Source organism: Chiloscyllium punctatum, chromosome 29, assembly GCF_047496795.1.
Source record: "Chiloscyllium punctatum isolate Juve2018m chromosome 29, sChiPun1.3, whole genome shotgun sequence".
In the NCBI taxonomy this organism is placed as follows: Eukaryota; Metazoa; Chordata; class Chondrichthyes; order Orectolobiformes; family Hemiscylliidae; genus Chiloscyllium; species Chiloscyllium punctatum.
Window position 1 is genome coordinate 30,775,980 of NC_092767.1, and position 72,089 is coordinate 30,848,068.

Here is a 72,089-nt window from a genome sequence, read left to right on the forward strand (position 1 = left end):
AATGTGAACCTTAGTAGCAAACTCTCTCTAAATGAATCATTTTCACTTTTAAAAGACAGAGGTAAGAACATGAGCGACAGTGTATTCGTAGCAACATGGTCACATATTCAATGTTTTGTTCGGGTTGGCAGTGGTTGATTTGAGCTGCTTTATAGGTTAGTCTGACTGGTTGGATTTTCCTATAGGACCGCAACATTTACACAAAGGCACACTGCATGAGTAAATCAACGATGTTGTATATTTAGCACAAACATTGATTGGAAAATTCTTGCAATCAGTTTTGGAGTTTCCACAGCTCAGATTGTGTCTAGAATTTTAGGTCCACACTATATGAACTATAATATGGGATATTAAATCACTTCACAGTGACCGGGAGTGGATGCACTCCACAATATGAAATTTTTAAAAATGATAAAATTTTGAGTCCATCCCACGTGTACAGGATTGAACATACCAAAAATTTTATCCATGGAAGTATTCAGCAGTGAATCCAAGCACCATACCCCAGGTTAGGTGCCTACCACAATCATAAGAATTTCAATATTTGGCACGGAGTCTCTGAACTGTCTGAGATTGTACTCCACTGCTCCCATCCAAATCCATGCAGCATTGGTTATTGCAACTTTCTAGTTTAGAATTCACACTTTTTATCTGCTCCTCTACTTGTGAACAGAGATCCTCCTCCCAGATTCAGAGCACATGCTGGGGCTAAGAATGTCCATAGGTTACCCAACACACGCCTTGGAAATCACTAGAATTGGACTAAAGCTTGTTATGGGAGACCCAAACATTGTTTCATTGCCTGGCTTCAGAGGCTCTATCTGAATTCAGGCCAATATTAAAGGTTAGGGGAGATGATGGGCTCATGATCAAATACTAGACTCACAACAATCTGGTGACTCTAAGATGATTGCTCCCTTTTTTAGACCACATCTTATGATAGGAAATCCTTATGGGATGTTCATTTTCACGAGCGTGCAACTCCCAAAATCGACCCAGTTTTGAAGATAAGAGATCCTTAATTTGATTCAGTGTAATTTTCTAAAGTAAGGAACACCAATGCATAAACCCATAGACCACAGGGAAAAGGATCTGTCTTCTGGCTTATAGACCAGTAGTAGTTGGACAAGACAAAATAAGCTTTGACATGGACCATCCACTGGAATAGCTGACATCCTGAATCCAGCAAGATATCAGCACCAAGCTTCCCTACTTTCCCCTTGGTTATTTCTCCTGCTGTCTCCCATGTAGGACATTCTTTTGGACAATAACCACAGCTCAGGTTTAGAGCAATCTTCTTACAGATGTGGAAATATTGGTTAATTTTAAATGTACTCTCAAAATGTGAGTTTTGGTGTCTGGACCAATAATTCTTGCCCAATTCTAATTGCCTTTGAGATAGTACTGGAGAGCAGCATTTTTGAACACCTGCATTATCTGGTGGATAGGAAAACCCTGTATATTTTGGAGCAGAGTTCCATAGTTTTTAGACAGTAATAGTAATGGAACAATGATGTATTTCCAAGTCAGAATGAAATCCATCCTGAAAGGGAAGTAGCATGTGATGGTGTTTCTATGCAACTCCTGCTCTTGTTCTTCTAGCTATTAGAGGTCATGGTTCTGTGAGATACTGTCAAAAAACACTTGGAGTGTAATGTTTTGCATCTGTGGGTGGTATTCATTGTGGGTCTTTCATGCCATTAGTGAAGAGAGTGAGTACGGAATGTGGTAATTGGCATGGTGATCAATCAGCTGTTTGTACTGCACAATGTGGTGCTTTGTAAATGTTGTTGGAGATGCTTTCAGAGAGACACATGGAAAGCAATCCATCCCACACAAGCTATACTTTCTGGATGGTAGACATGGATTGGAGAGACAGACAGGGAGCTTATTGCTGCAGTAATCAATATCTGACATACTCCTGTGTCCACAGCACTTGCATGGCTGGACCAGATCATTTTCTTGTCAATGGTTGGGCCAGGTTGTTGTTATCCATGCATTCAGTGAGAGTAATGTCACTGTAAGCCAATGGCATATTGGTAGATTCTCACTTCTTGGGGATGGCTATTCCCTTGTGCTTGTGGGATACGAATGTTACTTGTCAATTACCAGACCAAGCTAGATGTTATCTCACTGTATAATGACACAGATCTTTTCATTATCTAAGGAGATGTAAATGGTGCTGAATGTTGTGCAACCATGAACAAACCTCTCTACTTTGGAAATGGCAATGGAGGGAAAGGCATTGATGAGGCAGCTGCAGATTTTAAGGCCAAGGTACAAGTGTGAAGAACTCCTGCAGAGATGTGTGACGGCTGAGATGATTGACCGCCATCGACCGTAACTATCTTCATCTGTGGTCAGGATGAAACACAAGAGAGTTGTAATCTTGGTGAGTTCAGTTTTTCAAGGAGTCCTTATTGTGAATATGTGTTGACAATAAGAGCTGAACATTTGTTGTCAGTAATTAAAATTTAACTGTAAAAAGAGAAGCATCTGATTGAGATAAATACAATTAATACATCTGTAAATCCAAGTCAAACGATCCTGAGTTTGTCACACTAGAATATAGAAGGTCAAAGGCTGAGGGAAAAAACAGGTCAATGTTTGACACAGTTTGAATGCCCAGGAAAAGTCAGAATGTTTGTCATTATCACACTAAAGGGATTGAAATACTCCCAATTCTGGAAGTGGGAATTGTGAGCTGTCTTAATGACATGTATACCAAGGGCAGGCAGAAATAACTCGCTATGTTGAAGGGAAAATTAATCAGTCATACTTTTCAATATTTCATGTACAGGTTGGTCTGTTACAATGTGTTTCGTTAACACAAAATCGCTATAATGCAATTGACAAATTGAAGACACTGTTTCTAAAGTGCATAATGTTAAGGTGTGTCTTAGTTATAATACTATTCCAACCCCATTAGTTAAAATGGTGCTCTTATTACTCCATTTTCTTATAACACGGGATTGCACAAGAATGGAATTACCACATTATCGCGGAACTGACTGTAAGGGTCTCCTTCTTCTGCAACTATGTTCCCTCGTTCAAGACTCCTACAGAAGTGGAAACATCATCTCAACATCGACCCTGTCAAACCCCCTCAGAATTATGTATATTTCAATAAGATCAAAATGCTAATGTGTAAAGACCTAATCTGGTTATCATTTTTCCTAAGTCAACCCTTCACCCCAGGAATCAGTCCAGTGAATCTTTTGAACTGCCTCCAACACCAGCATCTCCTTTCATAAATATGGAAACCAGAATCATAAACAGTACTAAAGGTGCAGTCTCAACAATCTGTACAGTTGTAATAAGACTTCCCTATATTTACACTTCAAACCCATGGCAACAAAGCCCAAATTCCACTTGTATCCTGAATTACTTGATGAACATGCATGCTAACTTTTTTGTTTTGCACACAAATCTCACTTTGCTGACCTTTTTGAAATCTTCCTCCATTTATAATTGTTTGCTTTTTGATTCTTCCTAGCAAAGTGCTTGACCTTACACTTTCCAGCATTAAAGCTCCAGCTTCCAAGTTTTTGCCCATTCACTCCATGTATCTACATCCCCTTGCAGATTCCTTATGTTCTTACCAGAATGTACCCCCCCCCACCACAGCTATTTATATATCATCAGTAAATTTGAATACATTATACTCTATTTCCTTCTTCAAGTGATGAACGTAGATAGCAAGGAATTGAGATGCTGGGACAGGTTCTGATGGCACTTGACAAATTACATCTTTCCAACAAAATGTCTATTAATCTCAACTCTCCATCTTCTGTGCGTTAATCCAGTCTCAATCCATGCTGATACATTACACTCAACACTGTGAGCTCCTGTCTTGAGCATTAACCTTCCATGCAGCAGTTAAAAAAAACTTTGAAATCCAAATGCACTACATCTTCACTTTTGACTCCTCAAAGTCTGTCCACCAGCGAGAAGGCACAAGTCAGGAATGCGATGGAATACTCCCTACAGTACCACATCCAAAAAGAAGTATGCCTCTGTTTCTTGAAAGACGAGTACAGTTAAAGTTGGGGTACAAAACTTTAAAAAGATTTAGCGATGCAAGATATGGAGATGGGATTTCCATGAATAAGGGTGATGACAACTAGAGTTTGTTTTGTTAGAATATTCATTGAGCATTTGAACACTTCGTAATGGGAAAGGCATGTCAGAGATAGTCAGAGATATTCCTACTTATGCAAGGCCACTGGCTAAGTTGTTCCCCTCCAGTTAGTTACCCACACTCAGTATAATTTTGCTTTGAGAGATGCTCCCAGTGACACCTGAACACTGGGGTAAGTTGTTCCCCTTTAGCTAGGAACCCACACTCAGTGAAATTCTAATTGAAAGATGCTAACTGAATCACAATGTCACTGGAATTAGAAGTTCCCTTCAGGCCATTGACTCGCATGCAAAACAGTTCTATAATGAAAGATAAAAGTGATTGAGGGCATTTTCCTATTCATGGTCCACATTGACTACAATGCTGCTTTTACAGATACCCACAGGAAGCGCGAACACTGGGTCACAAATTCCTCATAACCAATTCTTTTTGTTTACGGACGCATAGAATCGTTGTCTGGCCAGCATTTATTAGTCAACCTCAGTTGCCCTTGAGAGGTGATGTGAGCTGCATCCTTGAACTGCTGCAGTCCATGTGCTGTAGGTTGCCCTACAATGCCATAAGGGAATGGATTCCAGGATTTCGACCCAGTTTGACATTGAAGACATGGTGATATATTTCCAAGTCAAGATGGAGAGTGGCTTGAAGAGAAACTTTCAGGTGGTGGTGTTCCCAAGTATCCACTGTCCTTGTTCTTCTCGATGGTACTAATCATAGTTTTGGACAGTGCTGTTTAAGGACCTTTAGTGAATTTCTGCACGTATCCTGTAGACTGAACACACTGCTGTCAGTGGTGAAGATAGTGGCTGTTTGTGGATGTAGTGCTAATCAAATGCACTGCTTTGTTTAGGATGGTGTCAAGGTCCATCAGTTTTGTTGAAGTTTCACTCATCCAAGCAATTGGGGAGTATTCCGTCACACCCCTAACTTGTGCCTTGCAGGTGGTGGACAGGTTTTGGGGAGTCAGGAGGTGATTTGTTTGCTACAGTATTGAGCCTCTGACCTGCTGTCCCAGCCACTGTATTGATGGGGTGAGGCCAGTTGAATTTCTGGCCAATATTGATAATGGGAGATTCACTGATGTTAACACCATTGAATGTCAAGGTGTGGAGGGAAGGTCATCTCTTATCACAGATAGTCATTGCTTGCATTTGTATGGTGTGAATCTTATCTGCCATTTTTCAGCCCAAGCCCAGATACCCAGCATATCTGGCAGCACAGTGGTAATCAGTGCTGCCTCACGGCACCAGGCGCCCACGTTTAGGTTTTTAGATTAGATAGATTAGATTACTTACAGTGTGGAAACAGGCCCTTCGGCCCAACAAGTCCACACCGCCCCGCCGAAGCGCAACTCACCCATACCCCTACATCTACCCCTTACCTAACACTACGGGCAATTTAGCATGACCAATTCACCTGATCTGCACATCATTGGAGTGTGGGAGGAAACCGGAGCACCCGGAGGAAACCCACGCAGACACGGGGAGAATGTGCAAACTCCACACAGAGAATCGCCTGAGGCGGGAATTGAACCCGGGTCTCTGGCGCTGTGAGGCAGCAGTGCTAACCACTGTGCCACCGTGCCGCCCAAGCAATCAAGGTTCTAGCCTTGAAGGACCGTCTGCATGGAGTTTACCTGTATGTGTGGTTTTGGTTTCAATGGTTTCATCTCACAGTCCAAAGCTGTGCAGGCTTGGTAGGTAAATGCAGAATTACGCCAGAAGGGTGGTGGTGTGGGATGATCTTCGGAGGGTTGGTGCTGACCCAATGGGCTGAATGGCCTCTGTCTGCAGAGTAGGGATTCTACAATTCCATGATATTGTTGAGATCTTGCTCTCTTCAAACATTGATTTCTTCAGTATCAGATGAGTTGAGAATGGTGCTGAACATTGTACAATTATCGGCAATCATCCCCACTTTTGACTTTCTGACGGAGGGCACGTCATTGATGAAGCAGCCGAAGATGGTTGGGCCTAGAGCACTACTCTGAGGAACTGCTGCAGAAATGATCAGGAGATGAGAAGACTGACCTCTAAGAACTACTCTGTGCCAGTTTTGACTCCATCCATCAGAGTTTGCTTCCTGATACCCCATTCATTCCAGTTTTGCCTGGGCTCCTGATGCTGCACTTGAGTGGTCTTGATGTCAAAGGTAATCACTGTCACCACATTTCTGGAAATCAGCTCTGCAATTCAGCTCTACAGTGATGGATTCTCCCAACAACAAGACACCATTGCAATCAGAGGGTCCAGCCTGATGTTAGTGATCCCAATACAGTTCAGTTCCATGATCATTAATGCCTTCATTCAGTGTAATTTCTGGAGACTTGACTCAGTATCACACATCAATCCAGTAAATCAGTGGCAATGAAGAGCGCCTGTGGGCAATAAAACCTTTTTTTTGTTGTTCTCAGTTGACGAATTACACCACAGGGTTAGTTTGAAAATGTTAAATGTGTACATTGATATCATACCTTAGGAATTTGTTCTGCCCAGTTCAGTAGCCAGTAAGTCGAGGGTTAAATGTATTTGTCATGGATCAGCATTCAGAGAGTACCCCACATCTGAGAGGTGGCTCCTCTGGGGAGGTAAACACTGAACTTGAAGAGAAGAAATAAATACTTGAAGAGAGCCCATCACAGAATGCTTGTACCCCAGAACATTCAGTCTTCTGTATTGTACTAACCTCTGGCATTATGGCAGCAACACATGTTCTCTGAATCTGACATCGTTCCCTTGGCTGTCAAATGAAATTTGTTTAATATCTTGTCATCCAATATTCCATGGGAGTGGGTTGAGCTCAGTTGGATTGTTGGTTTGCAGAGCAGTATGATGCTAACAGCATCAGCTCAATTCTCATCACTGGCTTGAGGTTACCATGAAGGACTCTCCTTCTCAACCTCTTCCCTCATCTGAGGTCTGGTGGCCCTCAAGTTAAATCACCAGCAGCCTCTTCTCTCTAATGAGAGCCCTGTGGTCTGGTCTGACTCTGGTGACACAATATATCGAACACTCTATTTTCCTTCAAGTGAATCATTATGGAATTGAAGAACGGCGTCAGTATTGCATGAAAGAGTTTGACCCACTGTATTACTCCCCTGATGTAAAACACACTGTTCCAGACATGCCCCAGGCAGCAGTGTTGATGAAGCAGCCTTGACATTTACAATGTACTGTGGGAACATTCAGCTCGGTGTTACTGTTACTGCAAACAGTTATAAACTTCCAAGTGCTAGCTGGCATCAGCAAGACCCTTCTATACTATCTCTTATCCACTCCCAATTTAAATTCGATTCCTCGATAGCCACAGAACAGTCTGAGATTACTTAGCACCTACGTGTGATCTCCAATAAACCACCTCATATTGATATAGAGATTCAATCAACATGGAAACTCTTATCCAACCAGAAGGGTCTGAATGCACTGAACTGCCCTGTGTGGGGTCAGTTCCCTGAATGGCCAGGGTTAAGACATGAGTAACTTCCCACAAAGTGAATACAGGTGAGCAGTCATTCCCACTCACCTCAGCTTTCCAATCATTCAGAATGGGAGGAAAATATGACAACATTTCTAAGGGCAGATTGGCTCAAATTGATCAGCAAGATCTTGAATAGCATTGACGTAACATCTCACCTTATAACTGTAGGAACTGATATGTCTATGCAAATCTGTCTCGATGGTATAAACCACAATTACTGTTTGGACAGACATCCTATGTGACAATCGGTGCAATGATGTCCCACACCATGAGACAAAGAGCATCATGTAAATCAGGGTCGACAGATGATTCACATGTTCTGTGTTCACTGGTGCTGTGAGGCAGCAATGCTAACCACTGAGCCACCATGTCACAGGGAACCTCATCTAATCCAGCTGACTGGGAGCAGGCTTTAAGTGACCATGGAGAGAGAATGGTCTTGCTAAACCCTTTCTAGACAAGCTGGGGCCGGTGCTCAGCCAAACTTCATCATTGAAGCCTCAGTGTAAGCCCATTCTGCACAGTACAGAGAAACAGACACTGCTACACGTTACTGAGAAACTTCCGAATCGACAAACAATTCACTTTAAACTCTGTAAGTGAGAGCACTTTCATCTGGCATTGGGATTTGCCTTGCTAAATGGAAATTACATCATCAGTAAATGCAGATCGGAAATATAGACTTATGTAACTTAAGTTGTTCCAAGACTTACCGGGTACACCAACAATGACAAAGATGGTGTAGTATATTTTTGAGATCATTATGTTTGGAAAATACATTTTGTTGTTTGTGAAACAACCTCTCCCTTCCTGCTGCTGGCATCTGTCCGAATTGTCTCAAAATTAGAGATGAGACATATCCAGAGACATGGTTTTATATTTTGTGATTCATTTTATATTTTGTTGTGTCCCTCCTGGGAAAATATGATTACACAATCACCTTTTTAATATCATTTTGACCAAAGAGATTATGACAACAGGTTTATTTTGATGATGTAATGTCATTGAAATTTAAGTCTACATTTGAATACCCCAAAGACTGGATGAATCTAATCTTATTTGGTCACAACCGCTCCTTGCAACTTGTCATCAAACAAGAATGCTTGCAGTGTTTAACACACTAATAGTCCCATCAACATCTGAATATCTTTTGATATTCAGATGTTGATGAATTCTTTTCTGTGATGACTTTTATTTTACTGAGGATATTCAATCATTCAATATCTCATGTTGTACCTTGACAGCCGTTCTACTGCACACTGTTATACCACTATTTTCCTTGTTAATTCAGTTCCACAACTCGTTTGGGAAAGTCTGTCTGATTCAGCACTTGAATACCGAAGCTGAAACTAATACCGACCACAACAATAACTGGAACTTACACTTGGTAATAATTTCTCAAAACAAAGACAAAAATAAATCAGAAACTTAACTTCAAAATTATAGAATGATAGCACCATACAGGACAGAAGTGACCCAGCGATCCACAAAGATTGTCCCTCCAAAAATTACATGAAAAGCTGCACAAGTCCCACTCCCCAGCACTTAGTCCACAGTCTTGAATGTTATGACATTTCAAGTGCTCATTCAAGTACCTTTTAAAGGTTTTGAGGATTTCCTCCTCAGTTACCCTCCTGGGCAATGCACTGTAGGCCCCTGCCATACTCCGGATGTCATGTTCCCTCTAAACCTCCTGCCTTTCAGCTACACCCCAGTATTGGCCCTCCACTTACTAGGATGCTACCTGGACTGGAAATTTTGAGCTATAAGACGGGGTTGAATAGATTGGGACTTTTTTTCCCCGGTAACGTAGGAGACTGAGAGGCAACCTTATTGGGGTCTATTAAATCTTGTGAGATACATATAAGATAGATAGCTAACATATTTTCACCAGTATAGGAGAGTCAAAAATTAGAGGGCATAGGTTAAGGTGAGAGTGGAGAGATACAAAAGGATTCCGAGGGACACTTTGTTCAGACAGACGGTGGTGAGTGCTTGTAACAGGCTGTTAGAGGTATTGACAGACACAAGTACAATTTTGTGATTTGATTAGATGAGGTTCCCTACAGTGTGGAAACAGGCCCTTCAGCCCAACAAGTCCACACTTGTTGCCCACCCAGACCCATTCCCCTACACCCTATGGACAATTTAGCGTGGCCAATTCACCTAACCTGCGCACCTTTGGACTGTGGGAGGAAACCAGAGCACCCAGAGGAAACCCACACAGACACAGGGAGAATGTGCAAGCTCCACACAGACAGTTGCCCGAGACGGGAATTGAAACCGGGTCCCTGACGCTCTGAGGCAGCAGTGCTAACCACCGAGCCACTGTGCCGTCCGAAGAAACATTTAAATAGGTACATGGATGGGATAGGTATGGAGGGATATGGACCAAACCCAGGCAAATGGGACTAGTTTAATTGTGAAAACTGGGTGGCAGAGCAATTTGGGTCATGCTGAGAATCTCTATGACTTTATCTATGCCTGGACTGGTAAAGACACGTATCTTGTATGCCTTAACTATCCTATTACCCTGTGTTGTTGCCTTTGGGGATCTGTTAACAAGCACCTCAAGGTCCTTCTGTTTCTCTGAGCTTCCTGGTGTCCCACCACTCATTGCGTTATGTTGTGACTTCTACTAAAGTGCATCATCTCACATTTGTCAGAGTTAAATTGAATCTGCCAGTGATCTGCCCATCTGACTGGTCTATATTATTTATGAATATGACAAACAATAAGGGATTCAGCACTGATCTCTGTGATGCACACTGTACATAAGCCTCTAATTACACAAACAGCCTTCTGACAATATTCGCTGCCTCCTCTGACTGAGCCAATTTCCCAACCAACTTGCCAAGTTACTCCAGCTGCCATATGCTTTGACCTTCATTCTCAATCCCCCATGTTGGACCTTGTCAAAGACTTTGGTAAAACCCATGTAAACTACTTCAATTGTCCTAGCCACATCCACAGACATGGTCACCTCCTCAAAAACTCCACCAGATTTGTTAGGCATGACCTCCATCTGACAAAGCTGTGCTGACTGTCCATGATCAAACCTTGTTTCTTCAATTGGAGATTAATCCTTTCTTTTGGAGTTTTCTCCAATAATTTCTCTAACATTGATAGACACTCACTAGTCTGTTATTCCTGGTCTACCTCTACCACATTTCTCAAAAAGTGAAAACACATCAGCTGTCCTCCAGTTCTATGACACTTCCCCTGTGGCCGGAGAGGAATAAAACATTTGGGTCAGAGTCCCTGTAATTTCTTCCCTTGTCTCCTTGGTTACAATTCTTCCAGACCTCAGGATTTGTGTACTTTGAAGCTCCCCAGTCTTCAATAACTGTTCTCATCATATATAAATCTGCTGAAGAGAGACTGAGAGTGAGATTGTTGTTTTGCATTTTGCATGTTTCCTTCCCAATGCTGTTCCCATCCTTGCTGAGGTGGGGGCAACATGTGTTCTTAGGACCCTGGGTTTCAAATTCCAATTTATCAGATAAGCACATTCCAAAGTCCTTTAAGACTAAGGGGAAGAAAGAGTTCTTATTCATGCAGAAGAATTTCTTAGGTATTTCACACAGAGACACAGAAAGACACGTACACATGTGTGCACATGCGCGCACACACACACACACACACACACACACCACATTTACCTCACACACAGCTAAATTATTCTTTTACCTTTCTACTCAATACCTCCCTCTGTATGGTAAAATAATTCCCTCTAATCATCCATTGTTCCATTATAACTCCCACTGAGCAAATACACAAACCTATCTTGCCCTGATACAAACTGTATATTCTCACAATTGGTCATAGTCAAGACAAATTCATGTAGTTGACCACTATCAATTAGTCTGTCGTATTTCCACTTTTCGGGATCAAATAGAAACAAATTAACTCATCACTAAATGGTAAAAAAAATCTTAAAACTTTTATTGGGTAATTGGAACAGTGGTTAGCACTACTGCCTCACAGCGCCAGAGACTCGGGTTCAATTCCCACCTCAGGCGACTGTCTCTGTGGAGTTTGTACATTCTCCCTGTGTCTGCGTGGGTTTCCTCTGGGTGCTCCGGTTTCCTCCCACAGTCCAAAAATGTGCAGGTTAGGTGAATTGGCCATGCTAAATTGCCCATAGTGTTAGGTCAAGGGGTAAGTGTAGGGGAATGGGTCTGGGTGGGTTGCGATTCAGCAGGTCGGTGTGGACTTGTTGGGCCAAAGGGCCTGTTTCCACACTGTAAGTAATCCAATCTAAAAAAAAATCAAGTTGGGTTCCAACTCAGCCAGGAAGCCAGCCATTGAATTAGCTCATATTCAGATACTTCAGAGCTACGATCATGGAATTAGGTCAAATCCCAGCATGACAAAACTTCAATTTCATAAGTATGTGGATTATAACTCTAATGTCAACCATGAAACTAATGTCAGTTGTCAAAGAAAATGCACCTGGTTCATTAATATCCTTTAAGGAAAGATAACTACTGTCTTTACCTGGTCTGGACTATATGTGACTCCAGACCCACAGAAATTGGTGTGGTTTATGGAGGTCAGCCATCTAAGCTCCAAGACCTCACAGCAGGAGGTCCTCAAGATTGTGTCCTAGCCCTAACTATCTTTAGTGACTGTATAACTGACCTTCTCTCAATCAGAATGCCATAAATCAGAGGGTTCGCTGATACTTGCACAATGTTCAAATCATTCATACATCCTCAGATACTGAAGCACTCCATGTCACTCTATCACAAGACCCCTGAAAATTCCAGCCTGGGCTGACAATTGGCAATTAACATTCACGCGAGACAAATGGGAAGCAATTACCACCTTCAATAAGAGATCACCTAAATAATGCTTCTGGACACTTAAGTCTTTGCTGTTGCTGAATCCCCTACAATCAACAGTATCGGAGTTACCATTGAGCTGAAAATGAACTGGACTCATGAGATAAGTCCTGCTCACTGTGGATAGAAGGGCAGGTCAGAGATCAAAAATACTGCCGTGAGTGATGCATTTCATGACACCAAACGCCTCTCTGCTACCTACAAGGCACACATCAGGAATATGATGGAATACACCCCATTTGACTGGATGAAATGTATCTCCAACAACAGTCAAGAAATTGGACACCACCATGATAAACACACAATGCTGTAGACACTTGAAGCCTGAAATGAAACCGGAAAGTGCTGGAGAAAGTCAACAAGCCTGGCAGCATTGGTGGAGAGAAATACAGAATTAACCTTTTGATTCCAATATAACTCCTCTTCAGAACAGGACTGAGGAGGAGTCATGTAGGACTAGAAACATTAGTTCTCTTTCTCTCTTAACATATACTACCAGACCTGCTGAATTTCTCCAGCTCTTGCTTTTTTAGGACAAAGTAGCCAGTTTGATTGGCACCATATCTACGAACATGCAGTGAATCCAACACCAATCTTCTGTAGCAGCCTTATGTATCATCAGCCAGATGTGCTCCAGAAATTCACTAATGCTCCTTAGACAGCATCTTCCAAATGTACGACCATACCTTCCTAAAGACAAAGGCGGTAGATGCATGAGAACACCACGACCTACATGTTCCCTTCCAAGCCACTCAGTATCATGCCTTGGATATATATTCCTTCTATGTCCCCATAGTCATAGTGAACCACAGGCTGTTCTCCCATTAGCGAGACATGACTGGTCATGAGTTTAACCTGAGTGTCACTATGTCCCAGGGGAGGGGTGAGGTTGAGAAGGTGGGACCTTCATGGTGATCTCTGCTAGTGTATGGGGATTGAACCTGTGCTGTCGGTGTCACTCTACATCATGAACCAGTTGTCCAGCCACCATTGCCACAGGGAGTCAGTTAGCACAGTTGGCTGGACGGCTGGTGTGAGATGTAAAGAGGAGAAGTGATCCTTAGGTTAAGCTCACCACCAGTTGACTCTCTCTCTCTCTCTCTCTCTCTCTCTCTCTCTATGAGAGAGCAGCCATATGGAACTAGAACTAGGGCGATTTCTACGGTAACCCTTGTTACGACACGAGGTAAACCCTCCTGCTTAATTTAAAACCAGCAACACAGAAAAGATTGATCCTGTGCAGTAATCTGTAAAAATTCGAATGGCCAAGGAATATTTAAAATAAAATTAACGGCTTTATTTCTTAAAGTATAACAGAGAATACTTAACTACTATTTAAAATTTCTTTCTCTAACCGACATTCTACCTTCCCTTCTATAATACTAGTCCAATAAAACTCCCAGTTAAGATTTACTAAACAACACTTCTTATCTCAGAACCAGGCAGCTGTAGGTTCTTGTCTTCGGATCTTCCTGTGTCTGGAGTACAGAGAGACAGAAGTACTCTAACTCCCAGTACTTCTGCTTCACAGAAATCTTAGTTTTCGCTTAAGAGTAAACAATTGATCAGATATCGATGTCTGTTTGTGGAAGGAAACTTCTATCACTTGCATCCAACTTCTAATTTATAAATGGTGGATAGAATTTGACAGTCACTCAGTATCTAGTCTCTGCCACATTCTCAAATCCACATTTGTAATAATCAGGCAGTTGAATATTTTCTTGCTGGAAATGGTGATTTCTTCATTAGTAAGTACTACCTGCCACACGATGTTGTACAGGTTGTGCTGTAGGAGCCTTGTGAGCTGCCTTATTCTGGAAGGAATTGGGAATGGAGCTGAATGATGTAAAATTGCTCATGAACATCGCTGTGACTTTATATGATAAATGGAAGATTGTTGAAGGAACAGCTGAAAATGAGCAAGATGGGGATGCCACCTGGAAAAACTCCTGATCATAGAATCCCTACAATGTGGAGAAAGACCATTTGGCCCATTGAGTATGTGCTGACCCTCCCAAGAGCTTTCTCCTCAGACCCCGCTCCCTACCCTACACTGGAATCACACATTTGCTATGTTTAATCCACCTAACAGGACATTTTTGGACTGTGGGAGGACACTGGAACACATGACGGAAACCCATGCAGAACATTGGGAGACAGTACAAACACCACACATACTGTCACCCAAGGCTGGAATTGAACCTGGATCCCTGGCACTGTGAGGCAGCAGTGCAAACCGCTGAGCCTGATGTCGTGAGAGAAAGACAAAATGTTGCCAATGCTGGAAATCTGAAATTAAAAACACAAAATGCTAGGAAGGCACATGTGATCAGACCGTATTTGTGGAGAGAAACAGTTTGGTACAGGTCAGGACATTTCCACATGAGATACAACCTTCTTGAGACATCCGAGATTCCCAGAGGACTTGTCAGGGTCGATGCAGAAAGATTGGTTCCTCTTGCAGGAGCAGAGTGCATAATCTCTGAATAATCTCTCAGCTATCTAAGACAGATGAGATTGAGGAGAGGATTGTATAGGCTTTATAAGGACATTCAATACTGAGCGATTTTTAAGGGAATCAGTCAGCATTATATCAAATCGGTCATGATTTCATTGAATGGCAAAACAGACTTAAGGGACGGCATGACCACCTTCTGCTGTGTCTTACTGCAAGGATTAACAGATGTAATGGTGAAAATGTAAAACCAATTGATATTAATCAGGGTTCACTGCTAAAACTATACTAATTTCAAAAAGGCAGGGATCAGAGACAAGGGTTTCTAATCTGTGAATGGAAACTGACCAAGGATTGAATGAATAAAAGACCCTAATAGTCTAAGTCAATTAGTATCAACATGTACAAAACCAATTAATTTGAGAAACAACCTGTTTAGGAACAAGAAAGGAACCAAGGATAAAAAGCTAATTGGACTCGAACAGGATGCTAAGAAATTCTCCTGGAAGAATCCAAGAAGCAGAATATGGTTGTCAAAGAAAAGCATGGGTTAGGTGAAATTTAGGGGATCAGTCCATGCACTGCTGCAAGAATGAAGACTTTAAGAAGTGTGGCCAGATAATGTGAAAGTTTGTGGAACTGTCAGTCAAATGGTAACAGGGTTACAGTCAGTGGAGAAACTCAGCAAGAAGCTGCAGCAGAGAAGAGTGTGCTTTTGGGCCAAAGATATCAAATGTGGTGAATTAGAATGTGAACCATCTGGTACAGCATGGATTAGAGTTGGATAGCACATTGCTTTCATATGATTCTCTGCCAGTTTTAACTGTATGGTGGTGTACCTTTAAAGATGCGAACATAGTCCAAAGCAACAACTGGTTAGCGCTGCAGCCTCACAGTGCCAGGGACCTGTGTTTGATTCCAGCCTCGGGTGACTGTCTGTGTGGAGTTTTCACATCTTCCCTGTGTCTGCGTGGGTTCCTTCTGGGTGCTCTGGTTTTGTCCACAATCCAAAGATGTGCAGGTGAGGTGAATTGGCCATGTTAAATTGCCCATAGTGTTCAGGGATGTGTAGCTTAAGTGTATTAGTCAATGGTAAATGTAGAGTAATGGGATATGGGTTTGGAGGATCAGTGTAGACTTGTTGGGCCGAAGGGCCTTTTCCCACACTGTAGGGATTCTAAGATTCTGAGTGAACAGTTCATGTTCAAGGGTATACAGAGCTACAAAACATGAACCTGCTGTGATAATCAATTCAGTTCGCACCAACTGATAGCAAGTTGTGGCTTGGAGCATTGATAAATTGAAGACTACAGGTTCTGATAATATCTTGGCTGCAATGTTCAAGACCGATCCATTGCATTGCCTCCTTCTTATTCAATGTATTCTAGTGTTTCTATACCCCTGGCATCCACCCAGCATTGTAGAGACGAAGCAAGTTAAGTTCTACCTAGATAAAAAAGATTATCTTTAACCTAATCCTTTTATTCTCCTGCAAAACATCATAACACGGCAGTAGTCGTCAAGTAGTACATATCAACCAGCCAGTTGGATACAGAACTGGCTCGAAGGCAGAAGACACAGGGTGGTGATGGAGGGTTGCTTTTGCAGACTGGAGGCCTGGACCAGTGGTGTGCCACAAATATCGGAGCTGAGTCCACTGCTTTTCATCATTTAAATAATTGATTTGGATGTGAACACAGGAGGTATAACTAGTACGTTTGCAGATGACATCCAAATTTGAGGTAAACTTCTTTACTGTACACTGCACCTACAAAGGGATCCTGATCAGACAGACCAATAGGCCAAGGAGTGGCAGATGGAATGTATTTTAGATAAATGTGAAGTGCTGCATTTTGGAAAAGTAAATCAGGGCAGGACTTATACACTTAATGGTAAGGTCCTGATGAGTGTTGCTTGGAGTGCAGAAAGGGTTCAGAAAAGATTTACAAGGATGTTTGCCAGGGTTGGAGGGTTTCAACTGAAGAACTGAATCATAGCCTTAATCAGAAAACCTAAGAAATCAGGAGAATTAAACAAGTCAGACTTCCAAAAAATGAAACCAGACAGATCCAACACAGCATGCTTCTATGGACTACCCAAAGTTCACAAACCAGGAGTCCCCCTCAGACCCACAGTCTCACTACCAGGAACACCAACATACCGACTAGCCAAGGAACTCCACAAAAGTCTAAATTGCTTAGTAGAGTACTCCTACCACTGCACCCAAGAACTCCTGAACCTCATCAAAGACACCAAGAAAGAAGTGGATGAAATAATGGTCTCCTTTGACGTAACAGCCCTGTTCCCATCCATCAACATCAACCTGGCCAAAGAAACACTGACTACGCTACTAGAAAAACCAAAGACACATACACCAAACACCACCAACTTCATCAACAAGGACAACATCATCAAGCTGGTGGAACTATGCCTCACCACCCACTTCACTTTCAATAGCAGGACCCTTGAGCAAATCAATGGAATACCCATGGGATCACCGATATCAGGATTCCTCACAGAAACAGTAATGCAGAGACTCAAACAAACAACTCTCCCAACCATCCAAGCCACATTTTGAGTCCGCTGCGTGGATGGCACTTTTGTAATCACTAAACAAAACAATTTAGAGGAAACCTTCAAGATAATCAATAGTATCCTTACTGGCATAAAATTCATAAAGGATGAGGAAAACAACAATAACCTGCCATTTCTAGATGTCACAGTAGAGCGGACAGCCAATGGAGACCTTCAAATGAGCATCCACAGGAAAACAACACATACGGACCAAATACTGAACTACAGAAGCAATCATCCCAACACCCACAAACAAAGCTGCATTAGGACAGTATTTCAATGAGCCACCACACACTGCAGCACTGTAGAACTTCAAAGAGCAGAAGAAAACCACCCATACAGTGTATTCAAGAAGAACAGGTACCCAATAAACACATTCCGCCAATTTCTCAGCAACAAACCCAAACAAACAGACAAAACAGGCCCAGAAGCCTTAGGCACTTTACCCTGCATCAAAGACATCTCTGAAATGACTGCCAGCCTAATCAGACTTGTTGGCAGCATGATAGCCCACAAACCCAACAACACACTTAAACAGTAGCTAATGAACCAGTAAGCATGCAAAACAAACGTCATCTACAAAATCGAGAATCGACGTTTCGGGCATAAGCCCTTCTTCAGGCTTATGCCCGAAACGTCGATTCTCCTGCTCCTTGGATGCTGCCTGACCTGCTGCACTTTTCCAGCAACACATTTTCAGTTCTTTGCCCCTTAGCAGAGGACATAATTGCACTGATTATCCCATCGGATGTCTGACCAAACAGTAATTGTGGTTTACAGATGAGGTGGTTTATTGGAGGTTTATTGGATATTAAAAGGGACCTAAGGGGCAAGCTTTTCATGCTGAGGGTGGTGTGTGAATGGAATGAGTTGCCAGAAGAAGTGGTGGAGGTTGGTACAATTACAATATTTAAAAGGCATCTGGATGAGTATAAGAATAAGAAGGGTTTAGAGGAATATGGTCCAAGTGCTGGCAAGTGGGACTAGATGAATTTAGGATATTTGGTTGGCATGGACAGGTTGGACTGAAGAGTTTGTTGTCATGCTGAATGTTCTATGTCTCTGTCGCGAGTACCATCTGGCAGCTTCTACTCTCCAATGACCAGGTCAGTAAATCTTTGTTTACCTTCTGTTGGAATTATTGAACTCCCAGTTTCATCATAGCCTCAATGGGCTGAGGGAAAATTGAGAAACTAACGCTAGAGGAAATGTGAGAATAATTGTTCTCAACACCAAGACTATTGAGTTAAGTATAGTGTCAAAGGAACCGAACAAAACAAACCAATGGATTGTTTAACATGGCCTTAGGATGCCAGGGATCAAAACAGAAAATTCTGGAAACGTTTAGCACATCAGGAGGCATCAGTGGACAGAGAAACAGAGTTCACATTTCAGATTGGAACCTTGCATTGATTCTGATAAAAGCTGCCAGTTAATGAAATCATGGCTGATCTGATAACCCTCAACTCGACTTGCCTGCCTTTTCCCATAATGCCTGATTCCCTTATTGATTAAAGTCGATCTGTCTCGGCATTGAATTTTCTTAAAGACCTCTGTGGTGTTGTATAGAAAGCACATCCGTTTATCACCCTGAAAGGTATTCCTTGAATTTTCACGCTTCTCTCTTATTTCTGGGCTGTTCTCCCCTGACCTTTTCCCAGGGAAATAATCTCTCTTTACCTATCTTTACCTTAAATATTGATCAAGCTGATACAAATGTATATCATATAACCTGGCCTCTTTGAAGCTTTTTTAATCTCAGAATCATTCTGCTGATTCTGTATTGCACCTCCCCCATGCTGCAGTGCTGAATTGGGTACAGTGTCCTAGATCACGTTTGTGTGTGTGTGTGTGTGTGTGTGTGTATTTATATATATATATAAAATATATATATTTCTATACCTCGACCCCATAAAAACAGTCATTCGGGTAGGAATGACAGCATTGAGAAGACAAAAATCATTGAAAAATGCCTTGTTAAAAAGATATATTGCTTTGTGAAATAAGAGTTGTGTGCTTATTAAAGTCTCTGGGTAAACGGTCCGGTGATAATACCGCTAGGCCATTGCCTCCCCCTAAATGAAAGACAATGCATTCATATCAAAACAGTGAGTATTTGGCAGATATTTAAAACATGTTTTTAAACTTTTGGACACCTTAAGTTCAAGGGGAGCTCATTGAGCTAACTGATTTCGTATAAATTTGATAATTAATTAATTGATGAAAATATTTGGCTTTATTGCTTCATCTTCAGCTACCGGATCACAATCATAGTAATAATGCAACATGGGTCTGCAGACCAGCTAGTTTAAAGTTGGTTGTAGGAAAAATGTTGCAATTTTTACTCAAAGCCAGAATGGTAAAATATCCAGAACTGAGAATACAATAAAGAACAGTCAGCATTGGTGTCTAACCTTACTGAATTGTTTGATGACATAACAGTATATGTAAAGGTATTGGGGAGGGTGTGTTTAAGTCTGGATTTTTAAAAGATATGTTAATAGTAAACGAGAGTTACAACATGGATGCCGGGAAGAAGTAGCAGAATGGATAACAATAGGGTTAGAAACAGAAACTAAAGCTAAAAGTTAGTTGTTCAGACTGACAGAATGTGTTGTTCCACAGGGTACTAGTCCTGAAAGTAATTGTTCCTGGAGATCAGGGGTATAACAATTATGTGGATGACAGGAAATTGGTGATTATGGCTAATACTGAGGAAGGTTGTGGTAAAATAGCAGAGTCCAGAAAGGTGAGCAGAATGGGCAAGACAGTGGAAAATAATTTTAAGAGGTGGTGTATTCACATAGGAAGGAGAAGGAGGAAGCTACTTCGATGTATGTTTAACATTGAGGGGATTTGATGATGTGGGTGTAAAAACGTGGTGTCTGCACATGAGGAATAAAAATCAGATGACATCAATATAAGATGGTCACAATTAAGACCAATAAAGAATTTGGGAGAAATGTCTTCTCCAAAGAGCTTTCAGAATGTGGTGTTCAATGCCACATGGAGTTGAGAGGAATATTGTAAGTGCCGTTTAAGGGGGTGTTCATCAAGTCCATGAGAAGAAAATGAAAACCTGAAGGATGTCCAGATGGTTAGATGGACCGGAGTGAACGAGCCCCTTCTGAAGCTTAAAGACTGAACAGAGCAGCTGAGCCTAATAAACTTCAAAGTCAATCATTCATATATTCTTTTCAATAAAAAAAGAAAGTTTGTGTAATTTGTATTATTATCTGTTTCAACCCCAACCCACCCCGAACATTAGGCATGTCTACAGAAGAGACAGCTGATGCTGGGCTTCAATACCTGAGGACCGGATGATGGAGTAATGATGGAGTCATAGTCACCAACAACACAGGGAAGTGGGCAGCCAGGTTCACCACTAATACAATGCCATGGGTTACAGTGATCGGTGACACCATCTATTATGGCATGGCTTTTGGAGAGGTCCACACTTCTACCATTGAAGATATTTCCCTGTGAAGTCAGTACAGAGGATGAAGTGACACCCCAGGGTATTTGTTCCTAGTTTTTATTGGATCATCTGTGAGAGTACGCTTCTACCTAATATCACTGGAGTTATTAATAACATTCATGCTCACTTCTTTCAGTCCATTCTTTCATAGAACATAGAACATAGAAGAATACAGTGCAGTACAGGCCCTTCGGCCCTCGATATTGCGCCGATCAAAGCCCACCTAACCTACACTAACCCACTATCCTCCATATACCTATCCAATGCCCGCTTAAATACCCATAAAGAGGGGAAGATCGATGGTTTCATCCTTGATTGATGCTGAGAAATCTGATTATCGACAATGATCAATTTCAGTAATGTTTAATGAGTGACTATTGGAAATCCGTTGGGCTTCCCTCTTCCAATCACAAGGCAATGACCTCCCTGTGGCCTTGGGGTTTATGAATTTCAGTGAAGAAAGGATTTTGCTTTATTTCCTTCCATTATTGAATACTGCTCAATAACAGTGAGGTACCGGAAGGCAACTGTGGTCCGTGGACCATGAGTCAGGAACTTCAGCTTCTGAACAAAATAAAAGGAAACAGTGAATTAAACTACATTCTTAATCATCATATTTCCTCTAAAGGAAAGTTTGTGTGTTAAGTCCTAAGATGAAGTTGAGGCTGTAATTTAACCTGTGATCAAAGAACAATCAAATGAGGGCACAACGGAGACTTGAGTCATTCATTAAATAGGAGCTGGGAGTCCTGAGGGACCAAGGTTGCATTCATCCTTTAATCAATATCATCAAAACCGATTCCCTTTTACATTTTATGGGATTTGCTATGTGCAAATTGATGGGTATGTTTTGCAAAGATAATAGTAATGACTGCAGTTCAAAAGGAATGAGTTCATGGTGAAGCCTCTTGGGGATAACCTGAAGTAATGGGATGGTGCCACATGAAATGACATCATATCCTTTTGTGTTCCTATTTACTTTTACTCCTCAGATCAAAGTTTGTGTGTTCTTTTGTAAAGGCTGTTATGCTCCAGGTTAGCGCTGAGCCCAAATGACCCAAGTACTCCATCAGATTTCTAAAATAAATGGCATATTTTAGATAAATGACATGTTTTGTGGGGCTTTATAGATTTGTTTTTCAAAAGATTCTTTAACGATTTGAAGTTTTTACCACCAATACATTAAAAATGTTCTGGCAAATTTGGAATGCTTTACTTTAAATGTTATGTAGGCCCTTTAATAAAGTCTTAGTTAGACAGTTCAGAAAAGGCCCTTTGTCCTATTGAGTCCTCACTGTCATTAACTATCACCAAAGGCATGGTCATCCCAAATCCCTGTACTCGTCACATAGTCTTGAATGTTATGTTATTTCAAGTGCTCATTCAAATATTTTTAAAGGTTGTAAGATTTCCAACCTCTCCTAATATACTGGCAGGAAGATTTCCTCGGGCTGCTCAGGAGGATTTAAACTAGTGCAGGGTGGGAAAGGGTGCAGAGGTGGGGTGTGAGGGGGGTGTAGGGGGAAGACCTCAGGAGATAGTGAGAAAAGAGATCAGTCTGAGACTGGTACAGTTGGGGAAAGGAGCAAGTCAAACAGGGTAGGCAGGAACAAAGCAGAGAATGAGGTAGGACTAATAAATTAAGCTGCATTTGTTTCAATGCAAGAGGCGTAACAGGGAAGGCGGATAAACTCGGCATGGTTGGGAAAAAGGGATTGGGATATCACAGCAATTATAGAGATGGGGCTCAGGGATGGACACGACTGGCAGCTTCGTATTCCAGTTTATAGATACTATAGGAAGGATAGAAAGGGGCAAGAGAGGTGGGGGAGTGGCGTTTTTGATTAGGAATAACAGTACTGCTGTACTTCAGGAGGATATTCCTAGGAATGCACACAGGAAAGTTATTTAGGCAGAACTGAGAAATAAGAAAAGGATGATCACCTTATTGGGAAATGTACAATAGAGACCTTAAACCCCCAATAGTCAGCAGGAAATTGAGAAACAAATTTGTAAGGAGATATCTGTTATCTGTAAGAATAATAGGGTGGTTATGGTAGGGGATTTAAACTTTCCAAGCATTGACTGGGACTACCATACTGCTAAGGGCTTGGATGGAGAGGAATTTGTTAAGTGTGTGCAAGAAATTTTTCTGATTCAGTATGTAGATATACCGACTAGAGAAAGTGCAAAACTTGACCTTTTCGGGATAAGACAGGGCAAGTGAATTAGGTATCAATGGGGGAGCGAACATCATTCTGTTAGTTGTAAAATATTGATGTAAAAGGATAGACCAGATCTAAAAGTTAACATTCAAAATTGAAGGAAAGCATATTTTGATGGTATTAGTCAAGAACTTTCGAAAGTTGATTATGGGTGGATACTCACAGGTAAAGGCACGGCTGGGCAATGTCAAACTTTCAAAATGAGATAATGGGGTCTAATATACTGTATGTTCCTACTCGGTTGAAGGGCAAGGTTGGGAGGGGTAGGGAATGCTGATAACTAGAGCAATTATGTTTCTGGTCAAGAAAAAGAAGGAAGCAGATGTCAGGTATTAACAGCAGGGATTGAGTAAATCCCGAGAAAAATACCAGGAACAATCCGCTCCTTCCGAGTATTAGCCTAGTAAACCTGTTCTTCTTCCAACACATTAACGTAAGTACGGTGACTGGTACTGTACACAGCACTCCACATGAGGCCTTACCCACATCCTGGGTAAGTGAAGCAGAGCCTTCACACTCTTGCTTTCAATTCCTCTCACAATAAAATGTGACACGATTAGCCTTCCTGATTACTTGCTATACCTATAGATTATCTTTCTGTGATTTGTGTACGAAGACACCCAGATTCCTCTCCATCCCTGAGCTCTTCAGCCATAGTATTGCAGTAATATGTTGCCTTATTATTCTTTCTGCCAAAATGCACCATTTCACACTTTGCCACATTGTCCTCCATTTGACAGATGGTTTGTCTTTTCAACTCATTTTCCTACCCACCTTTATGTCATCAGCAAATTGACTCTTAACTGCCCTCTGTACAATTAAGGATGGACAATGATGGACATCAGAATGAACTGGCAATAGAGATAGATCGTGAGGGAGCATACTAAACTGGGAATGGAGAGAGACAGCATCAAGACATTGACCTGGGAATGGGGAGAGACAGTGACAAGACATTGCCCCGGGAATGGGGAGAGACAGTGACAAGACATTGCCCTGGGAATGGGGAGAGACAGTGACAAGACATTGCCCCGGGAATGGAGAGAGACAGTGACAAGGTAGTGAACTGGGATTAGAGACAGAGAGAGACAACACACTGAATTGGAAATAGAGACATAATGATTAGATTACATTACTAACAGTGTGAAAACAGACCCTTCAGTATAACAAGTCCACACCGACCCCCTGAGGAGCAACCCACCCAAACAGATTCCCCTACATTTACCCCTTCACCTAACACTACGGGCAATTTAGCATGGCCAGATCACCTATTGTGGGAGGAAACCGGAGCACGGAGCACCCAGAGGAAACCCACGTAGACACGGGGACAGTTGCCTGAGGCGGGAATTGAACCCGGGTCTCTGGCACTATGAGGCTGCAGTGCTATCCACTGAGCTACCGTGCCGCCCAAAAAACAATTAAACGCACCCATTCCCTGGCTGGGAATCGAACCCAGTCCACGACGGTGAAAGCACCGAATCCTAAGCACTAGACCACCAGGTAATGAGAGACAGTGATTTGGGATTAGAGAGAGACAGAGTGGCAACACAATGAACTTGAAAATGAGAGACAGAGAGACAACTCACTGAATTGGGAATGCAGAGAGAGATGGAGGAACAACACAGAACTGGCAATAGCAACAGAGATACAACACTGAACTGGGAAAAGAGGGAAACAGGGTACAAGACACTGAAGTGGGAATAGTGAGAGATAGACAGACAACATAGACAAAAGATGATAACACACTGAACTGGGAATAGTAGGAGATAAACTAACATCACAATGAACTGGGAATGGAGAGAGAGAAACAGATAATGCATTGAACTGGGAGAGGTGAGAGACAAACTGAGAACACACAACTTGGAATCGAGAGAGACAACACACTGAACTGGAACAGGGAGTGACAGAACTGGCAATAGAGAGAGATAGCGAACACCCTGAACTGGGAATAGAGATTGAGAGACACCCACAGTGAACTGGAAATGGAGAGAGACAAAGAGACAACACATTGAACTGAGAATAGAGTAAGATAAACTGACAAAACACTGAACTGGGAATGGAGAAAGAGAGAACCAGAGAGCATACAACTAAAAATAGAGAGAAACAGAGATAAAACACTGAACTGAGAATAGAGGACAGAGAGTGTGATAATACACTGAACTGGCAATAGAGAAAGATAGAGAGACGACACACTGAATTGGGAACAGAGAGAGAGAAAAACAGGGACCACACAATTGGAAAAAGTGAGAGACAAGCGGATAACACACAATTGGGAAGAAAGAAAGGTGGAGAGATAACACACTGACCGGTGAACACAGGGAGACAGAGAGTGTGACAATACACTGAACTGGGAACAGAGAGTGACATAATGAGAGACAAGACCTTGGAGTGAATGTCCACAAGTCCTTGAAGGTGAGTGGGAGGATTATACAGTGGTCACAAAATCATACATTTTCTTATTAGCTGAAGCATTGGAGGTTTTATTGATAGGTTAGGCTACAGCTGGAGTACAGAATATAGTTATGGTCAATATACAACAGGAAAGATTAATATTGCTGTTCAGTCCTGTAGCCAATGATTTCATCCAAACTAATACCGACCGTCCGACTTTGTGAACTTCAACATTGTCAGGAGCCTTTTAAGTGGCATTTTTGTCAAATGTTTTCCAAAACAGCATCCAACATATTCCCTTCATCAACCTTCACTGTTACTTCATCAAAAAATTCCATTAAATTAGTGAATCAAAATCCGCCTTTTACAATGTGTCTTGGCTCTGTGATTAACTAGAAATATCCCAGTGTTTATCAATTTTTGCCCAGATTATTACTTATAAAACCTGCCTCATCACTGACATTAAACTGACTGGCCTACCATTACTAGGACTGAGCTCGCACCTTTTTGAGCAAGGATTGGAAATGTCTGATTCTGTAGCATCCTCCCTGAATCAAGTGAAGACTGGAAATTCACAATGAGCCATCTCCTATGTTCACATCCTGATCCTTTTGCAGCCTGGGATGAAGAGTGGGGATGTTATGCCCAGAGTTCTGTTCAATATTTACACCCAGGTATTAATGCAGAAACCAGTGATTTGGTCATTACCACATTGAGTTTGTGACCACTCAATGTCACATTTCCTACTGAAACTATACTTTGGAAGGATTCATTGACCGTAAAGCAGTTTGAAAAGACCTATCATTGTGACACCTATCATTCTATCAATGCAAATCATTCTTTTTCAAGTTGAATAGCCAGGATGAGTCTTGTGAATGAGAGTGAAGTGAGCTGGAGAGGGTATGGGGGAGAAACTACACGGTACAACAGAACACAGTGAGTTAAAACAATGGAACATGTTCAGATATTGTGATTGATTGTTACTAAATTCCAAATCTCAGTTTTGTTATTGTGTTGAACCATGTGATCAATGTTCACATCCAAACAATGAGGAAAACAGAATCACAGAATTGGCATAATGCAGCAGGAGGCCATTCGGTGCATTGGGCTGCACATGGGTATTCTGACCATCACCTCGTGATCATCAGCTGATGATGACTCTGAACCAACAACCAACCAAGGGACAGTATGAACACTCAAACAGGCTGTCACCAACTCACACCTGATCAAAACTGTTTGATCACAGGATTATAACCATCTATACAATCTTCACTACCTTTAAATTTCACTTAAGACACTTGCACCTCTAAAAATGTTAGCAGTTCTCAAGATCATGGCATAATCTTCATATGTTATCAAGTCTGCCCTAAGGTATTAAAGTGAAGCTGTTCCAATTCATCTACAATATTGACCTTGACACTAACAGTGACCATATAGTATGTCCTTCCCAGTTGGACCAAATCTGCCTCAGTGACTAACCACCACGTTAACTAACTTAGCAACAGAAAATTAAACCTATGATCCATCAAACCAGGTTTGATTCTGGTCCAGTATTACCATCAGTTGGGGATCAGAACAAGTTTCATTGTCTATATGGAAGAGTAGATGTCTACGTGTTGTCTGAATTCAATGGAATTCAAATCAAATGGGTTCTTTCATAAGTGGAAAATTGCAGCTGGGTGTTGAATGTGAAAACTAATGTCTTAGAATAATATACATTTGATAAATTGAACAGTATGGGCTTGGATGGAAAGGAAGTTCTTAAGTGTGTACAAGAAAATCTTCTGATTCAGTGTGTGGATATACCGACTAGAGAAGGTGTAAAACCTGATGTCTTTTTGGGAAATAAGGCAGTCTGCGATGACTGTGGTGTCAGTGGGGGAGCACTTTGGGGCAAATGAGCATAATTGTATTAGTTTTAAAACAGTCGTGGAAAAGCACTGACCTAAATTTAAAGATTAAAGTTCTAAATTGGAGGAAGGCCAATATTGATGGTATTAGGCAAGAACTTTCAAAAGTTGTTTGGAGTCGGGCAGATGTTTGCAGGTAAAGGGATGGCTGGAAAATAGATCCCTTCAAAAATGAAATAATGGAACTCCAGCGAAGGTATGTTCCTGTGAGGGTGTAGGGCAAGGTGGTAGGTGGAGGAAATGCTGGATGACTCGAGAAATGGAGGTTTTATTTAGTCAAGAAAAAGAAGGAAGCAGATGTCAGACATAGACAGCAGAAATTGAGTGAGTCCTTCGAAGAGCATAAAGGCTATAGAATTATATTTAAGAGGAAAATCAGGAGGACAAAAAGGGAACATGAGATAGCTTTGGCAAATAGGATTAAGGAAAATTCAAAGGGGCTTTACAAATACATTAAGGACAAGAGGGTAACCAGGGAGACAATAGGGCTCCTCAAAGATCAACAAGACAGCCAATGTGTGGAAACACAAGAGAATGGGGGACATAATAAATTAGTGTTTAGCATCAGTGTTTACTGTGGAAAGGAACATGGAAGATATAGAACATGGGAAAATAACTAGTGATATCTTGAAACATGTCCATATTATCGAGGAGGAGGTGCTGAATGGCTTAAAATCCTGAAAGTGGACAACTCTCCAAGACCTGGTCAAGTGTACCCTAGACGTCTGTGAGAATCGAGCAAAGTGATTGCTGGGCCCCTTGCTGAGATAAATGTATCATCAATAGCTACAGGTGAGGTGCTGGAAGACTGGCTAATGTGGTGTCAGTATTTCAGAAAGGTGGTAAGGAAAAGCTGGGAAACTATAGACCAATAAGCCTGACGTTGGAGGTGAGCGAGTTGCTGGAGAGATTCCTGAAGGACAGGATTTACATGTGTTTGGAAAGGCAAGGACTGATTTGGGATAGTTAATATGGCTTTGTGTGTGGAAAATCATGTCTCATCTACTTGATTGAGTTATTTAAGAAGTAATGAAGAGGATTGATCAGTACAGAGCAGTGGACATGTTCTATATGAACTTCAGTAAGGTGTTTGACAAGGTTCCTCATAGTAGCCTGGTTAGCACAGTTAGTTCATCTGGAAGACAGGAAGAAGCCATTTGGATACAGAACTGTCTTGAAGATGGAAGACAGAGGTAGTGGTGGAGGGTTGTTTTTCAGACTGGAGGCCTGTGATGAGCAGTGTGCCTCAGGGATTGGTGTTGGGTCCACTACCTTTTGTCAATTATACAAATGATTTGGATGTGAATATAGGAGGTGTGATTAGTCAGTTTACAATAACAACAAATTTGTAGGTGCAGTGGATAGTGAACAACGTCACCTCAGAGTAAAGTGGGACCTTGATCAGATGGGCCAATAGGCTGAGGGGTGGCAGATGGAGTTGAGATAAATGTGAGGTGCTGCGTTTTGGAAAGGCAAATCAGAGCAGGAATTATACACTTAATGGTAAAGTGCTGGAGTGTGTCCCTGAACAAATAGACCTTGGAGTGCAGGTTCATAGTTCCTTGAAAGTGGAGTTGCAGGTTGACAGGATAGTAAAGAAAACATTTGGTCTGCTTTCCTTTATTGGTCAGTGCAATGAGTAGGAGTTGGGAGGTCATGGTGTGGCTGTACAGGACATTGGTTAGACCATTTTTGGATACCACATTCAATTCTGGTCTCTCTGCTATAGGAAGAATGTTGTGAAACTTGAAAGGGTTCAGAAAAGATTTAGAAGGACCATCAGATCAATAAACCTTATTGAGGTTTATAAAATCCTGAGGGGCATGGAGAGAGTAAATAGACAAGGTATTTGGCCTGGAGTGGGGGAGTCCAGAACTGGAGTGTATAGATTTATGGTTTGAGGGGAAACATTTAAAAGGGACCTAAGGGGCAACACTTTCATGCAGAGGTTGATGTGTGTATGGAATGAGCTGCCAGAGGAGGTGGTGGAGGCTGGTACAATTATGACATTTAAATGCCATCTGAATGTGTATATGATTAGGAAGGGTTGAGAGGGATTTGGTGCTAATGCTGGCAAAAGGACTAGATTAATTTATAACATCTGGTCAGCCTGGACAAGTTGTACCACGTTGTACCACCCTATGACTCGATGTCACCTTCCACCAGCGTGTATCTAATATGAGCTTCTCCCTCCGTCGTGCTGGAAGCGATTACTGTCTCTCTTTAGACTGACAGGAAGATCATTAATAGAGAACACAGCTAAAATAATTAGCAAAAGAATGATTCATACTTCCTTGCAAATAGGGCTATTTGGCCTGGAGCTTGGAGACTGGGGGCGGGGGGGGGGGGGGGGGGGGAGGGGCGGGGGGCGGGGTGACCTTATCGAGGTTTATAAAATCATGAGAGGCGTGGATATGGTGAATAGCCAAGATCCTTTCCCCAGGGTAGGGGAATCGAAAACTGGAAGGCATAGTCGAGAGGGAAAAGTTTTAAAAGGGACTTAAAGAGCAACTTTTTTGCACAGGTTGTTGCGTCCATGGAATGAGTTGCCAGAGAAAGTCGGGTGGGGGGTGGGGGGGGAGGGGGAGCGGTGCTCGTGTAAATACACGTGAAAGGTCTCTGGATGGGTCCATGAATAGGAAGAGTTTAGAGGGATATGAGACAAATGCTAGCAAATGGGACTCGATGTCTTCAGGATATCTGGTCAACATGGACAATTGGAATTAAGGGTCTGTTTCCATACTGGACATCCCTATAAATATACATCCCTTTATCCTCAACTCTCCTCCTCCACTCTGGTTAACAGGGCCTTCATTGATATACTCAATGCATTAACAAAAGACACGATAAGGATTCAGCTGAGATCGTTTTAAAAAGGTGGCAGCCACACTGCTAGTAATTTACAGTTGATGACCAAATCCTCTGAGGAAAACAGAAGAGTAGTATGTCAGACATTTTTGAATATTTTGAAGTGTTAGAGTATTTTGGGATTTCATATCTCAAATATCTCTAAATATGAACAGTGTGAAAGACACTGAGAGCAAAAAAGACTATTGTATCATATTTAACTGACCCCTTTAGCACATAAGAGCTCAGTGAGAGGAAAAGCAATTCTGAAATGAAGCTGGTCTTCTGGATGAACTCAGAGAGAGGGACTATTTTTGAGCTGCTGACATTAATATGGAACAAGACAAAGACAACAAGATTAAAACGATGACGTCAGGGGGAACAAATCTCATAAGTCTGCCACGAGGAGTCATAGTTTTAAGGTGTTAGGAGGAAGGTATAGAGGAGACATCAGTTCTGAACTGACACATGCAGCCAGTTCCCATGTCCACACTCAGTCAGGGGGTACCCCAGCCGACCTTTCCCTCTGCACCAATAGGCCCCTTACCTTCCCTTGCTCCAGTACGACTCATCTCAGCCCCAATGGACCCACCCCCACACACCGAACCTTCAGCTCCATCCACAGGAACAGCTTCTTCCATCAGTCACCAAGAGTGGGGGAGAGAGCCCTTTGTGGGCAATGCCGTGTTCCCATTGGTGAGGCACTGCCCACTGTTCCCGGGGTCAGAGCAGAGACAGTGAACAGTGAGACTGAAGAATTCGGGGCCAGTGAGACTGGGCCCATCACCCACCATCAATGTGCCTGATACGTCAGTGTGTACTGGGGGCAGTGAGGATGTGCCCGTCGTGGAGATGGGGTGGTAAACTAGCACCTATGGTGGGTAAGGAGGCTTAGTGCAAATTGACCAATCAAACGTTCTGGAGCACAGACAGTGAAGCGTGTCCATGGTAACCATTGTGACTGGGAGTGTAACGAGGGTGAGACTGTCCCTGTCCTGACCACTCCATCAGAGGGTGCGGCCAATGGGGGGGAGGGGAGACTGTGGTTGGAGAGCAGAGAGTCTGGGTCCCCTGGGACTGAGGAAACCACAGCCACCGCAGGGAGGGGAGTGGGGGATATCCAGCCTCATTACCAGCGACAATCTGTCCCTCAACGTGAGCAGCAAGGCGACAGCTAACGAGATGGTCACCATAGTGTAAGAAATGGGGAAGTGTGTTGTTTTTGCAGGTATAGAAAAGACAAGCATTAGGGAAACGTATCTTTATCTTTAATGAATAATTGTGGATAATTAATACTAAAGCAAATAATTCTTTTAAATAATAGTCTCAGCAAAATAGCTGAGATAGCTGAAACACATTAACCAAGCATGAAAAGATACATTGTTAAAACGTATGTTCAAGAATGGAATGTACCTATGAACAATGGAAGATGATGCAAGCAAAGTAAAAGAACATCAAGATACAAGTTTAGCCTCATATCAGCACTTACAGAGGGAAAGGTTGCCAACTTGGAGAAAAGGGGGCAATAAGGGCGGAGCACAGCTGGGTAGTGATAGAATACAATAAGAAAGATTGAGTAATGTAAGAGTCGGGAGAGGTGACCTCACGCAGCTCAAAAGTATAACTGTGTACTAGTTTGAATGTTCATTGCTCATTTGCTTCTATAATTGTTGCCCTTTCTTATAAGATCATAGAATAACTTGTCTTGTTTCCAGTGTTGGTGGTCTCGTCTAAATTTTATTGATTTTGTTTCTAACAGATTTGGGGGTTCGTCCGGGATCCCAAGCTCCGGTTGCTCGGCATTTTTGGAAAAACGGAGAAGGCGCACCTCGCTGATTTCGGTAGTCTCTAGTTTCCCTCCTTGCCACGGCGGCTCGGGCGAGCGTGATCCGGACTGAGAGACCCTGGAAACAAAACAGGCAGACGCAGCGGGTTTGGTCAAGTGACTCTTGTGTGCACCAGACCTGGGTAAGAAAGGTCTTAAAAGACTTATCCGGGTGACCGGGGTAGGCAGCGGTAGTTGCTGCCAGTCGGATATATCCGGGGATCCGGGGAACCTGGGTTCTGGGCGACCGGGTTAGGAGAATCCGGTCGACCAGGGTAGGCAGCGATAGTTACTGCTGCCAGTTGGATATATCTGGGGAGTTGCTGCGGGACAGGGCGTGCTGACACGCGGCGAGTTCGGTCGGGTAACTCCTTTGTACACAGGCAACGGTAGTGGTTGCCAGGTAATGCCGTGGGACGGGGCGCGCTGATTCGATCAGGTAACTCTTGTGCACAGACCAAGGTAAGAAAATTGATCTTTAAGTATTGCAGTGGTGGTCGGGGACGTACGAGAAGTACAGGAAATTGGCAACATATAAAATAAAGTGTTTAATTGGCTAGATTAATCTGACGAGTAAGGTTTGATCACCCAGCCTTAGAGCGGCTGTTAAGAGGGGAAATCCCCCACGCGAAGGTCAGGACCCTGAAGTGGGTGTGGAAGGAGGTGACACCGAACCTCAGTAAGGTTAACTAAATTACAGAAAGAAACGGCCGAGTATTGAAATGGGGAATAAAAATAGTGATTTAAGTTTAGAAGGAGACGTTGGAAGGACGTCCAAGGACCACATCCCAACGGACAATCCTTTAGGAAAAATGTTAAGTAATTGGAAGTACAATCCTCAGACGCGAAGGAAGGATAAAAAAGAAATGATAAACTTTTGTTGTTTTGTCTGGACGAAGGAAAGCATTAAAACTCCAAGTATATTTTGGCCTAAATGTGGGTCAGATGAAGATTGGCTATGTCAAGATTTAAATATATATGTAAATAAGAAACAAAAATACTCCTGTAAAGAATCTGATTATGCCGCCTGTTGGATAGGGAGTCCGAAAATCCTTGTTTTGAAAAAATCAGAAGAAGGTGATGAGGAAACGAAGGTTTCCCTTTGGGATCCTTTGTCAAGTTTACCCCCTCCTTACGACAACGACAGTAATGGTCCATTGTTGTCTTTCCCCTCTCCCACAGCGCCTTCCCCAGTACAAGAACTTGAAAAAGGTCTGGAGGAAGACCTTCCCCCAAGTCCGATTAAGTCTAGATCAGCAGTGAAAAAGAGGGAAGGGGGGACATAGGTGGGGCAGCGGCACAAATATATCCACTTAGAGAAGTACCCGTTGGTAACAGTGAAATCAGATATGTCAGTGCCCCACTAACTAGCAGGGAAGTTAGATTCTTTAAAAAAGACATGAAAAGCTTGATTGACGACCCAGTAGGATTGGCGGAACAGTTGGATCAATTCTTGGGGCTGAATTTGTACACATGGGGTGAACTGATGAACATTCTGGGGACGATATTTTCAGGGGAAGAAAGGGGTATGATCAGAAGAGCTGCCCTGAGGGAATGGGAAAAGAGACACCCGGTGAATGAAGGAATAATACCAGCAGAAAACAAATTTCCCAATGTGGACCCCTGTTGGCAGGGCATGGATGACCATGATAGAGGAGAAATGAGAGACTTTCGAGAAATAGTTATTTTGGGTATTAGAGAAGCAGCACCTAAATCTCAGAATTTTTTTTAAAGCCTTTGAAGTAAGACAGGAAAAGGAGGAAGCCCCGTCAGCCTTTTTACAGAGACTAAAAGAAGCCACTAGAAAATATTTGGGAATGAATCCCGATGATCCGGTAGCACAGGGACTCTTAAAGGTCCAGTTTGTGACTAAATCATGGCCGGACATAAAAAAGAAGTTACAGAAATTCTTTTTCTGTAATGGAGTGAAAGACAGATGGAAGAACTGTTCCATGAGGCACAGAAAGTGTATGTGAAAAGAGAAGAGGAGAAACAAAAACAGAAAACTAAAATAATGGTTGCAGCAGTTGAGGAAATTACGACAAGAAAGTTAGAATCAGAAAACAACAGGGGAGGACAAGAGAGACAGAGAACAGATGGTAGGGGAAGGAAGCAACTGGCAGGATGTTATTACTGCGGAAAATCAGGAGATTTTAAAAGGCAATGTCCAAAGTTAGGACGACAAAGAGAAGCAGTATTATTGATGAGTTTTGATGAGGAATAGGGGAGTCAGGGGGTTCCTTCCTCCTGAGACCCACCGGGAACCCTTGATAAATCTAAAGGTGGGACCTGAAGGAGAGGAGACAGTGTTTGTGGTGGATACGGGAGCAGCTCGGTCATCCCTAAGTTTTAGACCTAACGGTGTTAAATTAACTAATAAGAGTCTCAGAGTTTCTGGAGTAAAAGGTGAAGGATTCTTTGTGCCCATTTTTGAGCCGACCCTAATAAGGGGAAATACCGAAGAAGTGACGGGACAACGATTATATATTCCTGATGTTGGAAGCAATCTCTTGGGTAGGGATTTAATCATTTTGTTAAACTTGAAGGTTGGAGTAGAGAATAGTTCAATAACTGTAACAATAAATAAACTAACGACCAGTGATGAAGAACAGATAAACCCTACGTGTGGGCGAGAACCGGGAACGAGTCATTTGAACGTTAACCCCATCGGAATTACACTGTCCCAAGAAAATAAAATAGTCAGGCTTAAACAATATCTGGTTTCATTAGAGGGGCACAAAGGTTTACAACTGGTAATAGACTCTCTAGTAAAAGAAGGGCTATTAGAACCATGCCTGTCAAACTTTAATACCCCAATATTACCCGTCCGGAAACCAAGTGGAACTTTCCGACTGGTACAAGATCTCAGATTAGTGAACCGACTGGTCCGGACACAGCACCCAGCGGTGCCCAATCCATACACCCTTTTTAGTAAGATACTGTGTAACCACCACTGGTTTAGTGTAATAGATTTAAAAGATGCATTCTGGGCTTATCCTTTAGCCCCAGAGAGCCGCGACATGTTCACTTTTGAATGGGAAAACCCATACACTGGCAGAAAGCAACAGTTCCGATGGACGGTACTTCCCCAGGGATTCACAGAATCACCTCACTTATTTGGGCAAGTACTGCAACAAGCCCTAGAACAATATAAAGTGCCCCGGGAGACATCACTGATGCAATCTGTAGATGATCTACTTGTGTCAGGACAAAAGAGAAATGATGTAAGTTCGGCCACCAATGGATTGTTGAATTCCCGAGAGCGATGGGGTTTAAGAGTATCTAGGAATAAATTGCAATGTGCAGAAAAAGAGATGAAATACTGAGGACACTTTATTAGCGAGGGAACTAGACACATTAACCCCGAAAGAAATCGAGGGATAGTAGAACTGCCTCTCCCGAACACCAAACGGGAATTACAAAAGTTCCTTGGGCTGATGGGTTATTGTAGATTATGGATAGAAGCCTATGTCCAGAAAATGAAGAGGTTATATTACAAACTGACAGAATCAGAACACGAAGGACTGTACTGGACAGAAGAGGAAAAGGAATGGTTACATGAGGTGAAGAGTTGTCGAGCACAAGCACCAGTATTGGCCCTTCCTTCCCTAGAGAAACCATGTCACCTTTTTGTGAGAATAAACAATGGAGCAGCCTTAGGAGTGTTAACCCAGAAAGGAGGGGGAAAGAAACAGCCCATAGCCTTCCTGTCCAAAATCCTAGATGTCTACAGGCAGTTGCAGCAACGGCCATATTGGGAGAAGAAAGCTGGAAACTTACTTTCGGAGGAGCGCTAGTAGTTAGCACTCCCCATCAAGTCAGAACTGTGTTAAACCAAAAAGCAGGAAGATGGTTGACAGATTCCCAAATTCTAAAATACGAGGCCATCCTGATGGAGAAAGATGACCTCGTGTTAGCAACAGACACCTGTCTAAACCCAGCTACCTTTCTTTGGAAGGGAGAACCTCTAGACAAACGAGAATTAGAGCACGACTGTTTCGATATCATCGAATATCAAACCAAAATTAGACAGGACCTGAGAGATCTACCTCGACATGACAGGGATAGATTATTTATAGATGGATCATCGAGAGGAGTGGAAGGAAAAAGACACAATGGATATGCAGTAGTGGACGGTAACAAAAACCAAACAGTGGAGGCTGACCGTCTGCCTAACACATGGTCAGCCCAGACCTGTGAATTGTACACATTAAACCAAGCTTAGAGAAACTTCGAGAAACGGGATGGGACAATTTACACTGACTCCAAGTGTGTCTATGGGGTAGTCCATACCTTCGGAAAGATATGGCAAGAACGGGGACTAATCAATAGTCAGGGAAAGGAGTTAGTACATGAAGAGTTAATAGGACAAGGATTGAAAAGTTTGAAATTACCCCAAGAAATAGCTATAGTCCATGTACCTGGACACCAGAAGGGGAACACTCTAGAAGCAAAGGGAAACTGGCTAGCAGACGAGGCAGCCAAAGAGGCAGCTATGAACCATACAGTAACAAGGATACAGATTCTTACACCCTTAATTGACTCTTCTCCCATGAACCCCATATACACAGGAGAAGAGGAAAAAGAGTTCCAAGAAATAGGAGCCACTAAGACAACTGAAGGAAAGTGGATCCTCCCGGATGGGAGGGAATTACTGAGTAAACCAGTCATGAGAAACATCTTAGCCACGATACACCAGGGTAGTCACTGGGGTTCCCAAGCCATGTGTGACACTGTATTAAGAAAATATGGATGTAAGGGAATATATACATTGGCGAAACAGATATGTGCAGGATGTCTAACTTGTCAAAAGATCAATAAGAAAATAGTAAAGGAAGGGCTTAAAGGAGGAAGAAACCCAGGAGTGAGACCCTTCCAAAGTATACAGGTGGACTATACCGAACTATCCCGATGGGAAAACAGAAGTACCTGTTAGTGCTAGTAGACCATTTAACCGGGTGGATGGAAGCTTTCCAATCAGCCACCTCAAAAGGAGTGATGAAAACCCTCCTCGAACATATCATCCCATGATATGGAATAGTGGAAAGTACAGACTCAGACCAAGGTAGCTATTTCACTTCCAATATCTTGCAAGACGTAATGGCAAGATTAGAGATCTCTTGGGAGTTCCACACCCCTTGGCACCCACCCTCCTCTGGACGGGTGGAACGAATGAATCAGACCATAAAGAAGCAATTATCTAAACTAGTCCGAGAGACTCGATTACCATGGACCAAATGTTTACCGATTGTGCTATTACACATTCGGACTGCCCCAAGGCGCGATATCGGCCTTTCTCCTTATGAAATGATGTTTGGGCTACCATTCCTAGGAGGGAAAGGAGAGGTGCCTACAGCTGAATTTAATGACAAGGTTTTGAAAAATTATATTGTAGCACTTGGCTCTTCATTATCTATTCTTAGGAATAAAGGCTTGTTGGTACAGACACTGCCGCTCGAATTTGCAGCACACCGTATACAGCCGGGTGATTGGGTCCTGATCAAGGCCTGGAAAGATACCAAACTCAACCCGAGCTGGGAGGGACCATTCCCAACCCTCCTGACGACTGAGACAGCTATCCGGACTGTTGGGAAAGGGTGGAGTCATCACACTCGCATCAAAGGTCCTGTGAACGCCCCATTGGTGGAGTGGTCCGCTCTTCCTACAGACAACCCTCTGAAAGTTAAGCTGAGAAAGAAGGAATGAACTGCGATAAAAGACTCTTTCACTCTTTTTAACGTTTGATGATATATATATATATAGTTATTGATTGTAAGGGTTGTGTGGACTCACTTTTCCCTGGCGCCTACAAGATTAAGATAGGGCGGGAGGCAGGGTTCAGAGATGGGTGAATACTGGTATAGCATTGTAATGTTAATAGTATTAACTGTTCAAGGAAGTGAAAAAAATCACTTCACTACACTATGCCAAAATTATGCTAAACAAGAGGGACTTGCCGACAGTTGGGTATGTGCAGAAATTCCACACCATGGCGAATCCGGAATCCCCACCTCGGTAATACCGCTCACTAAAAAAGAAGGATACGATGTACAACAATTTGACTTGGGCACAAGTAATATAAAGTGGAAATCTGAAAAGAGAAAATATAACTTTGTGGGATGGTTCCCAAGGCCGGCCCCGAAAACTCAGGGTGTTATCGATGGCCTTAGAATTTCCCCACCAAAAGGAGCAGTGAATACCACCTGTTTCTGTAATCAGAATGACACCGTACCCTTCCAGTTAGGAAGATCATCTTGTGTCTACACCAGCCAAGCTACGACCACGACCACTCCCCGAATATTACACAGAACATATTGGGTATGCAGCCTGAACGCCTATCCATTTATTCCCGGGGAAAAATATGTTTACGTGACCGAATGTGTAGAAATACATGCATGTTATGAAGTTGATGAAACACTGCCTCAAGACCAGAAAGGCTGGAGTGGCTGCTGTTACCTCGCTTATATGTCCCTCACCTCCGAATAGGAAAACATGAGCCCAACCTGAGAAAGGAAGGGGGGATGAGACGTAAGACCCGAGAGGTCTCTGAAGGAGACTGTCTGTTGTGGACACTATTCCCAAACTATGGCACTACAAGGACAGGGGTAGAAATACAGAAACTGGCGGCTGCCCTTGAAAATTTAATTAATGATACCACCGACGCAATGGGAGAAACTCAGTCCCAAATATCGGCCATAACCACCGAAATAATTGCCACAAGACTAACAGCTTAACAGAATCGAATGGCTTTAGATTATCTCTTGGCCGAAAAAGGGGGGGGAACCTGTGCTCTGATTGGTGAGGAATGCTGCACTTTCATCCCAGACACCTCTTCCATAGTGGAAGATAAGGCAAAAATAGTAAAGAAAAAGATAAACAATGTAAGAGAAATTGGGGATCAACTCCGAAAAGGTGAAGGATGGGGATGGGTAACTGGAGACTGACTGGTTGGGGAAAATGGAGAGTTAATTTAGGCATTTATGTATTACTAATAATAGTAGGTCTATTGATAGGGTTGAATGTGTTAAAGTGGATAATGACTAAGCTGGTAACGTCTTTGGGAGGGCAACAATCAATAATGGTCATGACAATAGCACAAGCGCAAGAAAGAGAGAGGAGCAGATTACTCCTGGAGTTTAAAAAAAGACAGATTTAGAAGGACAGAAATGACAAGATTGTGAACCTCTGCACCAGAGTGTGTATGTGCGGACAAGGGGTACAGGGAATAATATCAGCTAGGCAAGCATTAGGGAAACATATCTTTATCTTTAATGAATAATTGTGGATAATTAAATACTAACTTTAGTGCAGAATTATTAAAGCAAATAATTCTTTTAAATAATAGTCTCAGCAAAATAGCTGAGACAGCTGAAACACATAAACCAAGCATGAAAAGATACATTGTTAAAACGTATGTTCAAGAATGGAATGTACCTATGAACAATGGAAGATGATACAAGCAAAGCAAAAGAACATCAAGATACAAGTTTAGCCTCATGTCAGCACTTACAGAGGGAAAGGTTGCCAACTTGGAGAAAAGGGGGCGATAAGGGCGGAGCGCAGCTGGGTAGTGGTAGAATACAATAAGAAAGATTGGGTAATGTAAGACTCAGGAGAGGTGACCTCACGCAGCTCAAAAGTATAACTGTGTACTAGTTTGAATGTTCATTGCTCATTTGCTTCTGCATTTGATGCCCTTTCTTATAAGATTGTAGAATAAATTGTCTTGTTTCCAGTGTTGGTGGTCTCGTCTAAATTTTATTGATTTTGCTTCTAACAATAGCAACAGGGGGGCGAGAGAGACAGGGTCCCAGAGCTGGGTGAAGGGGCAGGGGACAGTCACACTACACATAGAGTGACCAGTGAGACTGTCCCCATGAGGAACAGCTAGACTGAGCCCATCCTGACGGGGGGGGGGAGGACAACTCTGGAAGTCAGTCCCAATCTACCCATCTCCCAATCATCTCCATCAATCCCAAGCAAGATCTTTGATCAAAATCTGGACAGTCTGCAGACTTAAATCAAAGAGAACGTCTCTGTCAGTGTAATAGATCATTCAGCATCTTCTCAATCACATCCATCAATCTCTGCTCAACTTCAAACCCATTGTCTGTTTGGAGTAAAATTGACCAATGTCCCTCCAGTCCTGAAACATCCAAACAATCTCTTGTATTTCGCAAGGTAAGTGACAATATCGAACTCTGGATATTTATCCACTTTGTAAATGTGCATGTCCTTGTGATTCCGGGAGGTTTCAGAAGCAGCAATAGGAGAATTAGTGAGGATTGTCGAGTGCTGAAAAATGTAACTTAAATTATCTTTATTTCGGAGGGAACAATGAAGCCTGAAGATCCTCTGGAATAGACAGGAATATCTCTCAGGGCCATTGCCTTCACATTCCGAATCCCAGTAAAGCTGATGATCTCTCCACATCCTGTACCATCCATTTATCGACCAATACGGGGAGGGGGAAATAGAGAGGTGGGGAACATGAAGTGGGATGAAGATGACTCACAATGTTTTGTGGGGTCAAACTGCTGCCATGTCACCAGTTATACTGGTCCGGACCCTCCCTTCGACTGTCACATCGTCCCAGTCAATCTGGAAAACCTTTACAGAGGTAACAGTGTCCGATGTAGCAGATGGTGATCATGCCACTGCTCTGCCCAACAAAGAGAACTCCACTGTCCGAACCTGAGACTGACCTATTCTACTGACCAGAGAAACTGGGTTGGCTTTAGTTGGGGATGAGACACAAATGGAATAGAATACAGGAGCTGTGTAAAGTGTGAATGGAGCTGCAGACCTTTCGTGCATCAGTACAAACACACTGAGCTGATTGACTTCTTCCTCTGTTGGAATTTGTCTCCATGTTCCTTTGAGCAGTTGTGTGCTCTTCTCCTTTCTAGACATGCCTTGGTGTTACCGGTGTTGGACTGGGGTGGACAAAGTTAAAAATCACACAACACCAGGTTAGAGTCCAACAGGTTTATTTGGAAGCACTAGTTTTCAGAGTGCCACTCCTTCATCAGGTGGTTGTGGAGAATAAGATCATGGTCACAGAATTTATAGCCAAAGGAGTCCAGTGTCATGGAGATGTGATATACTAAACAATTTTACATTAAAGCTTTCAACTTTTAGAACAGGATTTGCCGATTCTTTGATACGTAAACCCCAGAACATCTTTTAAATTACATTCTCCAGATAGCTCAGCGTTTCTAACAATAGGTGTGAAGTCTGTCTGTGTCCCAATGCCATGTCAGACTGACAAACCCTCTCAATAGTTTTACATGGATTCATGCAGGTTTTGAGCAAAATAAAATGTAATTCTGCAAAAACATACTCACCCCATAAACTTCTATGTGTGTGCGTGTCGGAGCAACAGAGTGAGTGTGCATGTGAGTGTGTGCATGTGAATGTGAGTGCAATTGGAAGAGTGTGCGTGTAGACTTGGTTAAGTGTCTGTGTGAGTGTGATGGAGTATCCGTCTGTGAGATGGTGTGTGTGGGTGTGAGGGCAGGGGCTTTGTGTGTGCATTTGAGATGAGAGGGAGGGGTGTGTTTGTGCGTGTGTCTGTGTCTGTGTCTGTGTGTGTCTGTGTGTGTGTGCCTGTGTCTGTGTGATTGTGTGTCTGTGTGTGTGTGTATCTGTGTGTCTGTGTGTGTCTGTGTGTGTGTCTGTGTGTGTGTGTGTGTCTGTGTGTGTGTGTGTGTGTGTCTGTGTGTGTGTCTGTGTCTCTGTGTGTGTGTGTGCCTGTGTCTGTGTGTTTGTGTGTGTGTATGTGTGTGTGTGTGTGTCTGTGTCTGTGTGTCTGTGTGTGTGTGTCCAAATGCCATGTTAGACTGACAAACTTTCTGCATAGTTTTACATGGATTCATGCAGGTTTTGAGCAAAATAAAATGTAATTCTGCAAAAACATGCTCACCCCATAAACTTCAATGTGTGTGCGTGTCGGAGCAACAGAGTGAGTGTGCATGTGAGTGTGTGCATGTGGATGTGAGTGCACGTGGAAGAGTGTGTGTGTAGGCTTGGTTAAGTGTCTGTGTGAGTGTGATGGAGTATCCGTCTGTGAGATGGTGTGTGTGGGTGTGAGGGCAGGGGCTTTGGATGTGCATTTGAGATGAGAGGGAGGGTGTGTGTGTGTGTGTGTGTGTGTGTGTGTGTGTGTGTGTGTGTCTGTTTGTGTGTGTCTGTGTGTGTGTCTGTGTCTCTGTGTGTGTCTGTGTAGTGCAGTGGGGTCACCTGTAGTGAGAGATGAACATAAGGTCCCATTTGAGGCCATCCCCATGGGGACCGAACTTGGCTATCAGCCTCTCCTCGGCCACTTTGTGTTGTTGCTTGTCCTGAAGTCTGCCTTGGAGGATGGTCATCCGAAGATCCAAGACCACATGTCCCTGCCTGCTGAAGTGTTCCCTGACTGGGAGGGAACACCCCTGTCTGGTGATTGTTGTGCGCTGTAAATCATTCATTGTCATAGCGTCATGTCTGTCTCTTGAGGAGGTCACTGGAGTTCCTCGCTGTGGCATGTCAGAACTGGCAGTCGATGAGTTGAGTATCATACCCTGTTCTCATGACGACATCCTTGAGCACTTTCAAGTGCTCGTCACATTCCTCCTCATCTGAGCAGATCCTGTGTGTGCGGATGGCTCCTCAGTCTGACATAGCACTGGGACACAGACAGACTTCACACCTATTGTTAGAAACGCTGAGCTATCTTGAGAATGTAATTTAAAAGAAGTTCTGGGGTTTACATGCAGGTAAAACCGGGAGAACAATTTGACTGGATGGAGGGTAACCACCATCAGGACTGTTACCCCCTGAGAAATGAGCAGGTATCAAACATAGCTGACAGTTTGAAAAATGTATTCCAAGAGCGTTTCATTTTCACAAGTGGAATCCTTCTTAGCCGTAATAGAATAGGCCATTCTGAGTGAGACCACAGGTTGGCATTTACTCAGTCTGGGAAGAAAGTTTCAGTTTAATGTTGTTTAACCAAATTCAATATCAAAATGAAGGGAGATTTCATCACCTTCTTCATCTCTTCCCTGAATTTGGTTTTGGGTAGCTGCATAATGACACGTGTTTGTGCAGAAACTCAAATCCATTAGATGTCCCCAGTATCAATGGCGGTGTATGTTGGAGCTGTATAAACATCTCGGTAATGTACTATCGCTGTCTTTTAATTGGTTAAAAAGTTAATGATGGCTGTAAGGCACAAAACTGCCTGATAGACTGAACAGGAAAACGATGGATTTCCTTCTGTGTTTCATCTCTGTGTCTGTGCTGTTCTCATTGCTGAGATCCCACAATCGCCTGCAGACTCTGCTGTCCACTAAAATACACCGGATTGTTAAAGAGTTAAACAGTAATCTCAAACAAAAAGGCAGCCATGCAACTGAAATCCTTTTCACCCAGGAGGATGCCTCACCTGCAGTTGATGTGTAAAAGGTCACATTGGAGTGACAGCCCCAGGCAACGTTGGGAATTATTCAGCCAGGGTCATATGGAAACCAGCAGGATGTGTTCTGGAAAGAAATCAGGGCAGGGAATGCTGTCATCATCAGAGCAGCAGTTCGCACTGTGCAATAGTCTGCTTTAAATATCTGACAACAGACAGTTACAAAACAGTCCATTGTAAAGAAGACAGTCAACAAGACTGACATATCCATTGTTGCAGGAATAAAACACAGGATGAATTTACAAACTGCAGCGTAGGACAGAATTGAATCTGGAATGTGATATCTCAAAACGTGATCCAACACCCAAAAACAGGACCAGGAAATCTGCAGTTGCCATGGCGATCATGTACACGGAGATACATTTGGAATGTCCACACTTCCCATTGGAGAGAATGATGATGGTCAGTAGGTTTGCTGTAAGAGGGAGAGAGAAGAGACAGCAAGGAGGACCTTCATATAATAAATCACACCAAATGGTTGGGTTATATTGGGATGTGAAATTCCACAGAACTCACCACAGATTTGCTTCCATGCTACAGATCAATGATCCTGACAATTTGTCAGAAGAAAAGAAATCTTTGAAAATGACATGTATGTGTCCTTCCAACAAACTTTACTTCCCATATATGAGATATAACTTCTCAATAATTGCTGAACATGTGTTGATTCCAGTAAAATGTTCAATTTCATCACAAACATTACATTAAAGTCTTTAGACTTGATTTTCTTTGCTGATCCCTGTCCTGGGGGAGCTGCTCAGTAAATATGCAGCACCGAGTCCATATTCCCCAATTCCTTCGGGTGGATAAGGTACTCTGCAATGAGGACTATTCCTGAAATCTGTTCCATGAACACCATGGTAATCACTGTCCATGAAGAAAAAAACATTGCCTTAACGGGAACACCAAAGGCTGCAATAACAGGGTAGCAAACAGGTAATGAGGGAAAGACAGATATTGGAAACAAATTAATATATTTTTCCTCTAATTCTGGTGAGAGCAGGAATAGCAGCAATTGCATCACCAACAGGTTGGAGAAAGAACTAAATAGGACTGCGCCAATAACTATTCCACCTTCCCCACAAAGACACAGATATACTGCGACCCGTGCAGGTAGCCAGAAGCAGCCCTTTGACTTGGAGAAAGTGAGGTCAGTGAAAGGGAAACGGTTCCAAATGAGCTGGGTCTGGTGGATGGGGATGGTGGGGGATGGGGACTGTTCAGGTCTCTTTCTGAGGAAGAAGCAGAGAACCTTCAGGCCATCCTGATGGGAGATGGATGGACAGAGGGATTATACACCTCTTCCCCACCCACACCCCCACTCCCCACCCCATGGTGAACAGGAGGCAGCTTGGGCCAAAGGGAAAAAAAACCCAGCAATTGGCAAACTCACTTCAAGCCCCAACACTATCGGATATGAAAGTGCTGCTTCAAGCCCCAACACTATCGGATATGTAAGTGCTGCTTCAAGCCCCAGCACTATCGGATATGTAAGTGCTGCTTCAGCCCCAGCACTATCGGATATGTAAGTGCTGCTTCAAGCCCCAGCACTATCGGATATGTAAGTGCTGCTTCGAACCCCAGCACTATCGGATATGTAACTGCTGCTTCGAACCCCAGCACTATCGGATATGTAAGTGCTGCTTCAAGCCCCAACAATATCGGATATGTAAGTGCTGCTTCAAGCCCCAACAATATCGGATATGTTCCTGCTGCTTCGAACCCCAGCACTATCGGATATGTAAGTGCTGCTTCAAGCCCCAACAATATCGGATATGTAAGTGCTGCTTCAAGCCCCAACACTATCGGATATGTAAGTGCTGCTTCAAGCCCCAGCACTATCGGATATGTAAGTGCTGCTTCGAGCCCCAGCACTATCGGATATGTAAGTGCTGCTTCAAGCCCCAGCACTATCGGATATGTAAGTGCTGCTTCAAGCCCCAACACTATCGGATATGTAAGTGCTGCTTCAAGCCCCATCACTATCGGATATGTAAGTGCTGCTTCGAGCCCCAACACTATCGGATATGTAACTGCTGTTTCGAGCCCCAACACTATCGGATATGTAAGTGCTGCTTCGAATCCCAGAACTATCGGATATGTAAGTACTGCTTCGAACCCCAGCACTATCGGATATGTAAGTGCTGCTTCAAGCCCCAGCACTATCGGATATGTAAGTGCTGCTTCGAGCCCTAGCACTATCGGATGTGTAAGTGCTGCTTCGCACCCCAGCACTATCGGATATGTAAGTGCTGCTTCAAGCCCCAGCACTATCGGATATGTAAGTGCTGCTTCGAGCCCCAGCACTATCGGATATGTTAGTGCTGCTTCAAGCCCCAGCACTATCGGATATGTAAGTGCTGCTTCGAGCCCCAGCACTATCGGATATGTTAGTGCTGCTTCAAGCCCCAGCACTATCGGATATGTAAGTGCTGCTTCAAGCCCCAGCACTATCGGATATTTAAGTGCTGCTTCAAGCCCCAGCACTATCGGATATGTACGTGCTGCTTCAAGCCCCAACACTATCGGATATGTAAGTGCTGCTTGAAGCGCAAACAATATCGGATATGTAAGTGCTGCTTCGAACCCCAACACTATCGGATATGTAAGTGCTGCTTCAAGCCCCAGCACTATCGGATATGTAAGTGCTGCTTCGAACCCCAACACTATCGGATATTTAAGTACTGCTTCAAGCCCCAGCACTATCGGATATGTAAGTGCTGCTTCAAGCCCCAACACTATCGGATATGTAAGTGCTGCTTCGAACCCCAGCACTATCGGATATGTAAGTGCTGCTTCGAACCCCAACACTATCGGAAATGTCAGTGGTGCTTCAAGCCCCCACACTATCGGATATGTAAGTGCTGCTTCGAGCCCCAGCACTATCAGATATGTAAGTGCTGCCTCAAGCCCCAACACTATCGGATATGGAAGTGCTGCTTCAAGCCCCAACACTCTCGGATATGTAAGTGCTGCTTCGAGCCCCAACACTATCAGATATGTAAGTGCTGCCTCAAGCCCCAACACTATCGGATATGTAAGTGCTGCTTCAAGCCCCAACACTATCGGATATGTAAGTGCTGCTTCAAGCCCCAACACTATCGGATATGAAAGTGCTGCTTCAAGCCCCAGCACTATCGGATATGTAAGTGCTGCTTCGAGCCCCAGCACTATCGGATATGTAAGTGCTGCTTCAAGCCCCAGCACTATCGGATATGTAAGTGCTGCTTCAAGCCCCAACACTATCGGATATATAAGTGCTGCTTCGAGCCCCAACACTATCGGATATGTAACTGCTGTTTCGAGCCCCAACACTATCGGATATGTAAGTGCTGCTTCGAATCCCAGAACTATCGGATATGTAAGTACTGCTTCGAACCCCAGCACTATCGGATATGTAAGTGCTGCTTCAAGCCCCAGCACTATCGGATATGTAAGTGCTGCTTCGAGCCCTAGCACTATCGGATGTGTAAGTGCTGCTTCGAGCCCCAGCACTATCGGATATGTAAGTGCTGCTTCCAGCCCCAGCACTATCGGATATGTAAGTGCTGCTTCGCACCCCAGCACTATCGGATATGTAAGTGCTGCTTCAAGCCCCAGCACTATCGGATATGTAAGTGCTGCTTCAAGCCCCAGCACTATCGGATATGTAAGTGCTGCTTCGCACCCCAGCACTATCGGATATGTAAGTGCTGCTTCGAGCCCCAGCACTATCGGATATGTTAGTGCTGCTTCAAGCCCCAGCACTATCGGATATGTAAGTGCGGCTTCAAGCCCCAGCACTATCAGATATTTAAGTGCTGCTTCAAGCCCCAGCACTATCGGATATGTACGTGCTGCTTCAAGGACCAACACTATCGGATATGTAAGTGCTACTTGAAGCCCAAACAATATCGGATATGTAAGTGCTGCTTCAAGCCCCAGCACTATCGGATATGTAAGTGCTGCTTCGCACCCCAGCACTATCGGATATGTAAGTGCTGCTTCGAGCCCCAGCACTATCGGATATGTTAGTGCTGCTTCAAGCCCCAGCACTATCGGATATGTAAGTGCTGCTTCAAGCCCCAGCACTATCAGATATTTAAGTGCTGCTTCAAGCCCCAGCACTATCGGATATGTACGTGCTGCTTCAAGGACCAACACTATCGGATATGTAAGTGCTACTTGAAGCCCAAACAATATCGGATATGTAAGTGCTGCTTCAAGCCCCAGCACTATCGGATATGTAAGTGCTGCTTCGAACCCCAACACTATCGGATATTTAAGTACTGCTTCAAGCCCCAGCACTATCGGATATGTAAGTGCTGCTTCGAGCCCCAGCACTATCGGATATGTAAGTGCTGCTTCAAGCCCCAACAATATCGGATATGTAAGTGCTGCTTCGAGCCCCAACACTATCGGATATGTAAGTGCTGCTTCAAGCCCCAACACTATCGGATATGTAAGTGCTGCTTCGAGCCCCAACACTATCCGATATGTAAGTGCTGCTTCAAGCCCCAAGACTATCGGATATGTAAGTGCTGCTTCAAGCCCCAACACTATCGGAAATGTCAGTGGTGCTTCAAGCCCCAACCCTATCGGATATGTAAGTGCTGCTTCGAACCCCAACACTATCCGATATGTAAGTGCTGCTTCAAGCCCCAACACTATCGGACATGTAAGTGCTGCCTCAAGCCCCAACACTATCGGATATGGACGTGCTGCTTCAAGCCCCAACACTATCGGATATGTAAGGGCTGCTTTAAGCCCCAACACTATCGGATATGTAAGTGCTGCTCCTCATCCGTTTCAATAAACCACAGTGCTCCCGTGCTCCCGTGTGATCATTACCACCCCCCCCCCCCCACCCCCCCCCCCCCCCCCACACACACACACACACACACACACACACACACACTGTGAGCCTTTACCTCCTGTCATGACATTTGCTGGGTTATTTTATGGGACAAAAGCTAAGCTGAGGGCAGTCCCCTTTATCAATGACACATGTTACATCCTCAAAGAAACTCAATGGACACACACAACAATGTCGACTCTGCCAGATTATCTTCAACTGATCAATGTGACCTGCTGTATCTGGTTGAATAATACCTTCCAGCAGTTTCCCTGTGACATGTTAAGCTAACCGGCTTGTGCTTCCTGCTTTCTGTCTCCCTTTTTTAATGTAGGGCTTCGACCCACTACCTTCCAATACACTGGGGCTGAACCATGAATCACCAGGAACAGCAACAGGTTCAGGATTCAGACAGTAAAGGTCATTCACTGGCTGGATAGCAGTTTCCCCATTCTCCATCAGAGTGGATGATTTCTTTCGGAGCTGACAGATTCTGACTGGTGTATGGCCAAGGCAATGGAAGTGAATCTATCTTGTTGCAGATGGTGGTGGAGAATGGTGTCTGTGTGCACTTTTCACTGTCCTCATGTATTCCTGTACACGTGACAATAAAATCTAATTCTCATTCTAATCTCAAACCCCAGGGAATCAATTTGGTTACATTACTTATAGTCATTTACCAAATATACTCAGGTATGATTTGTATTGTGTACATTCAGATTGAGATGATGACAATATTTCCACGTGGAAAGTGAGGGGTTGAATTGATGGCAGTGAGCCATTCCCCACAGGACAGGTGATGGGAACTCTTCTCAGACAGATCACCCTGAGCCTGCTCTTGACCCAGGTCTTGATCCCCATCTCCTTCAGATTAGTTGTTTTGATATTATACCCTTACACTAACAAGCATCAATCATTGTCAGTTTGAATGGGAAACTGCTCACTGCAGAGGTTACTGTGCTGTCCCGATAAATGTGTTAACCCACAATTACACCAGAGATAAAGATACTCTTCAAATACAATTCCAGCTGAGTTTAAGAGCTGCGAGGTTATGCTGCAGCTCTATAGAGCCCTGGTTACAGAACACCCTCCCGTTACAATGACAGTCACTGATTTGCTGCGCTGCTGGCACGGGCAGTATGTTTTGTTCCACTCAAACACAAACACCGACCACCCTGGGATCACGAGGGGTACAAGAACATCTGAGACACAGGAACAGACCAAATATCAGACAATTATTCTGGATTATAAGTAGTTATTCCTGCTTTTAGCAGCAGTGATTTTATGACCTGCCTTAAGGACTAATCACTGCCTGACAGTGCTGTCTGAAAATGCGACACAGGTCAGAAACATTTCAAAATAAATTCAGCCAGCACTGCACTCTGCTCAATATATGTCATCATGGTTACAATGTCCTGTCCTGTGCTTTCCTGTTCAATGTTCTACATTAATAGCACAGGTTCAATTCCCACACTGGTTGAAGTTAAAAATCACACAACACCAGGTTATAGTCCAACAGTTTATTTGGAAGCACTAGCTTTTGAAGTGCTGCTTCTTCATCAGTGCTTCAAAAGCTAGTGCTTCCAAATAAACCTGTTGGACTACAACCTGGTGTTGTGTGATTTTTAACCTTGCCCACCCCCCAGACGAATACCAGCTCCTCCAAACCATGCTGGTTGGGATCACAATAAAAGTCCCACTTCTCAACCCCCAGCTTCCCTGAGGCATGGTGATCCAGGTTAAACACACGACCAGTCAGGTCTCAGAGAGATCAGCCCTATGGTCGGATGGGACTTTACTAAAGGAATATAGATCCAAGACAGGATAGTGAGTGGCTTGTAAGGGAACATGCAGGTCATGGTGTTCTCATGCATCTACTACCTTAGTCTTTAGGAAGGTAATGGTCATGGATGTTGAAGGTGCTGACTACGTGTTGGATAGACTGAATGTTTGTAGATGTGGTGCCAATCAAACTGGTTACTTCATCATAAAAGAGAAAATGTTGGAGAAACTCAGCAGGCCTGACTCAGATAGACTCGAAACGTCAGCTCTTTTCTCTCCTTACAGATGCTGCCAGACCTGCTGAGATTTTCCAGCATTTTCTCTTTTGGTTTCAGATTCCAGCATCTGCAGTAACTTCTTTTATCTAATCCACTGATCATCTTGTATGTCTCTGTGAAGTCATCTCTCAACCTTCTTCTCTGGAACAAAAACAGCCTCAAGTCCCTCAGCCTTTCCTCTTAAAACCTTCTCTCCATGCCAGGCAACATCCTGGGAAATCTCCGCTGCATCCTTTCCAATGCTTCCACACCCTTCCTACAATGCGGTGACCAGAACTGTACGCAATACTCCAAGTGCGGCCGCACCAGAGTTTTCTACAGCTGCAACATGGCTCCGAAACTCAATCCCTCTCCCAATAAAAGCTAATGCACTGTATGTCTTCTTAACAACTTATCAGCCTGGGTGGCAACTTTCAGGGATCTATGTACATGGACACCGAGATCTCTCTTCTCATCCAGAATCTGTTCAATGAATCTTCCCATTAATCCAGTACTCTGTATTCCTGTTGCACCTTCCAAAGTCAATCACCTCACACTTTTCTGCATTAAACTCCATTTGCAACCACTTAGCCCAGCTCTGCAGCTTATCTATGTCCGTTTGTAACCTGCAGCGTCCTTCAACACTATCCAAAACTTCATTGACTTTCATGTTATCCACAAATTTAATGAACCCATCGTACTACACACTCATCCATGTCATTTATTTAAATGACAAATAGCAGTGGCCCCAAAACAGATCCTTGCGGTACACCACTAGTCACTGAACTCCAGGATAAATATTTCCCATCAACTACCACCCTCTGTCTTCTTACAGCTAGTGAATTTCTGATCCAAACCGCTAAATCACCCTCAAATCCATGCCTCTGTATTTAGTACAATAGCCTACCGTGGAGATCCTTATCAAACGCCTGACTGAAATCCATATATACCGCATCGACCACCTTACCCTCATCCACCTGTTTGGTCACCTTCTCAAAGAACTCAAGTAGGTTAGTGAGGCACAACCTACCCTTCACAAAACCATTTTGACTATCCCTCAACAACTTTGTCCTTTCTGGATGATTATAAATCCTAACTCTTATAATCTTTGCCAACACTTTTCCACAATTGAAGTAAGTCTCAGTGGCCTATAATTACCAGGGTTGTATCTACTCCCCTTCTTGAACAAGGGGACAACATTTACTCCCATCCAGTCTTCTGGCACTATTCCTGAAGAAAATGATGACATAAAGGTCAAAACCAAAGGCACTGCAATCTTCTCCCTGGTTTCCCAGAGAGTCCTCGGATATATCCCATGTGGCCCAGCGGACGTATCTATTTTTGCACTTTCCAGAATTGGGAACACTTCCTCCTTATGAACCTCAATCCTGTCTTGTCTAATAGTCTGTATCTCAGTATTCTCCTCGACAACATTGCCTTTTTCCTGTCTGAATACTGATGAAAAATATTCATTTTTTACCTCTCCTATCTCCTCGGACTCCACGCACAAATTCCCATTACTGTCCTTGACTGGTCCTAATCTTTCTTGAGTCATTCTTTGATTCCTGACATAACTCTCAAAAGATTCAGGGTTTCCTTGATCCTACCTGCCAAAGACTTCTCATGTTCCCTCCTGGCTCTTCTTAGCTCTCTCTTTAGCTCCTTACTGGTTGACTTGTAAATCTCAAGGACCCTAATTGAGCCTTCACGTCTCATCTTAAGCCTTCTTCTTCCCTTTGACAAGAGATTCAACTTCTTTAGTAAACCACGGTTCCCTCGCTCAACCACTCCCTCTCTGCCTGACAGGTACATACTGATCAAGGACATACAGTTGCTGTTCCTTGAACAAGCTCCACATTTCAATTGTGCCCATCCCCTGCAGTTTCCTTCCCATCCTATGCATCTTAACTCTTGCCTAATCGCATCATAATTGCCTTTCCCCCAACTACATCTCTTGCCCGGCAGGATATACTTTTCCATTTCGATCACTGATGTGAATGTAACTGAATTGTGGTCACTATCACCAAAGTGCTCACCTACCTCTAAATCTAACATCATACCTGGTTCATTACCCAGTACCAAATCCAATGTGGCCTCGCACCTTGTCAGCCTGTCTGCATATTGTGTCAGCAAACGCTCCTGTACACATTGGACAAAAACTGATAAATCTAAAGTATGCATTTCTGGTCGATATTTGGAAAGTTAAATGCCCCCATTGCCACTAGGAGAAAGTGAGGACTGCAGATGGTGGAGATCAGAGCTGAAAATGTGTTGCTGGAAAAGCGCAGCAGGTCAGGCAGCATCGAAGGAACAGGAGAATCGAAGGAAGGGCTTATGCCCGAAACGTCAATTCGCCTGTTCCTTGGATGCTGCCTGACCTGCTGCGCTTTTCCAGCAACACATTTTCAACCCCCATAGCCACAACCCTGTTCCTTTCTCTCCTATCCAGAATCATCTTTGCAATCCTTTCCTCTACTTCTCTGGAACTTTTCAGAAGCCCATACAAAACCCCCGACAGGATGATCTCTCCTTTCCTGTTTCTAACCTCAGCCCATTCTCCCTCCAGTAAACGAGTCCTTATCAAACGTCCTTTCTGTCACCATAATACTGTCCTTGTCTAACAATGTCCCACTTCCCCCTCTTTTATCATCTTCTCTGTTCCGACTGAAACACCTAAACCCCAGAACCTGAAACAATCATTTCTGTCCCTGCTCGATCCATGTCTCTGAAATGGCCACAACATTGAAGTCCGAGGTACCAACCCATGCTGCAACTTCTCCCACCTTATTCTGGATGCTCCTGGTATTGAAGTAGACACACTTCACACCACCTTCCTTCCTGCCAAGACACTCCTACAACCTTGAAACCTTATTTCTGACCTCAGTACTCTCCACCTCCTTTCCACTGGAGCTACAATTCAGGTTCTCATCCCTTGCTGAATTAGCTTAAACATTCATGAAGCACAAAAGCAAATTGCACCCCAAGGATATTGGATCTCCTTTGGTTCAGGTGTAGACAATGCTGTTTTGTAGATGTCCCACCTACCCCAATTATCCAGGTATCTGAGACCTCCGTCCTATAACATCCCTGTAGCCACTGCTCTGTCTCCCTATTCCTCGCCTTGTGAGCATGTGACATGGGTTACAAACCTGACCTAACATCTCTGTTTGTTGTAGCACTTAGCTTCTACCCTAACTCCCTGAATTTCTGCCTTAAATCCCCATCCCATTTCCTACCTATGTCGTTGGTGCCTATGTGGAATACAACTTGGGGCTGCTCACCCTCCCCCTTAAGGATCCCGAAAACACGATCAGAGGCATCATGAACAATGGGACCTGGGAGGCAACACATCAATCGTGAGTCTCTCTCGTTCCCATCGAACCTTCTATCTGTCCCCCTAACTATGGAGTCCCCAATGACTCATGCTCTGCTCATCTTTCCCCTTCCCTTCTGAGCAACAGGGACAGATTCTCTGCCTGATATCTGTACCCCATGGCTTACCCCAGGTAAATTGTCCCCCCCCCAACATTATCCATAACAGTATATTTGTTATTGAGGGAACGCCACAGGGGGTCCCTGCACTATCTGCCGGTTCCCTTTCTGTCTCTTGACTGTTATCCATCTACCTTTCCCCTGTACCTGATTGCGGTGTGACTACTTCCCTTAACTCCTCTCAATTACTCTCTCAGCCTCCAGAATGATCAGAAGTTCATCCACCTCCGGCTCCACTTCCCTAACACCGTTTCAGAGGAGCTGAAGTTGCCAGGATCTTGCTGCAGAGCCACATGGAGTGCTTCAGTATCTGAGGAGGGAAGAATGCTGCTGAACATTGTGTGAGTATTAGAGAGCCCTCGGACTCATGACATTCTGCCTGAGGGAAGGTCAGTTATACAGTCACTAAAGATAGTTAGGGCTAGGACACAATCTTGAGGACCTCCTGCTGTGAGCGCCTGGAGCTTAGATGGCTGACCTCCACCCACCGCACCAATTGCTGTGGGTATGGAGTCACATGGAGTCCAGACAAGACAAGGACAGCCCTAATCCCTGAAGGGCATTAGAGAACCAGATGGGTGTTAACAACAATTGACAAGGGTTTTGTGGTCACCATTAGAGCTGTAATTCCACATGATTATTAAAGTGAATTTCTGACGTCTGTCATTGATAGGATTTGACCCGGGTCCACAATAAGAGTTGGGAAGTATCTGAATATGAGTCAGTTCAATGGCTGGCCTCCTGGCTGATTCAGAATCCAACTTGACATTTTTGTCCCAATTATGAAATAAATGTTTAAGTTTTATTATGTCTCATTGAGTGTAATATTATTTTGTCTGAATTTGGTCCCTTGAAAATCAGAATTCAGACAGACTGAGTGAGGGCTGTCAACTCCATGAACTTGAATCTTATCTGAACTGTTGTGACATCACCCCATTTGAGATCGGTTTGTGAATTCGCTCAGTCCCAAGTTTGAAGGACCTATCGATGAGCAGAGTGAGTTGTTTTCCCATGGAAAGGAAGTTATTACATAGAAAGGCAGAAACATTATTTACATGTGTGTCATATATAGTGTGTGTGTGTGCGTGTGTGTGCGTGTGTCTGCGTGTGTGTGTATGTGTGTGTGTGTGTGTGTGTGTGTGTGTGTGTGTATGTGTGTGTGTGTATGTGTGTGTGTGTGTGTATGTGTGTGTGTATGTGAGAGAGAGAGAGAGAGAATCAGAAAGATGTCCAACACAGAAGGAGACCCTTCGGTCCATCTCATCCAGATAGCCTCAATAATCTCGTCTCATTTGCCTGCACTTGGCCCATATACCTCCAAACTCTTACTGTTCATAACGCCATCCAGATGCCTTTTAAATGTTGGAGAAAGTGAGGACTGCTGATGCTGGGGATCAGAGCTTGAAAATGTGTTGCTGGAAAAGCGCAGCAGGTCAGGCAGCATCAAAGGAGAAGGAGAATTGATGTTTCGGGCATAAGCCCTTCTTCAGAAATTCCTGAAGAAGGGCTTCTGCCCGAAACGTCGATTCTCCATTTCCTTTGATGCTGCCTGACCTGCTGCACTTTTCCAGCAACACATTTTTAAGCCTTTTAAATGTTGCAATTGTACCAGCTTCCACCACTTCCTCTGGCAGCTCATTCCATACACGCACCACCCTCTGCATAAAGGTCTCTTTAAAATTTCTCCCCCAACCCCAGGAAAAATCCTTGTCTATTTATCCTATCCATGCCCCTCATAATTTTGTAAGCCTCAATAAGGTCACCCTCAACCTCCAAGCTCCAGGGAAAACAACCTCAGCCTATTCAGCCTCTCCCTGTAGCTCAAGTCCTCCAACCCTGGCAACATCCTTGTAAATCTTTTCTGAATCCTTTCAAGTTTCCCAACATCCTTCCGATTGGAGGGAGACCAGATTTGCACACAGTATTCCAAAAGTGGCCTAACCAATGTCATGTACAGCCGTAACATGACCTCCCAACTATGATAGTCAATACTATGACCAATAAAGGAAAGCATACCAAACACCTTCTTCACTATCCTATCTCCATGTGATTCCACTTTCAAGGAACTGCACTCTAAGGTCTCTTTGTTCAGCAATATTCCCCAAGACCTTACCATGAGTGCATAAGTCGTGCTCTGATTTGTCTTTCCTAAATGTAGCACCTCACATTTATCTAAATTAAACTTCATCTGTCACTCCTTGGCCCATTGACCCATCTGAACAAGATTCTGTGTATTCTGAAGTAACCTCCAATTTTGATGTCATCTGCAGACTTGCAAACTATACGTCCTTTGTTCACATCTAAATCATTTATATAAATGATGAAAAGCAAAGGACACAGCACCAGTGGCACTTCACTGATCACAAGCTTCCAGTCAGAAAAGCAACCCTCCACCATCACCCTCTGTCTTCTATCATTGAGCTAGTACTGTATCCAAATGGCTGGTGTTCCCTGAATTCCATGAGATATAACCTTGCTAACCAGCCCACCGTGAGGAACCTTGTCGAATGCCTTACTGAAGTCCATGTAGATCACAGCCACTGCTCTGCCCTCATCAATCCTCTTCATAGGCATAAAGCCATGCTGACTGTCCCTAAAGAGTCCTTTCTTTCCAAATACATGTACGTCCTGTCCCTTAGGATTCCCTCCAACAACCTGCCCACCACTGATCGGGCTCACCAGTCTATAGTTCCCTGGCTTTTCCTTCCCATCTTTCTTAAATAGTGCCACTACATTAGCCAAGCCTCAGTTTTCCGGTAACTCACCTGTGACTATCGATGATACAAATATCTCAGCACGGGGCCCAGAAATCACTTCACTAGCTTCCCACAGAGTTCTCGGGTACACCTGATCACATCCTGGGGATTTAACCGCCTCTATGCATCTTAAGATGTCCAGCACCTCCTCCTCTGTAATCTGAACATTTTTCAAGATGTCACCATCTCTTTCCCCACATTCTATATCTTCCATGTCCTTCTCCACAGTAAACAATGATGCAAAATATTTGTTTAGTATCTCCCCAATCTCCTGTGGGCACACATAGACTGCCTTACTGATCTTTGAGGGGCCCTATTCTCCCCCATTTACTCTGTTGTCCTTCATGTATTTATAGAATCCCTTTGTATTCTCCTTAACCTTATTTGCCAATGCTGTCTCATGGCCCCTGTCGGCCCTCCTGATTTCCCTCTTAAGTATATGCCTGAAGTATATGCCTTCTCACAATTCACTTGATCTCTGCTGTCCAAACCAGACATAAACCTCTTTCTTTTTCTTGACCAAAATCTCAATTTCTCCAGTCATCCAGCATTTGCCCACACCTCCCAGCCTTGCCTTTCACCCTAACAGGGACATCCTGTCTCTGGATTCTCGTTATCTCATTGGTGAAGGCTTCTATTTTCCAGCCCTGTGTAGCTTTGAGTGTGGTTTTAGAGATACCAACTCGATTGAGTGAAGAACCATCTCTGTCCTGTATGATGCCATCATTCTCTGATTTTGAATTGAAAGTTCTGATTATTTTTGTGCTTGTTTTGAGAAAATGTGACCTAGTGGAAGTTCCAGCTGTAGGTGTGGTCAGTATCAGCTTCAGGTTCAGTATTAGAATGCTCACTCACAGAGAGAATTTCCCAACTCAGTCGCATAACTGAATGAACACGGAAAGCAGTGGGCTAACAGTGTGCAGTAGAACAGCTCTCAAGGAGCTCTCCAACTTGAGATATTGAATAACTGAATAACCTCAGCAGAATGAAGGTCATCACTGAAAAGAATATCAAAAGATATTGAGATATTGATGGGATTGATAGTGAGTGAAATATTGCAAGTATTGTTACTTGAAGACAAACTGGAACTAACGTTTGAGATCTAATAGGATCAGATTAATGAATTCTTTGGGGCATTCAAATACAGACATAAATCTCAATGCTATTACATCATTAAAATAAACCTGTTGTCGTAATTTGTTTGTTCAAAATGATAATAAAACAGTTGAAGATGTAATCACAGTTTCCCAGTGGAGATACCACACAATATAAAATAAAGTCTCTGGAACTGTGTCAGCTTCAACTTCGAGAGAATTCTCCAATTCTGACACATAGCCAGCAGCAGGCAGGGAAATTTTGTGTCACAAACAATAAAATGCATCTTCTCTGGGAAAGGATCAACAGAGTGTACGAGACCATCATCGCTGTCACTGGTGTTCCTGGTAAGTCTTGGAACAACTTAACTTATATAAACCTCTGCATTGAATCATCCTCATTTCTATAGACAACTGATAACTATTATATTTCCATTTAGCAAGGCAAATCCCACTGTCAGACAATAGTGTCCTCACTGACTGAGTTTAAAGTGAATAGTTTGTCAGTTCAGGGGCTCCTCAGTAATGTGCAGCATTGTGTGTTTCCCTATACTGTGCAGAATGGGTTTACACTGAGGCCACATTGATGGAGTTTGGCTGAGCACCGGTCCTGGCTGGTCTAGAAAGGGTTTCGGAAGACCACCCTCTCTCTGTGGTAGTTCACAGCCTGCTATCGGTCAGATGGGTTTTGTAACAACCCACCTCTCAGTGACACCTGGTGTTTCCCATTCCTTGATGGAAAGGGATTGTGTTGGTGGATCTTGTTCAGGCAGCTCACTCCAAATGGGAGCCCAGATAAAACAGTGTAATGGGTGGGTCCAGCAGGTCATTAGGAACGAGGAGACTATGGGGACTGCAGAGTGAGCGTGGTGCTGGAAAAGGCACAGCAGGTCAGGCAACATCCAAGGACCAAGAGGGTCAAGGTTTCAGGCAGGACACTTCTTCAGAGCAGTTGCAATGACCAATGTTGCATAGATTCTGATTTTATTTGTGTGAAGGCAGTGCCATACCATCGTGGGCAGGTGGGGAGAGTCGTGCCCGAAACATCGACTCTCTTGCTCCTGGGATGCTGCCTGACCTGCTGTACTTTTTCTAGCACCACACTCTATTAACTCAGGTCATTCGGAGTGATAACTGATGGTGAGCACGGATGGGTTTGTCCATCTTGTGTGTTTTCATCAGTCAGTGGATGTGTGGAGGCGTGATATTTATGAGGACAGATCACTGGTAGGGGTGTTGAGAACAGGGTTTCAATTATGATGTGTATTGTTGAGTTACTGAATGTCAAAAAGACGTGTGAGTGTGCCATTTGTAAAATGATGCACAATGCCGTGATACAGTGTCTAATAGGACAAACACTAAGGTCTGGTGTATTAAGGCAGCTGCACTCCCACAGAGATCAAACAACTTCATCCAACAGGATGTTTCCCACGTTGACCTTCATTGCTGTCATCCTTTGATGTTCCACATCAATAATGGTCTGTATGAAGGTGTGTTTATTTGGGATTGTTATTTTGTCTTTGGCTATCAATTTCAATCAATATTTATTAGGCTGCAGTGCCAGGCTGTGGTACAATTCTAGTGATCTCCATGGAGAATGCTGGGTAACCTGTGGGGTTTTCTCACCCCAGGGTGTGCTCCCAATCTGGGAGGGGGAATCTCCATTCACAAGGAGAGGAGCTTGGGAGCATGAGTCTGGACATCAGGCAGGAAGCTTTGCTTCATCCCAGATAAAGCGTCTGCTTTCTAAACCAGAGCGATACCGTGACCAATGTTGTGGGGATTCAGATTTTTTGCTGAGGACTGTGCTGTGCCGTCCTGTACAGATGAGGGAGGTCGGGTCAAATGTTGAAGGCTTTCTGATTGTGGTGAGTATCCAACCTGGGACATGGTGATTGGATTTACTACTGAATATCTTCATGGTTCAGATTGTCAGGATGTTCACGAGGGACGGATTCAATGCCCTATCATTTATTCATCCATATTGTAGAGGCCATTCATTCTGGGATACTGTGGACTGATTAAATACCCTGTCCTGTAGTTCATACAGTGGGGATATCGAATTCTGGAGGAAAACTAAACTGTGGAGACTCCAAAACCCAATACAGTAATTTTGCGATCAATGTCCACATTAGGTGCCTGCTATTCTGTGTTTTGCTGATCCCAGGTGTCTTTGTGTAGATGCTATGAGCTTATGAGAAATGCCAGCCAGTTAGAGTAACCTGGAAAGCAGGTGAAATCGACTGCTGCTGACCCAAAACCACCTTGAGGATGTGACTGTGTTTCTGTGAGTAATCTGCTGCTCATGTTCTTCCCTATGTCCTTTAAAAATGCAAATGATTCATTTGGAGAGAGTTTGTTGCTGTGGTTCATATGACATGGAACAACAATTATCTTTGTATCATTACTTACAGTCTGGGCTCAGGCACAGAGAATCTTTGATTATTAACTTTATGTCCTTTTTTCCTTTCTCTTACAGTTAGTCTAGTGGTGATTGTAATCTTAGCTCGGGGCAAATGTGGTCTTTCTGTGTGCAGCACTCGCTATCTGGTGGCCATGACAATGTCAGATCTATTGTTCATTGTTTTTTGCATCATCCTTCACCGATTTCGACAGTATTATTATCCACTGTGTTTTCTGCAAATCACTCCTGTTTGTGGTGTTCTCTATGCCCTCAGCCGCTTGACCATTGATTGTTCTGCGTGGTTCACCATTGCTTTTTCCTTTGATCGATTTGTTGCCATTTGTTTACATGAGATGAAAACTAAGTATTGCACAGGGAAAACTGCAACCAGGGTTCTAGCAACAATCTGCATCTTCTTTTGTTTAAAGAACATTCCAAATGCCTTTGTGTATAGACCTGGAAAAATGATCAACAATGTACCATTTTTCTGTTATGTCACGTACAGTTATGAACATGACCCTCGGTGGATAGGTTTTAGATATTTTGAGACTTTTTTAACACCACTGTTCCCATTCACTTTTATTCTCTTTATCAACATTCTGACTGTCAGACATATCTTCGAGGCCATTAAGGTGCGGAAGGAACTGAGAGGTCAGAGAAAAACAGAGAATGATCCAGAGGTAGAGAGCAGGAAGAATTCTGTGATTTTACTCTTTGCCATATCTGCCAGCTTCATACTTCTCTGGTTGTTGCATATTTTATTTTTCTTTAATGCTGGTTATTCCTTGGATTCTGTTTCTTTTGGTCTCTTTGCTCAGATTGGATATATGCTGAGGAACTTAAGTTGCTGCACAAATGCCCTTATTTATGTGGTGACACAGAAACATTTCAGAGACCAGTTAAAGTATGCCGTGACATATCCAGTTAGAACAATAATTCAATTGGTGAATCAATCCAAGTAACTCAGAGCCAACGTTGGATGCAGCAGATAACGGAACGAGGAGTCCACGTGAGGAATGGACCGAAAGGAGAAGGAGGAGCAGCAACATGATAACACTCCTTTCCTCATGGGCAAGAACTGACTCCATCTGAGGAGCAAAATGAAAGAGACTGGAGGGGTAAAGCCAGTGTAAAGTGCTGTTAGTAATCAGCAACAATTAGTAGGAAGTGGGACAACAAAAGCAAAACCAAAAGAGGGATTAGATATGCACAAAAGCGACATTCATATCAAGTAATCTGTTCACAGTGAGTGAAGTGGGTAGAAAAATAAATGATATGGAGGAAGGTGAGTATTAGATGAGATGAGATGAGATTGCTCAGAGTATGGAAGCAGGCCATTTGGCCCAACCAGTCCACACTGACCCTCTGAAGAGTAACCCACCCAGACCCATTCCCCTATATTTACCGCTGACTAATGCACCTAACACTGTGGGCAATTTAGCATTACCAATTCATCTGACCCGCACATCTTTGGATTGTGGGAGGAAACTGTAGCACCCTGATGGAACCCACGCAGACACGGGGAGAATGTGCAAACCCCACACAGACAGTTACCTGAGGCAGGAATGTAATCGTTCACTGCAGGCCAGAGAGGGAAATGTAACGACAGGCTCCTGTCCACTCTTCCTCACTGAATTCTCTGAGCTACACATCTGGGCAAATTAAAACACCCCAGGAGTTTCCTGTCAGAAAGAGGAAAGAACATACTGTAAGGATTCCTTCTGATTGCACATTTATTTTCAACAGTAATTTACTTTGTTTTCATTCAGTTCCTCACTTTGATTCCTGGCAATCACACGTTGACATTTTCACATTGATCAACAGGAAATCCCAAAGAGAAAAGGAATTTGATCAGTTTGTGAATAAATGTGACTTTCATTCCAAGACAGTAAAATGCAGAGTAGGCGGAGACAAAGGCAGGCTGGACTAAACTATTTCTCTGATATCATTCTGTTTCTTTATTTGTTCCTTTCTACGAACCAGCTGATGCATTGCCGGGGGAATCCAAACCCAACCAGAGGGATTTCAGAACTCCCCCCCTGCACCTGCCCAATGAGCCAGCTCCCTCCCCGATTTCAGATGCTCCTATAAATTCACCTTTTCATATTAGTTATTGTCACCTGACCTAACATCACCTTTAGTGAATCAACATTACCTCTGTTTAATTTGTCATGATAAAGGTCGTTTTAACTATGTTTGGGGACTGTGTTGTGGTAAAGTGCACGGTGATGGTGCTATCGTGGTTAGTGTAGCTGTTTCCCAAGCAGGTACCTGGGTTAGATTCTTGGCAATCGCAAGTTGAGATTTTTAACATTGATCAATAGGAAACCACAAAGACAAAGGAATTTGATCAGTTTGAAAATATATTTGGCTCTCATTCCAAGATAATAAGATGCAAAGCAGGAGCAGACAAAGGCAGACTGGATGAAACTATTTCCCTGCTGCCTTCTCTCACACCTCCCTCCCTCCCTCCCTGTAATCCCACTGGGATGACTCTGGCTGTGCTCCATCCCTGGGGGAGGTATGCCTGGAGTAGAGAGAGATGGGAGCTGACTGAATGAGCTGGACTTTGGCAGAGAGGGCACTTTGAATGAGAGACTTGTGGATATTTCAAACAGGTTCTGGCAGCCATTGTCCCTTTCACCGTGTGCACTGAGCAGGGGGTGAGTATCAGTGTGTTTCTGTCTGTCTCTGTGTGTGAAAGTGCACGGAATGTTTGAATCTCAAAAGCAAGCCCCTGGAACAGAGTCTGTCCTAAATGGGAAAAATGGAGTGTGAGAGACCATTGAGAGAGCTTAGACCAATCAGAATTTGGAATATCACCTCTTTAATCTCACCATAGCGTTCCTTATCACCTGCTTGTATCTGTCTGATTTTTCCTCTTTTCTCTCTCTCGGTCTCTCTCTTTGCCTCTGTCTCTTGTCTCTGTCTGTACACTCTACATCTCTCTCTTCCTCTCAACTTTTCTCGATCACGCTATCTTTCTGCCTCCCTCTCTCTCTCTCTCTCACTGTCTCTGTTACTGACAGCCTCTTCTTTTGTATTTCTTCTCCCCTGCCTCTTCTTCCCACCTTTATCTATAATCTTTTTCACTCTCTTGCTCTTTCTTCTTCTGTCATTTTTTCTATCTTTCTTTCTCTTTCTTTCCTTCCCTATTTCTGTTATTCAGTCCTGAAACTGCACCCCCTTCAATATTGGACAACCTCCCACCCATCGCAAATTTAGCCCCTGTCCCCCTCCATGACCCCTGTCCATTTGCCCTTCCCTGTGCTGCTTCATCTCCCCTGAACTGCCCCTCTGTAGTTTCTCTATTTCACACTCACTGCATATAAAAGCCCCTCAGTATCTCCATCCATCAACAATACCCTTCCCCTTGCTGTGTCCCAGCCTCTGCTCTGGAGGACAAAGTGAGCATGTGCAGAGACTATCTTGTCTTTTGACTGTGTACCGTAATGTCATGGAGTCATGGAGTCATCCAGCACGGAGACAGACCCTTCGGACCAATCAGGCCACACTGACCATGTTCCAAAACTAAACTATTCCCAACTGCCTGCACTTGGCCCATATCCCTCGAAACCTTTCCTATTCATGAACTTATCCAAAGGTATTTTCAACATTGAAACTGCACCTGCATCCACCACTTCCTCTGATATTTCATTCCACACATAAACACCTAAAAACTTTGCCCCTCAAGCCCTTTTGAAATCTTTGCCCTCTCACCTTCAAGATATACCCGCCAGGTTTGAACTCCCCTACCCTAGGGAAAATACCCCTGTCATTCAACTTATTTATGCCCCTCATAGTTTTTCAAAGATCAATAAGGTCACCCCTCACCCTCCAATGCAGCAGCCCATTACTATATCTCAAGCCCTCCATTCCTGGCAACATCTTGGTAAGTCCTTACTGAACCCTCTCCAGTTTAATAATATCCTTCCTATAACAGGGCGATCAGAATTGCACAAATTAATCCAGAAGAGGCCTCATCAATGTCCTGTACAAGTTCAATATGATGTCAGAACTCCGATACTCAAAGGTCTGAGAAATGAAAGTGTGTGTGCGAAATACATTCTTAACTAACCTGTCGAACTGGGATGCAAATTTCAAAGAAATATGTCCCTGAACCCTGAGGTCTCTCTGCTCTACAATACTACCCAGAGTCCTACCGTTAACTCCTGACCTTGTTTGTATTACCAGAAAAGTGCAGCAGTACTGGCAGCATCCAAGGAGCAGGAGAATCGACATTTCGGGCATGAGACCCTTCTTCTTCAGGGTCAAGCCCGAAACGTCGATTCTCCTGCTCCTTGGATGCTGCCTGACCTGCTGTGCTTTTCCAGCAACACATTTTCAGCTCTGATCTCCAGCATCTGCAGTCCTCACTTTCTCCTTGTTTATATTACCACAATGCAATACCTCACGTTTATCCAAATTAAACTCCATCTGCCACTCCTCAGCCCTTTGACCCAATTGATCAAGATCTCTTTGTAATCTTGGGTCACATTCTTCATGCGGTAAAAACAATGACTCCAGATGCTGGAAGCCAGATTCTGGATTAGTGGTGCTGGAAGAGCACAGCAGTTCACTGTAATACAGTAATAATTACATTCTTCACTGTTCAATTTACCGTTTTGGTGTCATTCACAAACTTACTAAACATACCTCCTATATTCTCATCCAAATCCTTTGTATAAATGACAAACAGAAATGGAGCCAGTACCGATCCCTGTGGAACACCGCTGGTCACAGGCCTCCAGTCTGAAAAACAATGTCTTCTATCATAAAGCCAATTCTGTGTCCAATTGGCAAGCCCACCCTGAATCCTATTTGATCTTACTTTACTAAAGGCCAAGCAAACAACATGCAACACTCTGTCTTCATTCATCATTTTGGTTACTTCCAAAAACAAACCCAATCAAGTGTGAGACATGATTTCCCTCGCACAAAGCCAGACTGAGCATCTCTAATCAATTCTTTCTTCTCCAACCTCTGTAAATCCTATCTCTAAAAACTTACCCACCACCAAGGTCAGACTCACAGGTCGATTGTTCCCAGGCTTCTCCTCACATCCCTTCTTAAACAATGGCACCACATTAGCCACACCCCAGTCCTCCAGTTCTTCACCATGTTTATGGATGATACAAATATTTCTGTTAGGGGCACTGCAATTTTTCCCTTACTTCCCACAACGTCCTGGGACACACTTGATCAGGTCCTGGAGGCTTATCTATCTTTATGTTTTTTTAGGTTCTCGAGCACTTCCTCTTCCATTACTGTGAACTGTTTCCAAACCATCAATATTTATTTCCCTGATCTCTCTCACCTCCATTTCTTTCCCAACAGTAAAAACTGATGCGAAATATTCATTTAGATCTCTCCCATCTCTTGAGGTACGACACAAAGACAACCTCATTGGTCTTTCAGGGGTTCGACTCCCTCTCCAGTTGCTCCCTCTCTCTTAGTGTATTTATAGAATCTCTTTGGATTATCTTTACCTCATCTGCCAAAGCAATTTCCTATCTTCTCTTTGCCTTCCTCATTTCCTTCTGGAAAATGTCCCTACACTCTTTATACTCTTCAAGACATTCAGTTGATCCTAATTGTCTCTCGAATAGATGAGTAGCTTTTGATTCTTGACTTGAACTTCAAGATCTTTATTCATCCATTGTTCCCTAATCTTACCAGCCTGGCCTTTCACTCAAACAGGAACAGAATATTTCTGAACTCTTGTTCTCACACATTGGAAGGCCTCCCACTTGTCAGTCATCCTTTTACCTGTGATCATTTTGCTCCAATCAACTTTTGAAAGATCTTGTTTCATATCCTTTCATACCCATTTGCCTTACTCCAATTAAGAACTTTAATTGCTATCAATTTATATAACTATTTTAACATGACTAGGATTATGATCATTGGTCCAAAAGTGTTCCCTGACTAACACATTTGTCACTTGCCCTGCCTTATTTCTCAAGAGAAGTTCAAGTTTTGATCTGTTTATCACAGGAAAATTTATATCTTGATAAAGAAAATGTTCTTGCATTTGAACAAATTCTTCACCATCAAAACTTTTAACACCACAGCAGTCTGAGTCAATGCTTGGAAAATTAAAATTCCCTACTATTGCAACCTTATTATTCTTACATATATTTAATATCTCTACATATTTCCTTCTCAATTGCCCTCTGACTATTAGGGAGCCGATAGTACAATCCCATCAAGGTGATCATCTCTTTCTTATTTCTAACTTCAACTCATATATTTTCACTAAATGATCCCTCAGAAATACCTTCTCTAATTCCAAGAGTAACATTTTCCTTAATCAAAAATGCCAGTCCTTCTCCCACCTTGCCTCTTTCTATCCTTCCTGTACCATCTAAAACCCAGAACACTGAGCTGCCAGTCTTTTCCATACCTCAGCCATGTTGCTGTAATAGCGATGACATCCCAGGCCCATGTTCCCTTACATGCCCTGAGTTCATCAGCCTTATCCATGAGACCCCTTGCATTGAAATAAATGCAGTTTAAGTGTTCAGTTTTCCTTTGTTCTCAGACTTGTTCTTGTCTGTCTTTTCTCAATAACTTGATGTTTTCTGATTCAGAATCAATGTCACCTTTCTTTCTATTTTCATTGTTGTTTAGAAAGCCCCACCCAACCTCTCCCAGGAGGACCAATTCCACCATTGAACATCCCAGATGCCCTCCTTCTTCAAGGATTGCACTTTCCCCTCCCAGGTGGTCGATGATACCCTCCAATGCAACTCATCCACTTCCTGCACCTCTGCCCTTGAACCCCACCTCTCCAATCGCAACACGGACAGGACGCCCCCCCCGGTCCTCACCTTCTACTCCACTAACCTCCGGATACAATGCACCATCCTCTTCCATTTCTGCCACCTACAAACAGACCCAACTACCAGGGATATATTTTTCTCCCCACCCTTCTCTGCATTCCACAGAGACCATTCCCTCCGCGACTGCCTTGTTAGGTTCACACACACACACCAACCCACCCTCCCCTCCCGGCACCTTCCCTGGCCACGGCAAGAAGTGCAAAACCTGCACCCACACCTCCCCCCTCACCTCCATCCTCGGCCCCAAAGGATCCGTCCAAATCCAGCAGAAATTTACCTGTACATCCACACACATCACCCACTGTGTCTATTGCTCTTGTTGTGGTCTCCTCTATATTGGTGAGACAGGGCGCCAACTTACGGAATGTTGCAGAGAACATCTCTGGGAGGCACACCCTAAACAGCCCCACCACTCTGTGGCTGAACACCTTAACGCCCTTTCCCACTCTGCCAAGAACATTCAAGTCCTGGTCCTCCTCCACTGCCAAACTCTAGCCACCAGATTACTGGAGGAAGAATGCCTCATCTCCCACTTTGGTACTCTCCAACCACACGGGATCAATGTAGATTTCACCAGTTTCTTCATTTCACCTTCCTCTACCTTATCCCAGATCCAGCCATCCAACTCAGCACTGCCCTCTTGAACTGTCCTACCTTTCCATCTTCCTTCCCACCTGCCTGCTTCACCGTCCTTTCCGACCTGTTATCATCACCCCCACCTCCATCTCCCTATTACGTTCCCAGCTACCTTCCCCCCAGCCACACCCCTGCCTTGCCCACCCACTGCCATTCCTGATGAAGAGCGTGTGATTGGAGCATCGACTCTCCTGCTCCTCGGATGCTGCCTGACTGGCTGTGCTTTTCCAGCACTACAATTGTCGACTCTGACCTCCAGCATCTGCAATCCTCACTTTCTCCAAGAGCATGATTCTGCCAAGCAGAATGTCCAAATGTATACATCATCACCACCATCGACAAGTGGAAGGGGGAAGGAGAGCACTGTCTCTCTGTCACTGAGCCAGAGGGGAGCAGACTGACCCCACTATGTCTCTGTCACTGACCCAGGGGAGAGCAGACTGACCCCACTGTGTCTCTGTCACTGACCCAGGGGAGAGCAGACTGATCCCACTGTGTCTGTGTCACTGACCCAGGGGAGAGCAGACTGACCCCACTGTGTCTGTGTCACTGACCCAGGGGAGAGCAGACTGATCCCACTGTGTCTGTGTCACTGACCCAGGTGGAGTGCAGACTGACCCCACTGTGTCTCTGTCACTGACCCAGGGGAGAGCAGACTGACCCCACTGTGTCTCTGTCACTGACCCAAGGGAGAGCAGACTGACCCCCCTGTGTCTGTGTCACTGACCCAGGGGAGAGCAGACAGACCCCACTGTGACTCTGTCACTGACCCAGGGGGAGTGCAGACTGAGCCAACTGTGTCTCTGTTACTGACCCAGGGGAGAGCAGACTGATCCCACTGTGTCTGTGTCACTGACCTAGGGGAGAGCAGACTGACCCCACTATGTCTCTGTCACTGACCCAGGGGAGAGCAAACTGACCCCACTGTGTCTCTGTCACTGACCCAGGGGTGAGCAGACTGACCCCACTGTGTCTCTGTCACTGACCCAGGGGAGAGCAAACTGATCCCACTGTGTCTCTGTCACTGACCCAGGGGAGAGCAGCCTGACCCCACTGTGTCTGTGTCACTGACCCAGGGGAGAGCAGCCTGACCCCATTGTGTCTGTGTCACTGACCCAGGGGAGAGCAGAGTGACCCTACTTTTTCTCTGTCACTGGGTTCTGTGTGTTGATGTAAGTATCAGAAAGGAGCAAAACTTAACTTTCTCTTGGTAACTAAGGCAGGGCAGGCAGATGCAAGACTGAGGTGTCAGCTGAGAACACTTTGGGGTCAGCGATCGTAATTCAACTTGCTTCAAACTCATGACGGAAGAGGATGGATTGGTCGAAACGTTAATGTTCTCAATTGGAGTCAGGCAATTTTGATGGGATTAGACAAGACTTTTCAAAAGGTGATTGGGGCAGATGTTTGCAGGCAAAAGGAGGGCTGGACAATGGGAAGCCTTTGAAAATGGAGATAGTGAGTTTTCAGTGACAGTATGTTCCTGTTAGGGTGAAGGGCAAGGCTTGGAAGTGTAGGGAGTGCTGGGTGATCAGGAATAATAACATGCTTCCCTATCTACCTAACCGTCTCCAGGACCTGCACTTCTCTAGGTTTCTGTGACATCACTCTGTTCCAAAACACCACCCTATCATTGTAACCGCTTCCAGACACTACAATCCCTTCCCTATCTCTGTAATCTACTCCACCACCTCCACCCCTCCCTCTCTCTGTATCCTCCAGCCCCTTCACCACAAACTATCTCTGTCATATCCAGTGCACATGTAGGAGACACGTCAAGTGCACAAAGGTTGCTTGTCAGTGACAGACTCTTTGTTTCATGCGAATTTCTCAGGATCTGAGAGGAAGGGTCCATCACACCAACAGCCAGAGGACATTTCCCTGTGTCTTCCCACTGAAACTGGGCTGGAACAGAATTTCTGTAAATCCCATGAATTGGTTGCTTGACTCCAGGCCCGTTTGCTGAAACAGGATCCTTTAAAACTGAGAGTAACTGGCAATGCGAGAGTTAATGATGAGAAAACAGATTCATTCAGAATCGGAGAGTAAATGTGCATCCTGTAAACAGTGAAGGGGGACATGACAGAGTACCTCACTTTCTTATCTCTGTCACCATTTTCTTTTGTTTAGTTTGTTTTTAGATGACAGTCAGTGAGGATAATTTACACCCCAATCTTTTGTTTCTGCTCTTCTCCCATTCTCCCACCTCACCTCCACCCATGGTTCCTTGCACCATTTCAGTCAATATTGTTACTCTGTCATTTCAGCCTCTCCTGCTCTCCAGCCCATCACAGCCTTTCCCTTCTGCTCTTCTTCCCACCTTCCAGCTGAGCCACAAGTAAAAATGCAGGTAGTTCCCTCTCACACACACTCACATTATCACTGACAGAGATACAGAGACACAGAGGGTCATCACTCCCACAGACTCAGACAGAGACACTGTTCAGTCCCACTCTGATCCCACCTTCCAGTGACATTTTTATTTGAACACTCAGACAGAACAAGAGCGAAAGAAATGATTTATATTTCTGTCCAAACTGGTCTGTAAATAAATCCCATTTCCAATAATACATTATGGAGATTTATAATTTGAAAAGCTGTATACTCCAGATACTGTGAACATTAAATAAAAACAGAGACTGCTGGAAATATTCAGTCACTTTCTCTGATGAAAGGTCATTGGCCAGAAACGTTCATTCTGTTTCTCTCTCTCTACAAATGCTGTCTGGCATATAAAGTATTTGCAGCATTTTCTGTTTTACATCATGTTCAGAAGGCACGCAAGTTATTCAATTCAAATGGATACTCCCATTAGAGGTCAGGTTCTTTATTATTGATATATCACATCGAAAATTATTTGTACACTGCAATATTAGAGATACAATTACAAACACTAATAGAGATAAGCATTAAATATATAAACATTATCCATTAGACTTGTAAAGAATAATAGAGACCTGAATGCAGAGTGAATCTCACTCTCATTTACAAGACTCAGAAAAAGATTCTACACATCACACTTACAGATTGTAATGTCCAAAGACCCCACTGTCAACTCCATACACTTTAACTTGTCGACCAGTCTATCCTTTTCCATAGCTATTTTAAAACTAATAGAATAGCAGTTCGTGCTCCCCCATTAATACCTCCATCACTTGTCCTGCCTTATTTCCTGTCAGAAGGTTGGGTTTTGCCCCTTCTCATGGAGGGCCGCCTTCATATTAATTGAGAAAGTTTTCCTGAATATACCGAGTAAATTCTCCAATCCATTCCCAGTCTGTATTTGGAAGGTTAAAATCCCCTTTTCTTGTAACCCTATCATTCTTCCAGCTTTTTGCAAGCTCCCATCATATTTTCCCCCCAATTTCCTGCTGAGTCTTGGGGGGGTAGGGGAAGTGGAGTGGGGCTAGTGTATAATCCCAACAACATGATCACACCCTTCATTTTTCTCACTTCCATCCATACAACTTCACTGGATGATCCATCAGGAATATCCTCTCTGAGTACTGCCATGACGTTTTCCCTTATCAAAAACACCACTCCCCTCCTCTCTTGCCTCTCCTTCTCTCCTTCCTATAAACACACCTTCAGTGCAGGTTTGCAATTGACCACAGACCTTGTGTTTCAGAGGTAGGGGCACTGCCACTGCACCACAAAAACCCTCACAAATCAGAATTAAACCACTGAGAACATTCATAACACCTGACATAATAAGAGACACCAATGTTCGAGTGTCTGTATAATGGCGACCACTGGACCAAAACATAACATCTTCGATCACAAGGTGCAGGGAGCAACTCTCACCCAGATTTACAAAGTTTCAAGAGTTTAAATCACTTATCAGGAATACTAACATGGCAAGAATCATTTTGAATAATTTATTGATAATTCCGGATGTTTTCAGCGTTGAGGTAATCTGTGTTTTCATGCTGCAGTCAATCTCTCTCCATCAAACACTGATGTCCCACGTTTCCCAGCCCTTTAACCGATACCATGGAGGATCACCTGGGGATTGTGAGGTGCCACCACTCTTCACATTAGTGTTTCATTCAAATGTGAACAAACAGATCAGGACAACGCACATTAAGTGCTCACATAAATAAACATGTATTTGTGAAATTAAGTTTTAAAGACTGGACAATTCTGATCACATTAATAAATGAAATGAGAACTTTCATTCCGCAAGCAATATTGTTTTCCAATCAAACACTCCCATCTCTAAATCTCATTGTGTTCCAAAGGTATCCTTCTCTCCAGAATGTCCACTCAATAACTCGTTCCCTCAGTGAGCTGGATAGCTGGTTTACAATGGAGAGGCACACCAACTGCATTGGCCCTATTCCCTCATTAGCTGATGTTACCAT